The sequence below is a fragment of the Eurytemora carolleeae genome, unplaced genomic scaffold, assembly GCF_000591075.1.
Source record: "Eurytemora carolleeae unplaced genomic scaffold, Eaff_2.0 scaffold1162, whole genome shotgun sequence".
NCBI lineage: Eukaryota > Metazoa > Arthropoda > Copepoda > Calanoida > Temoridae > Eurytemora > Eurytemora carolleeae.
In genome coordinates, this window is record NW_019397056.1 from 17,369 (window position 1) to 89,457 (window position 72,089).

The window sequence follows — 72,089 nt, forward strand, 5'->3', positions numbered from 1 at the left end:
TGTATGAAATATATTAAATAGTTGGAACAGAATTGCAACTGTACGTTATCTTAACTGAGGGACAGAACTCAATTTTTCACTATAAATGCATTTTCAAATATATTATTTTTAAATTTAAAAAAATTGAAAATCCTTCTCAATCAATAAAATTTTCAGGGTTCAGTAAGTGAAATTCTTAAGATTAAAATATTTTTATTAGAGAATTGTCAAAATTGCATAAAGATTTAGAGGTTTTTTTAGTTTAGGATTAGGTTTAGCAATATGTTTGGGTTTAGGTTTAGGTTTAGGTTTTGGTTTAGGTTTAGGTTTAGGTTTAGGTTCAAGTTTAGTTTTAGGTTTAGGTTATGTTTAGGTTTTCAACTAGGTTTTCAAACAAAAAATATCTTCTCTCTGATAAAAACTTCCTGTTTCCAAAATTAATTTTTGTTTTGGGTTTGGATTTCGCTTTCGGTTTAGGTTTAGGTTTAGGTTTAAGTTTGGGTTCAGGTTTAGGTTTAGGGTTAGGTTTAAGTTTAGGTTTAGGTTTAGGTTTAGGTTTAGGTTTAGGTTTAAGTTTAGGTTCAGGTTTAGTTTTAGGTTTAGGTTTAAGTTTGGGTTTAGGTTTAGGTTTAGGTTTAGGTTTAGTTTTAGGTTTAGGTTATGTTTAGGTTTTCAACTAGGTTTTCAAACAAAAAATATCTTCTCTCTGATAAAAACTTCCTGTTTCCAAAACGAATTTTTGTTTTAGTTTAATAATTTTAAAAGTTGGAAATAATATGATACAGGGTTTATCATCTGTCAAAAGTTTGTTTAAAATTTTCAGAAATTCTTTAAAAATGTCAAAATGTGAAACTTTCGCCATTTTGTTCTGATTACTTTCTACTTGTAGAGTTTTGGATTTATAAATGAAGGTGAGTTAAACCAGCTGGTTCAACCAATATTCTTGCTTAGCAGAGCTTAACTTAAACCCCTTTTTTATTTATCTCAGCAAAAAATTGTTAATCCTTGGAGATAAATATTTATATATCCTTGGAGATAAATAGTTGTATATCCTTGGAGATAAATAATTGTATATCCTTGGTGATAAATATTTATATATCCTTGGAGATAAATATTTATATATCCTTGGAGATAAATAATTGTATATCCTTGGAGATAAATAGTTGTATATCCTTGGAGATATGTAGTTGTATATCCTTGGAGATAAATAATCGTATATCCTTGGAGATAAATAGTTGTATTATATATCCTTGGAGAAAAATAATTGTATATCCTTGGAGATAAATATTTATATATCCTTGGAGATAAATATTTATATATCCTTGGAGATAAATAGTTGTATATCCTTGGAGATAAATAATTGTATATCCTTGGAGATAAATAATTGTATATCCTTGGAGATAAATATTTATATATCCTTGGAGATAAATAATTGTATATCCTTGGAGATAAATCATTGTATATCCTTGGAGATTAATAATTGTATATCCTTGGAGATAAATATTTATATATCCTTGAAGATAAATAATTGTATATCCTTGGAAATAAATCATTGTATATCCTTGGAGATTAATAATTGTATATCCTTGGAGTCCTTGGAGATAAATAATCGTATATCCTTGGAGATAAAAAAATGTAAATGCTTGGAAATAAATAATTGTATATTATTAGAAATACATAAATGTAACTCCTTGGAGATAAATGATTGTATTTTTCTATCTGAATAATACAGACTGATGTTTCTATCTAAATAATACAGACTAATTTTTCTATTTTATAACACATACTGATTTTTCTATCTGAATAACACATACTGATTTATCTATCTAAATAACACATACTGATTATTCTATCTGAATAATACAGACTGATTTTTATATCTAAATAATACAGACTGATTTTTCTGTCTGAATAATACATACTGGTTTTTCTATCTGAAAAACATATACTGATTTTTCATTTAATAACACATACTGATTTTTCTATCAAATAACACATACTGATTTTTCTATCTGAATAACACATACTGATTTTTCTATTTAATAACACATACTGATTTTTCTATCTGAATAACACATACTGATTTTTCTATCTGAATAACGTATACTGATTTTTCTATCTGAATAACAAAAACAAATTTTACTATCTGAATAACACATTCTGATTATTCTATCTGAATAACACATACTGAAGTTTCTATCTGAATAACACATACTGAAGTTTCTATCTGAATAACACATACTGATTTTTCTATCAGAATAACACACACAGATTTTTCTATCTGAATAACGCATACTGATTTTCTATCTGAATAACACTTACTGAACTTTCTATTTTATAACACATACAGATTTTTCTATCTAAATTACGCATACTGATTTTCTATCTGAATAACACTTACTGAATTTTCTATCTGATTAACACATACTGATTTTTCTATTTAATAACACATACTGAATTTTCCATTTAATAACACATACTGATTTTTCTATCTGAAAAGCACATACTGATTTTTCTATCTGAAAAACACATACAGATTTTTCTATCTGAAAAATACATACTGATTTTTCTATCTGAATAACACATACTGATTTTTCTATCTGAATAACACATACTGATTTTTCTATTTAATAACACATACTGATTACAACAAAACAAACTAAATTTACTCCAGAAATATTTCTCCAAATATCTTCTTTTCTCCGTAAGAAATGTTTAAAGTTTTATAAACAACCAACAATTTGTAAAAAGACCTTTTGTTTAAACTTAAAACACAAGTCTTGCTTAAGCTTTTTGTCTAGGCAGTGACGGTAGTTGGAAATTGAAAAAAAAATTCTTGAATAAATGTTGATAAACAAGTTTCAAGAAGTCGGTGGTAGTGAGGGAAGTTTGGAATTGATAAAAAAAATTGAATAAATTTTGTTAAAAAATATTTCAATAAGTCGGTGGTAGTGAGGGTAGTTTGAAAAAAAAACAAATTCTTGAATAAAGGTTGATGTATAGATTTTGAAAAGTCGGAGGTACACATATAGGGGATTCCCTCCCTCGCTGCATGTTATAATCTGTAAAGCTTAAAGAGACTGTAAGCGGTATATTTCAAGTGACCCTTTATGCTAAGATGACACTGTCGAGTTCAATGGTACCCTAAACAGCTTTGTCTGATCAAGTACGAATTGAATATTTAATTTTAAAACTTTTTATTTTCAATTGCGGGTTCTCTACAAAAGTTACTTGCGCATTTCTACTGGAGGAAACAATATAGGAATTATTAGAAATAAACTGGTTCAAACCTTGAGAAACGACAATATCTTGTACAGTCCCTTTAAACATATGTTTGTTCAGTTTGCCGTGGTGTACTATTTTAAATACGTACTGAAGGAAAACTAAATCCATCCAAAATAACGGAGGTTTAAAAAAATTTATATTAAAGTAAATAATATAATACATTATTAAGCTATAGTAACTAAAGAAGGGGTAGAGGGGGGGGGGTCATAAAATTGAAAAAATTTAGAAAAATTGTTAAATTTGTTTGGGACACCCTGTTTTCCTGGGTATAGTGAGGAAAGATCACTAATTAACTTATAAACTAGTTTCACAGATATTTTAAATATTTTCCCGTCAATTTCTACCCAACATTCATTTATATTTACTCATTCATACATTCATCCGTTCATTCTTTTATCTATTATTTCTTTCTATCCTTCCTCTTAGCCCTTCGTTTCCCCTATACCTTCCCTGCACCTTAGCAACATTCCTTTCTTGTTAATTATCTTCCTTTCCCAATTAAATATCCTACCTTTTTATATATATTTATATTTCTCCTTTTATTATTTATGCATACTTCCTTTCGCCTTGAATCTTTCCATCATTTCTCCTTGTATTTATCTTACCTTTTCTCTAATTACCATTCCCTCCCTTTACCTACGCATCATTTCTTTTCTTTTATATTTATCATTTTTTCATCTCTTCATAGATCATAACTTTCATTTCTATATCCATCCTTTCCTTTTTCAGTCAATATAAAACTTAACAACCTTTAAATTAAAATATTCAACAATATTTTAACAGAAACATGAGCGAATGCTGTGGCTAGGATAGCTGGGCTTCTGAGCCATTAGAGAGACTCAGAAAGCTTAGCAAATCATGAAAAAAATTGGCTTGGCTTTAGGTCTTACCTTAGCTCACGAAACTTTTTGTAACCCTCGGCATGCTCATTCAAAAACTATAATTTACCTGTTTTTAACTTCAGATATGTACGTTAGAGCTTGCACACTTAGGATCACTGAGATTTAGATAGAAAAATAGATAGTTTGAGGGATAGGAAGACAAACAGACAGATAGAAAAATGGTAGGAAAACAGATTGATAGAGAGATGGACTGAAAGATAGATAGATAGATATATCTATATATATATATATATATATATATATAGGAATACAAGATAAATAGTTCGATAGAAGGATAGATAGATAGAAGGATTGATAGATAGATAAATATAGATATCTACTGAACAGGTGTGTATACTGTATAAAACTAGGTGATGTGTTGAACTGCTTAAATCCTAGCTGAGACTGAAAAGAAAGTTGTTTTCACACATTCACTATCCTTATCCTATTCTATCCTTACCAAATCTATTCTATCCTATCCAGTTCACTATCCTTATCCTATTCTATCCTTACCAAATCTATTCTATCCTATCCAGTTAACTATCCTTATCCTATTCTATCCTTATCCTATTCTATCCTATCCAGTTCACTATCCTTATCGTATTCTATCCTTAACTAATCTATTCTATCCTATCCAGTTCACTATCCTTATCCTATTCTATCCTTATCAATCTATTCTATCCTATCCAGTTCACTATCCTTATCCTATTCTATATCCTATTCTATCCTATTCTATCCTATTCTATCTTATTTATCCTTTCCTATTCTATTTTTGTTTTATCCTATCCTATCCAATCCTTACTCTATATCTAACCCTATTCCATCCTATTCTATCAGGCCTGTCCTATCCTAACATATCCTACCCTCATCGATCCTATTCTGTCCTATTCTATCCCGATTTACTATCCTATCCTGTACTTATCCTATCCTATCCTTTACTTATCCTGTCCTATCCTGTACTTATCCTATCCTTATCCCCGATCTATCCTATTCTTTGCACAGCCCTTTCACATCCTATATGTCCATATCTATTTCGACCTGACCTGACCCAGCTTGTCCTATTTTATCATATTGTATCCCGTCCCATATTAAATCTATACTTCTGGTCTTATCCCATACCTGCCTTTTCTATCCCGACCTATCGACCTTTCCTATTCCATCCTATCCGGTTTTAATAAAACAGTTCATAAACAAACCAATATTATTAATATTAAAGAATAAAATAATATTTTATTATTTTGTGTATTAATATTGACAATTTTCTAAAGATAAGAGCCCTTTAGCTGACAATGTGGGCACAATATTGAATTTTAAGGATCCTTGTTATTTTCTTATTAGCCCTAAAAAGCCCTTGTTACAGGGAGCTATACGACTCCCCCCCCCCCCCAACTAGAAAAGGTTTGTGAGTCTCAAAAGTAGATGTAATGCATGATGATCTTTTCAATGTCAACTCATTTCCATAATTTTAAAATTTTGTTTTTAAAAAACGACACATATTTCCGGCCATTTTAAGGGAATTTTAAAAGATATAAAGTTTAAGTTCGCAGCTATTTTTCATTCAAGGGCTCTTTATGACAATATTGAATCCCTGATATTTATATGAAACCAGGATCGTAATGTTTATAGATTGCAACCCTGGGATGCAATCTAATTAATTGCGAATTTTTCTGCCAAGAAGTTGTGCGTTTACAACTCCGAAAACATTAATTAGATTTGATTTATATAACTCAAACTAATAGCTTTTACAGTTTTTAAAACCTGAAAAAGGTAGGTTTTGATATAAAATAAAATATTACGTTTTGTTAAAATGTCCATAAAATTTGTTTAAAATTTGGAAAAATTACTTATCTCTTTATTCACGTGAGGCAACAAGGATGTAATAAACATTGGATGGAATATGACATTTTCTTGGTTTCCCTAGACCTTGTTGGGTCCCACAGCATCCCTCGCTATGCTCGTGATGATTAAGGACCCAACAAGGTCTTGGGAAGCCTCTCGGCAATGTATTATTACCTCCAATATTTATTGCATCCCTACTGCCTCCCTGTAATGAAGAGATAAATAGTTATTACCATGACACCCACTGGCCTTGCGACCGTACCAAACACTTTGGACTAAAAATGTTTGTCTTCTTGTACTAGATTTCTTCTTGATCACTTTACCCCAGGCACTCCACCACCCCCCCCCACAAACAATTTTTACAGAGTTAAAGTTTTATTTCTATTTTGTCTAAGAAGAAAATGGAAGATATAAAGTTAAGTGTTCTCGACTGATGAACCACTTGAAACAAAACAAAAAATGCAAAATACAAAATATTAATCAAACACTAAACTAAACATAAACTTAAATTAAATTAGCATTTTGGACCAATAACAAAATGAAGTTCATTTCGTTTTTACTTTAGTTCAAATGTTTTCAAACCAATGTCCTAATTTAATAAATTTAAGCCGCGTCTCAAATCCTCCAAAAACCAATTTCAATTGAGCGCCGGCTTAAATCTTAAAAAATGTAATACAATTTTAAGTGGAACCAACCATGTTTGAGCCGTGACTCAAATTCTTTAGAATCGGCTTCAAGTTACTTTTTTAAGAAATGTTCATTTAAATTGAACGCACGATTGGAATCTTAGCTCCTTTAATTGAAGACCTATTGAAAAAATGAAAATTTGATGAAAAATGGGGCATAGTTTTTCTTTCTTTAATTTAAAACTTTTTTTCCAAGAACTCTATGTTACTCCAGTTTAGTAACAGATAAAATATAAACCATCTTGAGTTTCATTCTTGTAGTATCTAGAGAAAACTACCTTCTCTATCTAATAAAATAATGTTAATAAAATGAAAAAAGCTTCTAAAAAAACCAAACCAAATATTCCCGCAAGATTATCTAAACTCAAATGGCCCAATAAAAAAGACAATTCATTAAAATAAAATGAGGCAGTTTTTATTCATATTATTATATCTAGAATATTTCATTTTTTATCATTTATAATTTTTTCTCATCTCAAATTTAATTTTAGAGGAGCTGCAAGCGTAATTTCAAGTGACCTTTAAGGCAAAGATGGCAATGGCCGATTCACAACTATACCCTTGAAAAAATTATCTGATCAATAATGTGGTAGATTATTTTTGTCTTGGAATAAAAGTGTTTAATTCTGATAATTCTATATGTTTTCCTACCGGCGAAATGCGCATGTCACTTTTGTAAAGAAACCACAATCAAGATAATCAGTATTTAACATCTAATTCACACTTGATCAGGCAAAGCTATGAAGGGTTCCGGTTTGAATCAGGCATTGCAATCTTTGCATGCATTCAAAATAGCGACTGCTTCCTGTTGTAGAAGGTGAAAAAATGTTGGCGAAAATTTTTTTAGAAATCCAATTTTTATTTTTATGATGCAAGACGAAATCATGGAAGCCCAATAAGAATACCATACAAGCTGAAATTCGATAAAAGAGTGCAAAGCTTTCTAAAAACCTAGCATGCATAACATATTCTATTATGTTTGCCTGCTTATAAAGTACTGAGCTAGGATAGTAGGAGACTCAAACAATTTAGCTAATGGAACAAATAGATATACGATCCCCCCCTGGCGCACTCCCTCNCCGGGAAATTTCCTCTCTTATCAATTTGTTACTCTGTTTACTTAACACCTCCCCTGGAAACCCCACCCCCCAAAAGCTTCACCTTTAGCTAAATGTAATAGAAAAGTTTTTCCAATCAATGAGAATACTTTGCTTTAAAAGTGACCGTCTTCTGAATACAGAGATAACCACAATAAATAAGACTATATATTGACGACCTGAAATTCTTAAAACTATAACTACTTTGCTTAACGAACGCTTTACGCCCCTTTTTAGTAACAATTTTAGCTTTCAACGTTTGCGTTTCAATCGTTTTCGCGGATTTTTCTGTTAAAATTAATACAATTTCAAAATTATAAATATCATTTTTTTACATTCTCATAACCCTTCCCAGGAATAATATTTTGACGTGTATTGAATACAAACATCACAACAGGCCAAAATTATAATAAAAAACTCTTTCTTTTTCAAAACAAAATAATTAAAGAAACATGAAGCTATTTTGTGACACAAATCAAATATACAGTTAATATTTTTTGTTTGTATAATAAGGTATTTGGTTAAAATATTTAAATTCTTAAAATCCCAACAAAAAAGTTATTTTAGTCTAGTTACAGGAACTGAACTCTATATTTTAGTCTAGTTACAGGAACTGAACTCTAGATATTAGAGGTCTACAGCTTGGGTTGAATTAGAGACGGTGGCAAGAATTCAGTTCTTTTGTATTTAAATATTTTTGAACCACACATACATTGAAGGGACTGTAAGGGTAATTTCAAGTGACCCACCATGAAATGATGGCAGTGCCCGATATTGTAGTTTTTCTGACACGAAAAGTGTTTATTTCTAAAAATCTCTCCATTGCTTCTTATTATAAAAAAGAAGTGCATTAGTCACTTTAGCAGAGAAACCGCAGCTGAAAATAAATATTTTAAAGGAACAAAACATTGACATATTTTTACCAGGATTATAATTAATTATTTATGACAACTTTACAGAGAAGTTTAGGGAATTTTACTTTACCAAGGGTTCCCTCGACCAATTTTATCTACAAAAATTGGTCGAGGGAACCCGAGGTTAAGTAAAATTTATAATTTTCCGAAAAAGTAGCTGTTAACAATTTTATGGTCTTTCGAGATGAAAATAAGCGAATTTTTTCCTGAAAACTTCGCAGAGCGGGTGGTTATTTTACATAACTGTCCCAAGGAACGTTAAGTAACTTAACCTCCTTCTGTTGGGGGAATCACTGGTCGGTAATGTTGGTAATAAGGCGGTAATAATATATTATCGGAATGTAAAAGTACAACATGAGGTAAAAATCTGAATCTAAATACCAGATTATCCATAAATCTGTCTGAACAAGGAAATTTAATATTGTGAAAATAAAAAATCCTTTCTTACAACTTCAAAACGAGATTTTTTTGTTGTACTTACTTCACGCAAACGAAAATAATTACAGCCATTTCTAGGCAAATGCTTTTCTTTAATGAAAAACAACTCAAACAACAAAAATCTCTAAAATGAATCCACAAAATTCTCAGTTTTACCATTTTAATTTCAGCAAGAGTAAATTGTAACCTTGTATACAGTAAATGCATGTAATAACATATAATAATATTTTACATATTGTGATTTTAAAAAATTCAATTCGTAAATATTGTTTATTTTTCTGAAGAAATAAATGATTTGATTTGAATAAGCTATCGTAATAATAGAGTAAACCATAAACAATTGGAAAATATCTAGATGTAACAAATTATTTGCCAGGCTAAGAAAATTCCCGCTTTGGTTCCATCAATCCAATATCCCCAAGTAAAATTGGAGGCAAATATTTTCTTGTCCATTGTCATTTGTCATAAATGAAGCATGATATAAATATGATATAAATATTGGGATAAGTCATCTTTAGAATCATTTAATAATCCGATTCAATATTTTCCACAATTACTAATCATATATACTGGTCATGTGATTTCCATCTTTATCACGTGACAATGATACTGCACTGCCATTGGCTGAAGTTCTGGTGACGTAACACGGACTACACGGAATATATGTAATTATATTATCAATTATATTTTATAAAAATGCAAAGTAAAAATTTAAAAATCTATAATTATAGGAGCAAACCTGAGATTCTCAGGCTCCTGTGGGATATCGTAGTTTTCAGATTGGTTGTGTATTTGTTGAATATGATCTGTTTATTACTACAACTTTTATACAAAATTCCATATATATTAATTTTCGTATAATTGTTACACAGTTTTATATAAATTTGTCGAGACAGGATAGATGTTTTATATGTATCATTTAACGCCTGAGATTCTCGGGTTTCATTCTATACCCCCTTCCATTATTCCTTTACAGTCCCTTTAAAGGGAATGTTCAAATTTTTAAAAATACCATTTTTTTACAAAAAAAAGATTAAAACTATCCCAATCATATCTAAACGTAATTTCGAGTGACCCTCCAATTATAGAGCGTATGTTTAATTCATGCGTCGTTACTCTTAAAAGCTTTATCTGATGAATAATTAATGAAATATTTCCAAACATCGTACCATTTTCAGATATTTGAATACTCCCCTAAACAAATATTTAAGATGTTATGACAAATTTTCAAAATATTTTTAATGAATGGAAACACAAACAGTAGGACTATGCGCTATGCTAGGTTATCCAAATTCCACCAGAGAGATCCAAAAGTTTTAATCCCTCACGCATAAAAAGTTGAGAATTTTTCCAATTACGTTGAAGAAAACAAACAAAAATTTAATTAAACTTTATAATTCTAAAATGAACAATTACGGACCAACAAAAAAGATTAAGGGAGTTGAGTGGTAATAAAAGGTTAAATCAAAGACCAAGGCGTTGTGACACTTCAAAGTCGACCCAGTTTTTAAAAAATTGATAGGAGTAGGAGTAGGAGTAGGAATAGGAGTAGGAGTAGAAGTAGGAGTAGGAGTAGAAGTAGGAGTGGCTGTAGGAGTGGCTGTAGGAGTAGGAGTAAGAGTAGAAGTAGGAGTAGGAGTAGGAGTAGGAGTAGGAGTAAGAGTAGGAGTAGGAGTAGGAGTAGGAGTAGGAGTAGGAATAGGAGTAGGAGTAAGAGTAGGAGTAGGAATAGGAGAAGAAGTAGGAGTAGGAGTAGGAGTAGGAGTAGGAGTAGGAGTAGGAGTAAGAGTAGGAGTAGGAGTAGGAGTAGGAATAGGAGTGGAATAGGAGTAGGAGTAAGAGTGGAATAGGAGTATAGGAGCATGAGTAGGAGTTTAATAGGAGTATAAAAATGGCTAAAAGAGAATATCTTCAAAGACCGGAGTTTCCCTGGACTCATCGGATATGATTCTCTGGTCTTATCGGAGAGCAAGGTTTCTCATCGAAGAGGATACCGCCCAGTTTACCGCCGACTCTCATCCCACCACTGACCATACCACTCCGGTTTTGCAACCTTATAACTCCAGTCGTCATTTACTTTAATGAATATCGAACATGTTTGTGTTGTTAGAAACTGCGCTAACATTATGTTCAGAATTTTACTAATTGCATGAGAAATAACGAATAAAGCGTTAACAAATTAACCAAAAATGGAAACTGATTGTTAAGTTTAATAAATATTATGGGAATTGAAATTGAACATATTAGGGGCGTGAAGACGTAATTGCATGTAACACTATACATTTAAAGAGTGGCACTGGCATCTCACGGGAGCCATAGTACATTTGAATTTCCGAGCCAGGTCAACCTTTCCGATCCCAGTGTGTACTGTACCTAGCTCTATGAACAGGACTAGCCGGTCCAGCAAGGTTGACGCGGTCAGAATTTATGCTTCATATAGGTTGAATTTACTTTTACTTAAGGGGCAGAGGTGCGTGATCAATGATCGATCAAGTGGTTTCTATATACAAGTTAGTTAAGCAGTAGAATGAAGGTATTTGCTGCAGAAGCACTTTTTAAGATTTCTTTCACATTGTGGTTCAAATAAAAGTTCCCAAGGCACCGTGTTGTGAATCAGACATGTACCCTGTCCCTTTAAGGTTGAACAATAAAATATCAATAAAACCAACAAAACTGTGAAAAAGGAATTAAGATGATATTTGCTTTATCTAATGTGCATATGATGTTGTTACAAAGAAACAGTTTAGCTTGAAAACCAACTTATTAGTTAAAATGGGTCTCTTTCAACTGAACATTGAACAATTGCTGTTTTCATCGATGAACAAAATATTGAAACAACTTTAGTATAACACTCCTCTTCCTTACATTACCCAGTATATCACTGTTTAGTAAGAAACTTTAATTTTAAGCTTAATTTTAAGATGGCCACCTTCTATTGACATCGGCAGTCGGCACCCTTGAAACCTTAATTTGATCAAGAATGTTATAGAAAAGCATTCTATTCCGATAATTCTGATAAAACATGGAGTTCTAATTCATATTTATTCAGGCATAGATGTTAAGGGTACCGTTGTAAATCCGGCATTTATATTGGTATATGGAGGATCACATGAAATAACAGTAACAGTTCATTTAATAGTAAACTACAGTGATAACCCGAAAACTATGGAATAGGGAGACGACATTAAAACAAAAAGAAAGTGCAGTTATTGGTGTTACAAAGCTTTCAGTCTTTAGTAACTTATTAAATCACTTATTAAGTAAAAGAGGGCTGTATACACTGCACAATTGCAGTCTCTAATGTTCATTGAACTATTTAAAGTCATAACTTGAGTCTAAAAGTCGTCTTCCTGTTGCAAAGTATTATGGTTCTTACTGTACAAAGTATTTTGGTGACTATGACACGTTATACCGTGGTACAAATGCGTACCAGTGTTAAAATTTTTACAGAAGTTTTAAAAGTGTCAAAGTGTAAATTATAAATAGAGTTTACAGTGAAAACCAGAAAATTGTGAAATAGACTGCATTATAGCAATATTTAAACTGTAAAATTTGATATTGTTACAGAGCTAATAGTTATACTAGTAGCAAAAAAATCCTTTATAAAGTACTTGATCTGAGCACACTGAACAATTGAGGTGCTATGTTCATTTGATTATTTAGAATAATAACTTAGATCTTTAAGAGATCTTTAAGAGGTTTCTAGTACTCAATAGTTTTAGAACTTTTCTAATAGGTCAGAGTATGTAAATAATCACTTTTGTCCTCTCCTTAGTCTTTTATACTTCTATCTCCTTTAAAAATAACAACAACAAAACAATTCTAACGTTGAAAAGACATAAGGATTTAAGTGACTACCTTATGTTTTATAATTGTCCCATTCCAAAAACTTAAAGTGTGTTTTTGCTGAATTTTTACATTCTTTGATAGATTAAATAAAAATGTTAAATAACAATACATTTTGTCCTTGAAAATCTTGTTGGGTTTGGTATCTAATAATTTTAATATAGTTTATGTTCAAACGAGCTTTAATCCCTTGTGCCTCCAAGTTAGAAATTTATGATTGAGTGAACAGTAGTTAAGCTACAGGTTTATCCACTAAAAGACTTTACTAACATCTCTTTAGATATAATTATTTGAAGGATTAATTTTGGTTCCTGACTAAAAAACATTATTTTACCGGTATATTAGCACATTTGGTGAAGAAAGAAACAACATAAAAGGAAACCATGAAAGTATAAAAGCAGATTCAATAAATTCCGTGGCATCCTCTTTAAAGCCTCTTTGTGGGTAACCATGTATGTATGTATATTGAACATAAAAAGTAAATAGATAAAGAGTAAATAGAGATTTAATAGTAAATAAATAAAAAGAATATTGAAAACAAATAGTAAATAGATAAAGAATATATTGAAAATAAATAGTAAATAAATAAAGAGTATATTGAAAATAAATAGTAAATAAATAAAGAGAATATTGAAAATAAATAGTAAATAAATAAAGAGAATATTGAAAATAAATAGTAAATAAATAAAGAGTATATTGAAAATAAATTGTAAATAAATAAAGAGAATATTGAAAATGAATAGTGACTAGATAAAGAGCATATTGAAAATAAATAGTAAATAGATAAAGAGCATATTGAAAATAAATAGTAAATAGATAAAGAGAATATTGAAAATAAATAGTAAATAAATAAAGAATATATTGAAAATAAATAGTAAATAAAGAGTATATTTAAAATGAATTAAATGTAAATGAAAAATGATAAAAGACAATACAAACAGTATTTTAAATGATTTAAATGAAAATGAAAACGATAAAAGACATTACAAAGAGTATATTGAAAAAGAAGAAAAATGGAAGAAATACAGATTGATTAAAGAAAGAAAAAAGAAAAAAAAACTAGAACGCAGTGCTCGTTGTTTTGGGGGATTGGAAGGCAAATAAGCAACGGCTTGGAAACCATTTAATGGGGCTCATGTTGGCCCAGCAAACCCTCCCTCGATGAGCTGGAAGAAGGATCTAGCGAAGTGATGTGTTTGCAGAAAATGAATGAAATATAAGATGAGTCTAGCGTTATTTAATTGATTAAATATATGCCCACCCCCCCAAAGTTGATTAAATAGTTTTATCTTCAATAATGTTTTGTCGGCAGATTTTAATAAGTGAAAAAAACCTCAGTTTAAAGGTTTTTAAATTTTAGACATAAACGCGATTGAATTCAAGATGAAGCTTTAAGCCATATAATTAGTTCAGTACAAAGACGCTAGAAAAGAAGAAGATAGGGCATTAGAATATATCCGAATAGTGTGTACGCTCCGTACGCTCTGTACACTTTATATGACGTCGTTGGCTGCAGTATTGGTTTTAAATTCAAACAATCAACAGTAAAACTCTAGTTATCAAATAAATCAATCATTGTAGGTGTTAAAAATGGTGGGAAAACAGCGACACGGTTTATACTTCTAAATGTGTATTAACCTATTAATTTACTTTCCCAAGTTTAATATACATTAATTAATGAAACAGAAAATATATAATAATAAAGAAATATGGGAGTATGCCCCCAACGTGCCCCTAATACAAGCTAGCATCATATCATTTATCAACATTCTTAGTCGCCATAAATATGCACCTGCATAGACTATACAGACTGCTTATCTCCTTTCACAGGGTGGGCTAAGTTGACCCGGCACGTCATGTTACGTTTTTCCGATAGGGTTTTAGAGTGCCATCTCACGGCCACTTGTTGAATAACATACCCATTCAGGGGTTAAGTTTTACAACCTTTAAAGAAATACTCCAAATTTAAACATGAAACATAACATTTATGAATTCAGTCTTTTTTGAAGATTTTGTATTTCGTATCCAAAGGATCCTTAAATATCGCTGAATACAGATGTTTGCTGATTGGTCGTGTACAGTACTTGTACACAATGGAACATGCTGTGCATATTTTAGCTGATAATTGATCTCTGTAACTCTCGTATCTCTGATACGCACACACTAAACTAAAGGGACAACGTATTCCCATTTTAGACTCTTTAATTGGTTACAAAGATTTAATAAAATAAGACTTTAAGTTTAAGTTAGTTTTAATGTCCTATTCTCCGATGAGACACGTAATTTTAAATTACCCTCCATTAATAGAGTGGCATATCATATTTACAACAGTACCCTTAAAAGCATTGTCTAATCAAGAATAAGTTATAAATTCATGTTTTTGGTTATGAAAACCGATTGTTTTATTTGTGGTCGTGCATTTCTTGCTTAAGAAACATCGGAGAAGATATCAAAATTAATCACTTTAATGGTTACCATGTACGACGTTGTCCAAACTGGAAAATTCTGAATCTAAAGAAAAATTATTTTTGAGAATTCTGATTATAATATACTGTGCGAGTGAGATTCAATATCTAATTTACAACACGTTATGCGCTAAATGAATTTGATAGTAAGAAAATAAATTTCAAGTTTTATTTACTTTTTTATTCTAGAAAAACACATGCTGAAAGGATCTTAACATTTTTATCAAAACAGTGGCAACTAATTTCACCTTTCCAGTAAATAAATCGTTAAAAATATAGTTCTTCACACAAGAAAGTAAAAGATATCCTGGCCCCAATTATTTAATAATACACATATCAGTTTACTATAAAAACACAGTTTCTCTTATTTTATACTAAAATCCTTGAAAATAATGCAGTATGGGGTTGAGGGGGGGGGAAGATCCTACAAAACAATAACGATTTAATTTTTCTTTCTAGGTATTCTTTTAGGGACCTGTGCTGTTTCTGGTATTTTCGGAAATATAGGTAAACAATTTACTTCAGCATTTGAGAAGTTAGAGAAAAAATAGCTTACAGGGGAAATTACAATGCTTTTTCATAAATACTAAACGTTTTTGTTTGTATTGTAGAGCTCTTTCATTTTACACCACAATTATGTGATATTATATGTGATATTATATGGTATTTACTTATATACATAATAGGATTTTAGGACACTTCGCGCCCATCTTCTATTTCAACTTTTAATTGTGGCTTTATCTGTGAGCATCTTCTCTTTTTACAATTTAAAACAAAAAAAAAGTTTGCTGATTTCATAATTTTTTTTTGCGCATTTTTAAAATTTTACAAAAATAAAAAATTTTAAATACAAATTTTTAAAATTTTGATCATTAAAAAACCTTCGTTGGGTTCACGTGAGGTCCCGCACAAAATTTGAGCCCGATCGGTTTTCAGCCGTTTTAACGTTTATTGGATACAAACAAACAGACAAGCACCCAAACGTCCACCAGACAAGTTAAATTTATATATATATCTATATATAAATTTGGCTTGGGTGTCTGTTTGTTTGTTTGNTATCATTGGACATTGGACATTTGGACATAAAACATGGGATTTAGAGGGGGGGGGTCAAATTGACCCCCCCCCAGCGTATCCTGGTTTTCAAGTACCCCAGCGGGGATAGGGTTAATCAGTTATAGCATCGGATACTCTCCTGCTAAAATAAAGCTAAAATTGTGATTTGTTACGCATCTCATATATATATATACCACATATTTTAAAACAAAATTTGTCAAAAGATGTCATTAAGTTTAGTTTTGTAATAGTCTAAAGCAGAATATAAGGCCAGTAACGTGAGCAAGGCCCGAAAAAACCTTGGTTTTAAGCAGCTAAACCTTTTTAACCAATTACATTGCAATCTGTTTTAAGATGAAGTTTATCTAAAAAGATATAAAGTTATGCATTTCTAACGGCAAATTACACAAAAGACGCAAGTTTTTGATGATGGAAATGCTTAAACAGTCCTAAAATCTTATCCTAAGTTCTATGGCTTCTTATTGAACCCGATTGAAGAGTCTAGTTTTGCAAATAAAACCCAATGTCTACTCTGTATATTACAAAGCTCTTTGGTCCAGTATGCCCGGTTTACTTCTTTAAAAAAACAACGCGTTGCGCCTTTGTAGTCTTTTATATATATCATACAAGGTAACAAGTTGTATAAATTCAAGAAATAATGATGTTATTTTTTCTTTCAGGAGCCATATTTATTTTCTACCGAAAAAATCGAAAACAGCCGTTTTATAGGTAAAATCATTTTTATATAAAGGTGTTTACTTCAACGTTAACAACAAGATAAATATATTTGTATTAATTAATAACGTATTTTCACGCAAAAGTACTTCTAGGTTTTGAGAGCTTGCGCTGAAAGCTTGATTAGATTGTTATAAATATTTAATAAGCAAAAAAGAAATTGAGAAATTTCGCCACAAACTAAATTTTCTCATCCCTATACCTTTGCAATCTAATGGTGTAAACCATTGATATTTCAAACTTAGATTTTTTGATCTAGCAAAATTTTTTGTTTGAAATAACTAAGATCTGCAGACATTTGGTTGCAGAGATTTAGGGATTAGCAAATCAGAGTTTGTGGAAAAGACTCAATTCACTTCCTTTTCTAAAAATTTGGTTGACATTTCTATTGAAATATGGTACATGGGAGAACCCTAAAACCTGAGTTTTTTTGTAAACTTAAATTTGTTATAAAGGGACTTTTTGCGTAATTTAAATGACCCAACAGCCCTTTAAAGAGGCACATGCCTTATTCAAAATGTTAACCTTGAAACCTTAATCTGGAACCTTACCCTGCATTTTTGTATAGAATCCATAAATGGAAATGAACAATTTTCAGAAACAAAAACATGTATATCTTATTCACTCTTGATAAGACAAAACTTTGAAGGGTGAATTGGACCTTTCAATTCATCAACGGATGGTCACGTGAAATTACGTTTACAGTCACTTTAAAAACTAGATTTGATTCTTGATTATTTAGTTTGATGATGTTCTTATCATTCTTTGATTTACTCTACCTTATAGCATCGTTACTACTATTCTCAGGTTGGCATAAGTTATAGTACAGTTTATGTACAGGGTATGTACAGGTTATATAGAGGGTATGTACAGGTACCTGTTATATATAGGTTATATAGAGGTGTTGTACAGGCTATATACGGCCGTAGGACTAAGCAAATTTCCGAAAGATAACGAAACGTAGGTTTCGAAAATTAACGTAAGAGTCCGTTAACGAACGGCTAAAACCGTTAATTTTTAAAACGTAAAACGTTAAGCAGACGGATAGGTTAAGTTTGAAAAAAATGGTTAAAAACGAAAACAAAACGGGTCGGTTTACAAAAAAAATGGGAAATGATCGTTTTCAAAAAGGATAGTTTAAAAAATATACGAGCGTTAAAAAATCTTTCAAATACGGTCGCTTTTTATTTTTTGAAATTTCAAAACGAGTGGTTTGTTTTAAAATCAATAGTTTTTTTCCAAGCGAAACGATCGATTTTAGAAAAAAATAAAAACAGAACGTAAAACCATCGTTTATAAAAACAATTAACAACAATACGTACAGTTTATATACAGTTTTTGTAGAGATTACGTACAAGTTATATTCAGGGTATGTACAGTTTATGTTGAGGTTTTGTACAGTTTAGGTACAGGATTTGCATAGTTTATGTTTAATGTATGTAGAGGTTATGCACATGTATGTACAGGTTTCGTACAGTTGTTGTGCAGTTTATGTTTAAGATATGCATAGTTTATGTGCAGGTTATTTTACTGGATCCGTACAAATTTATATAGACGTATTGTACAGCTTATGGACGGTTTAAGTATAGGTAAAGTAAATTTTATGTATACATATTTTGTACAGGTTATGTACAGGTTATGTAAATGTTATGTACTGGTTAAGTTCAAGATATGTACAGGTGATGTACTAGTTATGGACAGGTTATACAAGGGTGCTGAACAGGTTATGTACATGTTATTTACAGGTTATGTACAGGTTTCGCACAGGTTGTGTACATTTTATGTACATGTTATGTACAGGATATGTACAGGTTATGAACAGGTTATGTAAATGTTACGTTGTTAGAAAAAATAAAAACGAAACGAATTTTTAATAACAATTAACAATCCCATGTACAGTTCTATACATTTTTTGTACAGATTACATACAGGTTGTGTGCAGGGTATGTAAAGTTTAAGTTGAGGTTTTGTACAGATTAGGTACATGATGTGAATAGTTTATGTGCATGTTATGTACAGGCTATGCACAGGATATGTACAGTTTCTATAGAGGTTTTGTAGAGATGTAAAGTTTATATTCAGCTGATATATGCATAGTTTATGTACAGGTAATTCTTAGGGTATGTACAGTTTATATAGTAAAATCCGTACAGCTTATGTACGGATTATGTACAGGTTATGTACAATTTATTTTCAGGTTACTTAGAGGTTATGTACAGGTTATGTACAAGTTATGTTCAGGCTATGTAAATGTTATGTTCAGGTTTTGTACAGCTTATGAACAGGTTATGTACAGGTTTTGCACAGGTTTTGAACGGGTGATGTACAAGCTGTATTTTGCGAAACAGTGGTCTGTATTTTCATATGTAATTTATAATTTCACAGAGAAAAGAAATGATAGATTAAAAAAGACCATCTGATATTCTCTCTATTTATTTTCTATTCTATAGAAATTTCCATTATCCTATTACAGTTGGGTGTAACTGGGACAGAATTGGGTTATAAACATGTGATAAAAACATAATCCATTTAGATGATTAATCACAGTCCAAAACAACATGTGAAACATAATCCATTTAGATGATTAATCACAGTCCAAACCAACATGTGAAACGCTTTCACTCATAAATCAAACAGTATTTTGCCACTTGCTTTAATTTTAAGTTGTGGCTGTTTAAAATTTGATAACTCACTTTCAGAGTTGTCTATTTTTTAATAAACATAATCATAATACTAAGTTTTAATAACATGGCCCTATAGAGAACAATTTTATGAATTCAACCAATAAAGTTTTTAAATATGGTAGAATTTTGCGTTGAAACCTATTAACGCAAACCGGACTGTATAAATTGTATAATATATGGCATTTTTTTAGATATCAATATTATGTTAGAACATATTATTACATTCTGTTCTTTTATATCATTATCTTTTTATTTCCTTTGTTATTGGCAATATTATAAAAATTGAGTAATGATCAAATGTAAATTGGAATATTAAGCTCTGAACCGTTTATATATAGTTCCGTAGAAATGGAACTCTGCTTCGAGCCAGTAAAGTCTTTATTAAATCCATTTATTTAGTTTTATTGATATGGAAATCTACTCCGAGCCACCCAGTGTTCACTAAATGAATTTATCTAGTTCCGTTGACATGAAACACTGTTCCAAGCCACCCAGCTTTCACTAAATCTATTTAGTTCCCTTGATTTGAACTCTGCTCCGAGCCACTAAAGCCTTTATTAAATCCATTTATTTAGTTTCATTAATATGGAAATCTACTCCGAGCTACCCAGTGTTCACTAAATGAATTTATCTAGTTCTGTTGACACTTAGTTTTCACTAAATCTATTTATTTAGTTCCCTTGATTTGGAACGCTGCTCCAAGCCACCCAGCCTTCACTAAATCTATTCCGTTTATTCTACCTACAGCCCACATTGGTATGACAGGTAAGCACAAGTGAGAACCACAAAACTATGGAATAGGAGACAACATTAAAACAATGTTTAAAATTCGGTAATGTTGATGGATCAAACCTCTGTAGAGTAAAAAAAAGTAGATGTTAGTTCCACATTTATTGAAAATATATTTCGGTCTGGGTTGACCCTTGTCAGCTCTAACGATATAATAACCATCAAAATCGATAAAAAGAATAAAAATATTGTTAAAAACCGCAAGATAATAAACAAACAAAAAAGATTATTAATTATTATCAAATACACTTAAGTATTTAAACAATACTTAAGTGTATTTGATGTTGCTTTAAAGCAACTAGCTTAACATTTTAATTAAATCACGTATAAACTTAAATGGATCTGTTTACACTGCACGATTGTTTTTGTTTATGTTCATTGGACTATTTTATGTCAAAAGTCAAGTCAAACAGTCGTCTTTATATTCAAAAGTTTTCTGGCTCTCTTGTTAGTTTAACATTATCTTTTTAGTTTTGCGAAAAATCCGATATATCCTGTTGTCGGCAAAATTCAAATTCAAATTTTTTTACAGAAACATCAGATAGGAATGAAAAACGTATTTTCAAAACCATACATAATTTATAACACGATAATTCTAGGAAGATTTTTTTATACATATTTGATATTAAACAGTTTACAGGGATATCTGTTTACAATTTTAAATTAGATCTTTTTGTCATCTATAGGTAACATTAATATACACACTTACATCATTGAACAGTAATAAGCAGAAAACAACGGAATATGAAGACGACTTTATATAATTACTTAAAAATGCATTTGATGTTGTTATAAAGCAAATAGTTTTAGACACTAATTTAGTGAAATGGGTCTGTTTACACTGAACAATTTCTGTGTGTCATGCTCATTGGACTTTTTAAATGGATTCAAAAAGTCGTCTTACTATTTCAGAGTTTTCTGGTTATCACTATATGTTCCGCGGTTCTACCTTTATCTAAAGAATTACATAAATGTGGTTTTCCTTTCATTTAGTTTATTGTATATGCAAAGTTTTAGTTAAAAAAAGATTTTTTTGTTAAACTACACTTTCCATCTATTCTGACAAATATCATGTCAGCAATTTTCATGCTTCTTCTGATTAAGGAGAAATTCAATTTTTATTTTATAAGAATTCTGAAATTTCCAAATTCAATATAATCAAGCATAAATCTTATTTCTTACAAAAGTAAAAAAAAACACAAAATTCCCGATAATTTTTTCTTCATATTGTATATCATGATGATATATAATATATATATAGAGGTAGTAATCTCATATCGTAACGTCATATCTTAACCTAGCTCTTGATCGTTTTCCCTTTAAGGAAAATTGAAAGGGTGACTAGGTTGAAGTCAAACACTTCAGGAGTTGATCGCAACCATTATGAGAATATATTAGTTTTGGTATTACGTTGAAACAGTTGTATATCAATTTCGCGAGACAGGGACATCATATGGAACTCATAGAGGTATAAGTGTTTAGATTTCACCCTGTACCCCCTTTCATTTTTCTTTAACAGTCCCTTTTTAAATTTTGATCGGGGAGCTAGGATTTTCTTATCCTGCTTTCAAAATTTGTAAAAATGAACGGGTTTTAAAGGGAAAATTCCAGGCAAAGCTGGGTTTCCAAGACATTTTAATACATCTACTCCGTATAATGGTAAAAAATAGAAGGTTTAAAATGAAAAGGGTAAATATGTTGATCTAAAAAACAAGAATTGACCTTTGTTGTCATCCTAATACACGTTTTACACTGACTCAAGCAACATAAATATTTTCTATAATGAATCATACAGGGGAGGGGGCAAACATTAAGAATTTAGGGGCCTAACGCTATTTATGTGAGAGAGGGGGTTGGGGGGGTAGGGCTTGGTTCAGGCCCAAACTTCAATACCTGGAAACTGTGGGATTAAATATTCTCTATTTCGATATCCAGTGTGGACACTTTAAACTTTTTGCTTAATCCTGTTTTTTAGATATCCCTGCTGCTGGTTGTCTCATTGGCTACGCGCAAAATTTTCCGGCTTCTGATTGGCTGTTCGGGTTAAATCGGTTTTATTTTCCTCTTAGAAAAACTGGAGATCGAGTACTATACTGTACTGTACTGTACTGTACTGTACTGTACTGTACTGTACTGTACTGTACTGTACTGTACTGCACTGTACTGTTCTGTTCTGTGTTGTACAGTACAGTGTACATTTAATTCTAATTTAAGGCTATTAAAATAATAAGAAAAAATGAATTACGTACATTATTTAATATGTACTGAAATATGATGAAAATAATAAGTTTCAATCTTAAATATTTAAATTCACAAATAAAGTTATTTTGAAGAAATTCTGCTGCTTCTCATATATTTTACCAGTAAAACTTAAAATTAGGGATGGGCATTTTAGTATAGTATTCGATTTTAGGTACTTTTCCTAAGGCTTTTCCCCAAGCAGTAACCTCCCAACTGTACAATTTCCCAAGCAGTAACTTCCCAACTGTACATTTTCCCAAGCAGTAACTTCCCAACTGTACAATTTCCCAAGCAGTAGCTTCCCAACTGTACAATTTCCCAAGCAGTTACTTCCAAACTGTACAATTTCCCAAGCAATTACGCACCAGCTGTACAATTTCCCAAGCAGTTACTTCCCAACTGTACAATTTCCCAAGCAATTACTTACCAGCTGTGCAATTTCCCAAGCAGTAACTTCCTAAGTCGGTCCTAGCAGCAGCACTCGGCCCCAGAAGGCCTTACTTAACCTTTGGGAAGTTGCCTCTTCTTGGAAAATTGTAAGATGTCGCCGATTGGAAACTACCTTGAGGAAAATACCTTATATCCTTTATTCAATCCGATCGTTAACGCGGTTAGCTTTGGATTAACCGTTACAAAAAAAAATGAGAAAACATTTCATTTAACAAGGTGAAGGTTACACATTCTTTCCGTTCATTATCGGTTAAGTATTCCATTTTTCATAAAATTTTGTTCTTTAACGGAAATGTACATAGCCCAGCCTTCTTTTAAAGAAAGGTTTTTAGTTTAAATAAAAAAAAATAAGAAATAAATTCAGGATCAATTGTCAAGGTCGACTTTGCAATCTACAGGATCCCACCAACAAGGCTTTAGGATCTAAAATACTATGTTACACTTTTTAGTTCTCTGGAACACGCGCATTTTAGAACTAAAAGAATAATAATATTAATAATAATAATAATAATTATTATGATAATAATAATAAAACAAGCTTCTTTTCAGCTTCGGTTTAAGTCCTAGACATTCCCATTCACATTATTTTTTAGCACATATGTTTAAGCTTTAGTTCTTATAGAAGCTAAGGGTAAAATTCGCATTGATCTATGTGTGAGATGTCGCATAGGTCTGCCTCTTATGTAATTGTAAATTGGCGGTACAGAAAAAACTAGGACCTGAAGGGTTGGCCCAGCTCGGGTATTAAAATGTACGTGATATGAATGCGTTTAAATATTCTGCTACGCTAATTTACTAAAACTCAGTCCAGCCCTAAATAAAACATTACTAATCCTAAAATTTGTAGATATATATTTTAAAGTTTAAAATTGTTCAAATTGTTCAAGTTATCAAAATTGGTTGAATTAGCATAATTGTCGGTGGAGTATATGTAGAATAGATTTGATTAATCTTGATACATATCTTTATGAATTAAATCGCCCCTCACCTTCTTGCCCCTTTTTACGCACCCACGTACACAGAATCTAAACAAAACATTTAAAAGATTTGAATTAACAAAGAGAGTTTCATTATCTAAGAATGAACTCAAGTGGTTCTACATAAAAATGAATGTTTTTAATTCTATATAAAAAGAAAGGCTAATATTTTTTTGCAGAATCTAACATTAGTTCGACCCAAAGTAGACCAAAAAGAAAGTTTATAAAAAAATGTTGCTGAAAAATGTCACTTTAAGTTTTGTATAAACGGTATACCGTCAACGCAAGTAAACAGAAAAATTCGCTTTTTTTGTCCTATGAGATACAAGGGAAAAATGCCATTCCGGATGGAAAAGTAGCATTCAACAGCTAAAAATGCTACCAGAAAAAGGGCCCTGGTTCTTTAAAGTTTAATTAAAGGAAATTAACACTGAATCCGCAGAATGGATTTCGACCACACAATCTAGAGAAGTTGAGAAGCAACTTAAAACTATAATCTTATCAAACTCAATAAAACCAAATGCATAATTTAATCTGAAAGCTTGTGAGGGAGCAATTTGAACCATTTCTCTTAAACTTGAGACGGTGCTAATGAGAAGTGGTTCATCTAGATGTACGTGAGGGAGGGAGCAAGTTGAACTATTTCTCTTGAACTTGAGACGACGCTAATGAGAAATGGTTTATCTAGGTCTACGTGAGGGAGGGAGCAAGTTGAACCATTTCTCTTGAAATTTTAATTTTCCTTTTTTTAGGGTCTATCTATTTAACCATTTCACTAGCTGTGGAAAGGTATATCACCGTCTGTCACCCTTTCTTCAAACTCTCTCATAACTGGCCAGCTTGGTATCATTATTATTACTATTATTTTTATCATTATTATTATCAATATTATTATTATTATTATTCTTATTATTATTATTATTATTATTATTATTACTATTATTATTATAATTATTATTATTATTATTTAATCTTATTTTTAACTGAATGTTGAGGTTATATATTATTATAATTAGAATTATTCTTATCTATGAAGGGTGTATGTGCTGCCGATTGTGGTGTTCAGTTCTGTTTTCAATTTACCAAAGTTCTTTGAACTGGAGACTGTAGAAAGACCTTCCTACAATTCTACAAACGGTAAAGTATATTTTCATTCATTTTATGTTATTAAAGGCAGTGTACACATAGTTTTATGGTATTAAAGGGAGTGTATACATAGTTTTAAGTGAACCTTCTTTATAATTATAAAGCAACATGTCCGAACCCCATCAGCACCCTTCAAACACTTTTCTAATCAATGATTTTAGCTGGACATTTAGTGCCTCGAAACTTTAAGCATATACCCTGGCACTGCTAAGGTTTTAATGCTACCATGTAAATCGGGCGTACAACTCTCCAATCAGAAAGTCACACTTGTAATTAGTTATTTTGCCTCTTTGATTCTTGATTTTGAAAAGTAATCAATTTCACAATCATCCAACTTAATGCTGTTATTTCCATTTTGACATTGTAGAATAATTCCTTAAAAAGCGAAACTTATTCTGAAAAATGGTGAATGGTTCAAATCCTGTTTTGGTAAATCAACGTGAAAGTTCTAGTCTCATCTCTTGACTCAGCCAATTCTTATCAGCTCTCACTATTCTTACTTCTATACAGCTTAAAGATCATAGAGTAGAGATAATCTCACATTGTAAAGGTTTTGACAAGCTATAGCATTTTCAATGAAAGTAAAGATTCAGATGTTAAAAAAATGAAGTAGGAATGGGAAAAGTGGGTAGGGGGGGGAGGCATGATATTTCTAAATTTTTTATCATTCATGTAGTTTTTATTTTTTGACCGTTTTGTTCGACGCAAAAAACAAGAAATTATCTTCTTCATAATTTTTGAAAAGGATAATTTTTCTATTTCGTCGTTTCTTTTAGATTTTTGTCGATCATTAACAACGACCCTTAAATCGTTTACAAAATAATTATAACAATCATAAAGAGGAAATCCACTTTAACCTTTTTAGAAATTTCTAAAAATATGCAATTTAGAAATAGTACTTCACTGTAAAACACAAATGTGTAAAACTTTACTGTTATTTTTGCTGAAATTCATGTAATTTTCGCAATGACATAAGGGTTTATGCATTGCAAATTTTAATCTTAATAAACGACCAGAGAGAATTTAGAAATACAGAGACACCACCAACTCTTCAATAGAATATAATTCATTGTTTACCGAATTGAACTTGATTTGTTCTGTAAAAAAAACAACTTTTAAATGATCGTATTGCACTGGCGTTGTGTTTCTTTAAAAATCCTCTAAGTTACTTAACCCTATTCCAATTCAAATTTTTTTCTTTTCTAACTAACACATGCTTCTCACTTTAGGCTTTTATGCCTACCTGCTGAGTCCGCAGGCATACTGGCTGAATGCCTTATTTTACCTTTACCCAACCAAATCTATATTTAGACCCTTTTCAAGTTATAATTGGTTTCTGGCGTTTATAGCTCTTGTGAAAGCTTTTAACAAAAGGAAGCAGATTGCACAAAAAACTTTTTTCTCTGTTATTATGATTGTTTAGAGACCCTGCATGAGAACAATAGTCTGCCACTGTACATGGTCCAACCTACAGATCTAAGGTACAGTACACCCATGGACCGTACAGTACAGTACAGTACACCAAGGTACGGTACATTACAGTACAGTACACCAAGGTACGATACAGTACAGTACAGTACACCAAGGTACGGTACATTACAGTAAAGTACACCAAGGTACGGTACAGTACAGTACAGTACACCAAGGTACGGTACAGTACAGTACACCACTAAACATGATAATTCCAATACGTTCTTCGACTTACAAGTTTAATTTTTAATATTTTATTGGTATTGCATTAAAAACTTTGAAAACTTTGAAAATTAAAGAATTTGCAGCAGCATTGCAAAGGAATTGAGTTTCTGTCACAAATTCCAATTTTATAATACCAAAATCTCAACAACCAGATGATGGATACCTTTCATATTTCAAACTTACATTGTTTGATCCACCAGAATTCATAGTTTGAAATATCTACGGTCTACGACATTTGGTTTTAAAGAAATTGGGATTTAAAAATCCGAGTTTGTGGCAAAGACTCAATTCCTTTGCCAAATCTGTAGGGCTCATACTTCTTTAAGTTATATTTAGTTATATTTAGTCGGATAAATTTGTCTGGTCTAGTCTGACTAAATAATTTTGCAAATTTAAAAATTTCAACTTGGTGATTTTCTTAAAAACTGTAAAATACTGTAAAACATCTTTTACAGAAAAAAAGCATCTGAATATTTTGAATCGCCAAACCAATAAAAACTGTTTAATTTCTGTACTTTTAAATATTTTTTTAGTTATTTATAAATCCAAATTTTATTTTGAATTGTGAAGTTTCCAAAAACCTAATAATAAGCTATAAAGGACTGTAGGCGTAATTTATCGGAATCATTTGAATGTCTAGTTCACAACGGTACCCTTGAAACCATTATCTGATGTACAACGTTGAAGATATTGTCGTTTTTTTAGGTTTAAAAGTGTGTTTTTTTCTGATAATGCTTATATTTTTTCCAGCAGAGTATAAATGCATGCGCAGATAACTATTGTAAAGAAACCACAATTGAAAATTTTAAAATTGCAATTATCAACATTTAATTCATTTTCAATCAGACAAAGCTTTCAAGGATACCGATGTAAATTGGGCATAGAGTGTCACTTGAAATTACGCTTACAGTCCCTTTCAGACTGATTTCTTGATTATTTTTATCTAATTAGAGATTTTACGTTCTCTAATTAGTAAACAATAATATGCTATTGAATTATTTTTGGAATTTTAGTCTATAGGTCTCCTTAGCATAGGATCATTTTAGAACAATAGAACAGGTTGTCTAAAAAATGTCAAGTACATTTAGATCCTCGAAAGTAGGAGTGCGATTAAAAATGGTGGTGAACAAATAAATATTTTAAAGCAACTGCAAATCTAAAAGAAACAGAAATTACTTTGAAAATTAAAAACTTTCTTTTAGTTTGCATAAAACAGATTCAAAATGGTGAATACGCAAGAATAAAAAATATAATTTGAATTAGTCCAAATATAAAAACTCAATATGTGAAAGCTGTGTGCATTCCAGATGGGGCTTCCAGCGGAAACAAAATTTCGCGAAAAAATGAACAAAAAATTCCTGCAAAGCTAGAGTTCCAGCTGCAACAAAATTTTGCAAAAAATCTTTTTTCTACTATATTTGCCATTTAGTATTAGAAATTTTATTACATCTTCTATAAAATAAAGCACTTTGCTCATGTCTACGTGTTAGGTATAGCTGACCAAACGACTGGATTAAATGGGCTAAAATTGTTTTATAATAAAGAATTAGAATTATTTTTTAAATTTAATTTTTTTATTTAAATTCAATTAAAAAAATTTCACGGACAACGCCTGGCTTTTTTGCGCGCGGAACAAAATTTAACAAAATATCGTTTTTACTTCTATAATTTCTATTCAGTATATGAAGTTCTATTATATTATATTTATATTGGTGTTAATCCATGCGTGCCGTTTTTCTCGGAATTTGTGTCAATTGACACTGGTAACCTTAACAGCTTTGTAGCATTTTTTATATGAATCATATATCAATGTTTTGTTTTAAAAATTAACAATTTTCATTTATAGTTTCTTTACAACAGTCATTTGCGCATTAATTCTTGCTTCAGAAGTTTTGAAGAAATTATCAAAATTAAACACTTGTCACGCCAGAAAAACAATGATATCTTCCATATTATTGATAAGAGTTATGAATAAAGGGCAACGTGGTCAATCTGACATGCCTTTTTTTAAATTGAGGTTAATTACGCCTTGTCCCTTTAATGCATGCCTTGCAAGATTATACAACATTTTATAATTTCCAGAAAATTCTATTGAATGACAAACTCATTAGTTTCTAGTTACAAACACTGAGGGCTATTATATATTTGCATATTTATTATACAAATATATTTATATTCTCTAATCCTTAATCTTTATTACAGTGGTAGGCGATTATATCGAAATGATAAAGACGACTTTTTTATTTAAGATTTAATTGGTAACAAGCTTTTTTCAAATTACTAGTTTACAAGTAAAAAAAGAGAAGGTTTTTAGATTTACAGTTTATTTTTGTCTCCATGTTTTGTTTATGTATGCTGTTTAAAAGCTTGAAATGAATCAAAATTGAAATAGAAAGTCGTCTTCATTATATTGATGCAATTGAACATTTCAAACAATTAATTCGAGTAAGATCAACTATCTAAATTTGAGATATCAAAGGTTGAACAAATATAAAAATTGGGAAATTTGAGTTTGTGGCAAAGACTCAATAAATTTCAATTAATAAGTTGATACTTAAACTACTTATGAAATTATCTGACTTAAAGTCGAGACTGTAAAGGAAAAATGAAATTGGGTATAGGCTGAAACCTAAGTATCGAAGGAGTTGATCGAGGCCAATGAGAGTTCTTTCTGTTGTCCCTGTCTCGAGAAATTGATACAAAACGGTGTCAAATTTGTACAAAAATCGGTATATTCAAAATTTTGTTTAAACAGATCACATTCAGCAAATACGCAACCAATTTGAAAACGACGATATCTCAAAGGAGCCTAATAATAATTAATAATTATATGAATAATTATTTATATGTCCATATCATGTGACCAGAATTCCCACCAATGACAGTGAATTATTATTGTCACGTGTCTCTGTCTGTTTCACGTGACCAGTATACTACTCTGCCATTGGTGGGGTTCTAGTCACGTGATACGAAAGTATAAATAATTATACGCACAATTATGTATAATAATTATCAATTAAATTTATTAAAAATAAAAAATTATTAAATTTAAATAATGATAGAAGCAAAGCTAAGTTACTTAGGCTCCTCTGGGATATCGTCATTTTCAGATTGGTTGCGTATTTGCTGAATATGATCTGTTTAAACATACTATTTTTTTGTACACAATTTGGCATATACCGATTTTCGCATAAATTTGACACAGTTTTATATCAATTTCTCGAGACAGGAACATCAGATAGAACTCTCATGGTTCTCGATCAAGTCCAAAGATACTAAGGTTTCAGGCTATATCCCACTTCATTTTTCCTTCACACTCCCTTTAATTAAAGCATAAAAGAATTACGTTTTCTATTTATCTATTGTATGGCCGTCTTACACAACATTTGTCACTAAATTCACCAGTTTATTTTTCAAAATAATTGAGTATTGGATTTTAGATAAATATGTTCCAATATTTCATTCACTTAAAATATTTTCAATATTTCAGTTTTACATTTATAAATCTGAGCTGAAAACTTTAGAATTGTGGATATCGAGATCAATGTTTGATCTTCTCTTTTTCTTAATCTCAAGATAAATATAATTTATATTATAATATTACAATTTTTATAAATTTAATTGTAATTAAAAGTGTAAATAACTTAACAAATTGAGCTGAGTTGATGGCAACCGGAACAGCCAATGAGAGAAGCCGGTGGCCGAATTTGAAGAATTTGAGCGGCAGTTTAAATTTAAGCCGCGGCTTAAATATGGTTGGTTCCACTTAAAATTGTATCAAATGTTTCAAGATTTAAGCCGGCGCTTAATTTAAACCGGGTTTTGGCAGATTTAAACCGCGGCTCAAATTCTTTAAATTCCATCTCGGGAAATTTAAATTTTTTCCCGCCATTTAATGATAGTGGACTCTCATTGGTCCAACCAAGTACAAATATCCGAAAAGAGAGAAAAAGAGCATTTAAGGATAAAATGAAAAGTGTCCATATTGGATATTCAGATTAAGCAATCGGAGTTAAAGGTATCCAATTATAAAGTTTTCAGCAATTTAAAGTTTATTATCATGTTTAAATATCCCAGTTGATTTTAGCTAACTTATTAAAGTTTAAAGTTTTGAAAATTATACTTTTTTCAATTGATGCTAGAGAGTCGATTTTAAACTGATTTTATTTTTTCAAAGTTGAAATATTTGTTTAAAGTTGAAATAATCAAAAAAAGCTATAACTAACTAAGAATTGAGGCTTTGGCATCAAATAATGTGTTTTTAGAGACACCCCGTATCTTTTATGTATATAAAGAAATAAACCCGGCATTAATATATATTTCAGAAACACCCGGTATTAATATATATTTTAGAAACACCTGGTATTAATATATATTTTAGAAACACCCGGTATTAATACATATTTCAGAAACACCCGGTATTAATATATATTTTAGAAACACCCAGTATTAATATATATTTTAGAAACACCCGGTATTAATATATATTTTAGAAACACTCTGTATTAAAATATATTTTAGAAACACCCGGTATTAAGATATATTTTAGAAACACCCGGTATTAATATATATTTTAGAAACACCCGGTATTAATATATATTTTAGAAACACCCGGTATTAATATATATTTTAGAAACACCCTGTATTAAAATATATTTTAGAAACACCCGGTATTAATATATATTTTAGAAACACCCGGTATTAGTATATATTTTAGAAACACCCAGTATTAATATATATTTTAGAAACACCCGGTATTAATATATATTTTAGAAACACCCGGTATTAATATATATTTTAGAAACACCCGCTATTAATATATATTTTAGAAACACCCTGTATTAAACTATATTTTAGAAACACCCGCTATTAATATATATTTTAGAAACACCCGGTATTAGTATATATTTCAGAAACACCCAGTATTAATATATATTTTAGAAACACCCTGTATTAAAATATATTTTAGAAACACCCGGCATTGATATATATTTTAGAAACACCCGGTATTAGTATATATTTCAGAAACACCCGGTATTAATATATATTTTAGAAACACCCGGAATTAATATATATTTTAGAAACACCCTGTATTAATATATATTTTAGAGGCACCTGATATTAATATATATTTTAGAAACACCCGGTATAAATATATATTTCAGAAACACCCGGTATTAATATATATTTTAGAAACACCCGGTATTAATATATATTTTAGAGGCACCTGGTATTAATATATATTTTAGAAACACCCGGTATTAATATATATTTTAGAGGCACCTGGTATTAATATATATTTTAGAGGCACCCGGTATTAATATATATTTTAGAGGCACCTGGTATTAATATATATTTTAGAGGCACCTGGTATTAATATATTTTAGAGGCACCTGGTATTAATATATATTTTAGAGACACCTGGTATTAATATATATTTTAGAAACACCCGGTATTAATATATATTTTAGAGGCACCTGGTATTAATATATATTTTAGAGGCACCTGGTATTAATGTAAATATTCTAATGATTTCTAGGCTGAATGAGTTATATATTAGTGGATATATTGTCTGGGCAAACTTTATCATAAACTGTAAGTAGTATTTTATCATAAAAAATAGTATTTAAAGCAGAAACAAAAACTGTATTTTTGCGGAGTAATTAAAATAGAAATTAAATGGGAGTCGTAGATTTTAACCCTATTCCTGCTGGTAGGTGGTAGGTGGGGCTCAATTTGTGTCCTCCCGTATTTTTTTGTAATATAACTCAAAAAATATTGGTCTGAGGCTCTTAAAATTTTCTGACTTTTCCTAAATACTAATAGCCCTCCCTTTAGGTCTAAAACCGGGCTTTTATACTAACTCATTTAGTCTTATGGCACACTGCCTGAATGATTATTTTTTCCTACAACAAACTAAATCTTTATTTTGACCCACTTTCAGTTGTCAGCTTTTAATAATGTTGCGCTTTTTTGAAAGCTGTTGACATAAGGAAGCAGTTTGAACAAGTTTGGCAAATTATTTGCTTAAAAGAAATTTGCACAATTTTTCCAAATCTGAACGGCGTGTTTTTTCTTTTTACAATTGAGATATCAAACAAAACACACACAAATAAATTGATATATAATTGTTCAAATCGGATTTTAATAAATGCAAACGAGAAATGAATTAAAGAATTATTTAAACTGATTTGAATTGATTCAAATCAGTTTTGTTCATTCAATAGTTTCTTACTCAGACATGTTTATTATTGTGACTAAGTTGTACTCTAAAGTTTTCAGAAAAAAAACATATTTTTATAAAGTTCTAAAGATGCTTATTGTAACTTTTTCTGGCCTTGCTGAACATACTGTTATTTTCCTGTCATTTTTATATTTCAAGGTTCTGCAATATTGAGAAATATTTAATAAAAAATACATTTAAAAAATGTTTTCATTTAGGTGTTTTTCCATTTCTTGTTCTCATCTTTTTAAACCTGGCTGTTTACAACGAACTTAAAAAAATACAGGTGAACAGTTTTTATCATTTGTTCTGAATAAGTTTTTTTCCATGCACAAATTATGAATTATGTTGGATCAAATAATCTTAGTTTGAAATAGCACAAGTTTACACTATCCGTTTAAAATATTAGTTTGCAAAGATATAAGGATTAGAAAATTTGAGTATGTTGCAAAAACTAGCACACCGGACTTACCAGAGTGAGCAGCAATCGGTTTCTTCTATTTGAAATCAAAACGTGTTTTGGTCTTTAATTCAATAATCATTTACTTTACGGATTTGTTTATTTAGTACATTTTTATTCAAAATGCATATGCCAACAAAAAAGTATTTGAAAAAAAGGCTAACAAATTATTTTTAATGGGTCAAATTGGGATCGAAAGTCACAGCTTTCTGGAATATTGACTGTACCGTTAAATCCACGTGTACCTTTATACTTTTTTTAAATTTTGTTTCTGGTTAATGGACATTTGATTTGGTATATTTTCCCTAAATCAGGTTGCAAGGGGTTAAGGTTTAGTTTTTGAGATATGTGTTCAGTTACTTTTTAGAATTTCAAACAACATTTCATTTCAACATTTCATCTAAAGTCACAAATCATATGTTAATCGTTTCTAGGTTTTTAATGAAACAAAAAAGCAAACCTAAACTAGAAACAATTGAAGAAAACTTCCCAAAAAATGTCATTTAATGCATAAATTCTATTACACCTTTATTATTGCAGCACCTCCATTTTCTACTTTATTTATTTTCTTTATTTTTGGCTAAGTTAATCTTTTTGGGAAACCATGATCTCAGTGATGAACATTGAACAATAAAGCTCGGAAACAATTTCTTTTCTAAACCTGTCCCAACTATACATCAATTCCGGGGGAAATTGAAACAAAACTAAAAATAAAGATATTTTATTTCCTATTTCCCCAGAGTAAAGGTTGTCAATTAAATTGAAATATTTGGAGAACTTTTAAATTTATAAAACTATTTTGCGGATTTTATTGTTTTCCTGATTGGGTTTTCAGATAATGTTGAAAAATTGATTTTTTAAATTTGACACCAGCCGTTTATAAACAATCTTTGTATAAAAAGATCTATAGAGTGCTTTAATATATATTCCTTTATCCGAAAAATTTATTCAAATTGAAAATTCTAGGAAAATTCTATCATTTCACAAGTGTGTGAAATTGTTGTTAATTTATTGCAAAATTTTACTTAATCTACATATTTACTTTTTAAAAATGGACTAAATTGTATTTTTTTAGGGGAGTTGTCGGTTATGAATTTTCTAAAGAAAAATAATAAACATAGATTGTTTTTTCATTACATAATATTAAAAAAAAATAATGCGTCGAATCGATTTATATAATGTTAAAGCGGGACTAAACGGTGTTTCTAAAAAATCCAGTTTTCGATGTCCTTAATTCACTTTTTAACCACTTTTCGGTTATTTAGCATTAAAGATCTACGAAAATAACAATTGCATATCGGGATTAAAAATTTCCTTCATTTCACATTATTGAACTTTTAAATCCTATGCACAGGTTGTCCCAAAAAACATAAGAATTTATTGACGACTTCTTTATCGTTTTGTTCCATGAGGGATTTATAGTTCGTAAATATAATTTTGTAGAATCATAGTTAAAACATTTAACAACAAAAACTAATAGTCTTGGGATTTCCAAAATGTGGTCAACCATTTTTAATATATTTATAAATACATGAGGGTGAGTCCAATATTTTTGGATTTTTTTTATTTTTGGTACTCCAATGGCCCAAAAAAAATCCGGGAAACTTTTCTTCTTTCATAGTCAAAAGTTCAGAAACGTAAAAAAGTGAAAATAATTATTTCTATCAATTTATAAAATTTTATAGATATTAAATCACAGAAAATTCGCAATGCACAAAAAAAGGTACAATTTTGCACCAGACGCCGCTAATCACACTTTTTTTAACTCACCCTGTATATATATATATATATTTATAAGGTTTATAGGGCGCTTCGCGCACATTTTTTATTTCAATTGTGAACGTTCTCTTTGTATACATTGTAAAACAAAACCAAAGCAAAATTTTGCGGATTTAAAAAAAATTTGGGCAAATTTTGAAAATTCGATCATCCATAAACCTTTCCTAGGGTCAAGCAAGGTCCCACAAAAAATGTGGGCCCGATCGGTTCAGCCGTTTTGATGTTTATTGGATAAAAACAAACAAAAAGACACCCAGACACCCAATCAAAGTATCAATATACATATTTCTTCTTAAAATAAGTCTAGAACATTTTTTATTGTTTATTAAGAATTCAAAAGGTTGGTTATGAATATATATATAAAACCCTGCCCCAGTTAGAGGAGGATTGAACTATCCGGATAATCAATGTAATAAAGTTCTTAAATGTTAGCTATTGCTGGCCAAACGCCTGGACCAAAATGGTTGACATTTTTTGAGGAAACCCATGGTTGCTCTGGGGATAACATAGGCTATTAGATTAATTTTTTTCGTTTCAAAGTGTTTTTTTTAAATTCCGCGTTCTTCACCGCCACTTCAGCTAGATAGATATATAACCCTGTCCCAGGTAGAGGAGGTTGGAACTAGCCGGGCTGGTCAAATCCTGAGACAGAAGGAACGGAAGCTTGCACAAGTCAGCTTTATCATCGTGTTCGGTAAACTGACAATTCAGTTATTTTTATCTTGGTCTTACCTTAAACTTGGTTTTAATCCTAACCAAGTTTTTAAACAATTTGACCTTGACTTTGATTTTGACCTTGACCTTGACCTTGACCTTGACCTTGACCTTGAACTTGACCTTGACCTTGACCTTGACCTTGACCTTGACCTTGAACTTGACCTTGACCTTGACCTTGACCTTGACCTTGACCTTGACCTTGACATTGACATTGACCTTGCTATTAACTTTGATCTTAACCTTGACCTTGACCTTGACATTGACTTTACATTGACCTTGAACTTCACCATGACCTTGAACTTGACCTTGACCTTGACCTTGACCTTGACCTTGGCCTTGAAGTTTTATTAATGATAATATTTTTAGTTTTTATTCTCTGCCACTCAGGAATTCAATCAATTGATTATGAAATATAAAAGATAACAAAATGATGAAAAATTAAGTGATCCCAAAGATTGATACAATCTTCATTATGATTAAATTTTTGTTCAATCACCTAAATATTTAAGTTTTACATTCTTAAAAGCCAATATTTTTGCGATCAGTTTAAATGCAAATGGGCATACATCCTGATATTAATACACTGAAGACGACTTTTTTAATTTTAAGTTTTGATTTTTAACAAGCTTTTTTCCAGTTACAAGTGTATGTATACACGTTTAACAGCTTAATTTAAATCAAAATTAAAATGAAAAGTTGTCTTCATTATATTGATATAATCGCCTACCAATGTAATTGAAAAATAATTTTCCATTCGTTTAGAATCTTCATAAATGAGGGTAAAATTGAAATTGTATCTAAACCAGGTCAACAGCTGTTAGCTACTTTATCTCAAGATTTATCCAAAATCGTAATTTAAACCTTTTTTTACAATTTTTTGTTGTCATTACCTTAATAATATGCAAGCAGTTAACCCTTTTGTTGTGATTATCTTAAAAATTAAACGTTAGAAGTCGTCTTTCTTAAGATTTTCTACATTTAATTATCTCTTAATGATTAATATTAGCAACTTTTTTGCACGATTAGTTAATTGCTTGCTTGATTGATTGTTTGATTGCTAAAGAATGATTGGCTAATTGCATGATCGCTTCAGATTGATTAATGAATTGATTGATTCCTTGTTTGCTTCAGATTGATTGATTAATTGTTTTATTGATTCGTTGATTGATTAATTGTTTTATTGATTTGTTGATTGATTAATTGTTTTATTGATTCGTTGATTGATTGAGATTGCTTGTGACTTATTGATTAATTGATTGATTCCTAGATTTAATTATTGCTTGAATTCTTGATGATTCATAGTTTGATCGCTGGAGATTGATTGTTTCATTGATAGCTATGGATTAACCCTATCCCCGCTGGGGTACTTGAAAACCAGGATACGCTGGGGGGGGTCAATTTGACCCCCCCCCCCTCTAAACCCCATGTTTGATGTCCAAATATGACAAATGATACATCATTAGAAAGCTCTTGTGCTTTACTTTTAGAATCTGCAAAAAAATTTGCAAATTTGCGAAAATTGAATTTTTTATCGCAAAATCCAGTTTTATAGTAAAAATGTTTGCAAAAAAACATTTGTCCAAAAAATGACAAATTATACATTTTTGAAAAGCCCTTGACCATGCCATTTCAAATATGCAAAAATTTTTGCAAAATTTTAAATAACCTGATTTTTAATCAAGAAAAACTAAAAATGTGCAAATTTCCTTTGACAGGTTGTTTGCAAAAAATGTGCAATTTTTTTTCGCAAAACTTGTGCAATCTGTTTCCTTATGTCATAGGCTTTCCAAAAAGCTAAATTTTATCAAAATCTGACAAGTGAAAAAGGGTCAAAACAAAGATTTAGTTTGCTACAGGCAAAAGCAGTCATTCAGGCAGTGTGCCTGAGGACTCAGGCAGTTAGTATTAAAGCCCGGTTTTAGGCCTAAAGGGAGGGTTTTGGGTATGTAAGAAAAGTCAGAAAATTTCAACAGCCTCAGACCAATACTTTTTGAGTTATGCAAAAAAAAACTACAGGGGGGGGTCAAATTGATCCCCCCCAGCGGGAATAGGGTTAATTGAATAATATTGATAGATTACTAGTTTATTTAATTGTTTGATTGCTCGAGATTAGTTAAATTATTGATTGATTCCATGATTAATTTATTGATTGATTCCGTATGATCTTTATTGATTGATTGATTATGTTGAAGTGAGATGGGTTCCTAATATCTGGGAGATGTGTGAGAAGGATGGTCTTGAGTGGCCTGTTTGGATTGGTGAGTTTAAAGGGACACTGTTATCGTTATTATGATTAAAGGGATTAGAATATATAATCCATATATATTTAAAATATATAATCCATATATATTTAGAATATATAATCCATAAATATTTAGAATATATAATCCATATATATTTAAAATATATAATCCATATATATTTAGAATATATAATCCAAATACATTTAGAATTTATAATCCATATATATTTAGAATATATAACCTTATCTATTTAGAATATACAACCTATATTTCTCATCTTCTGACAACGTTCAATGGAACTGTTAATGTTCTCATTTACTTTATCAAACATGGGAATTTCACATGCAGGTAATGTTGACGGGTTTATAACTCCATGATAACTGGCAGTATAACTTCATGATAGCTGGATTTATAACTCCATGATAACTGGCTGCAAAACTCCATGATAACTGGCTGTATAACTCCATGATAACTGGCTGTATAACTCCATGATAACTGGCTGTTTAACTCCATGATAACTGGTTTATAACTCCATGATAACTGGCTGTATAACTCCATGATAACTGGCTTTATAACTCCATGATAACTGGTTGTTTAACTCCATGATAACTGGCTGTATACCTCCGTGTGAAATGGGTTTAAAACTCCATGATAACTGGCTTTATAACTCCATGTTAACTAGCTGTATAACTCCATGTTTAATGGGTTTAAAACTCCATGATAACTGGCTGCATAACTCCATGTTTAATGGGTTTAAAACTCCATGATAACTGGCTTTATAACTCCATGTTAAATGGGTTTAAAACTCCATGATAACTGGCTGTATAACTCCATGTTTAATGGGTTTAAAACTTCATGTTAACTGGCTGTATAACTCCATGTTTAATGGGTTTAAAACTCCATGATAACTGGCTGTATAACTCCATGTTAAATGGTTGCATAACTCCATTTTAACTGGCTCTATAACTCCATGTTAACTGGCTGTATAACTCCGTGTTAACTGGCTTTATAACTCCATGTTAACTGGCTGTATAACTTCATGTTAACTGGCTGTATAACTCCATGTTAACTGGCTTTATAACTCCACGTTAACTGGCTGTATAACTCCATGCTAACTGGATTTATAACTCCATGTTAACTTGCTGTATAACTCCATTGTAACTGACTGTATAACTCCATGTTAACTGGCTGTAGAACTCCATGTAACTGGCTGTATAACTCTATGTTAAATGGGTTTGAAACTCCATGATAATGGTTTTATAACTCCATGTTAACTGAATATATAAATCCATGATTAATGGTTTTATAACTCCATATTAACTGGTTGTATACCTCCATGTTAAATGGTTGTATAATTCCATAATAATGGTATTATAATTCCATCTTAACTGAAAGTATTACTCCATCTTAACTGGTTTTATAATTCTATGCTAAAATGTTTTATAACTTCATGTTAAATGGTTTTATAACTTCATTTTAACTGGTTGTATAAATCCATGTTAAATGGTTTTATAACTCCATGTTAACTGGTTGTATAACTCCTTGTTAACTGGTTGTAAAACTCCATGATAAATGGTTTTACAACTTCATTTTAACTGGTTGTATAAATCCATGTTAACTGGCTTCAAAAACTCCATGTTAACTGCATGGCTGTATAACTCCATGTTAACTGGTTGTATAACTCCATGTTAACTGGTTGTATAACCCCATGTTAACTGGTTGTATAACTCCATGTTAACTGGTTGTATAACTCCATGTTAACTGGTTGTATAACTCCATGTTAACTCTTTGTATAACTCCATGAAAAATGGTTTTGTTTATAATCCATATCAAATACTGAGTATTTTTAAAGACAAAGGGTTAGTGTAAAATCATAAATAATTTTGATATAATTTGTTTGAATGATTCTGAACGAAAAATACACAAATATTTGTTCACTTTGACCAGAGAAATTCCTTTTTTGTTATGAAGAGTTTAAAAATTTAATTTCATAAAAAGCTCAGGCAATCTTTATTCCTTGTAGCCTTGTATGATGGACTAATGTAAAAAATAAAAAAAATGGCAAATTTTAAGCGCAATTATGATTTTGAATCAAAAAAAAGTTATAGTATTTTCCTGCAAGCTATTCTACCCCCTCAGTATGACTTTGGATAATTATCTATAATCTAGATCATCCTCATATTTCCAGTGCCCCATGATGACACCTTCCCCACTGACTCCTCTGGATGGAACTGGACACACAAGGTTTGCCGCGTTCCAGTTGAATAATCTACGAAGAAACACCGAATATGCCACAAACTCCATGCATGTACCAAGAACTTCTGTTCTACGCACTCAAAGTGATAGCAAAACCGTATTCAGCTCAAGGCATAAATCAATTTACAAATTGAATAAAGAAGATTATGGTACTCACTACAGATGGGCATCGTTTTTGAGAACGAACGAAAATTTTCGTTAACTATGGTCGATCGTTCAGAAAAGAAATAACAATCGACGACAATCTAATTATCCAGAGAAATTAAAAAACGACCGATTTTTAAAAAAGAATGATTTAAAATTGTTCTTGAAAAAACAATAGTTTATTACTGAAGGAACAATCATAAACTTACAAATATTTAATTGTAACTTAATCCATTCTCATTTTTAAGCCCATTCTCAAAATATATATATACACAAAAATATAAACACACATTCCTGTATTTTTGGTATGCAACAATTTTCATTGAATCCCTCTAATCTAAAACTTATTCATGCAGGTTTATGTTAAAATTCCGGCTCTTTTCACAAAATTGGCGTTTAATTTTTTTATTACAATATGTTAAATCTCCAATATTTTTCTTCTTCAAGGTATTTTTTCTGTAGCCAAACATACCCGAATAAATGCCAAGCCCAAAAGTAATCAATGCAATTGATAGCACATTGTTTTCAAGAGCATTGTGCAATAATATTGGTAGCAGAATTATAAGAATGGAATGATAACTAATAAATTGATTTTGATAAGATTTTCTCCAAACTGTACCTCAAACGGATTGCTCCAACCTTGTGATCTTCGGTCATCATTTTCAAGCCCAATTTCCCCATCAAGACATATGCTATTAAACTCCAGTATAGCACCTTCAACATCAAGTTTTCCAACTTCAAGCTTGACACAATCTACCTCTAGTCTATCACCTTCTGCTAAAAGCCTTGCACATACCCCCCTTAAACCTACAACGTCAAGGTTGAAAACATTCTCTCCAAGGCGTAAGCAATTAAGACTTAACCTGACCTGTTCTAGCAGTTGTCATAGTAGAGGGAATATAGAAATACAGAGACAGTTAGAACTTGGCATGTCGGAGACAATCTATGCTGAAACTAAGTTTCTGTAAAAACTTGGCATGTCGGAGACAATCTATATTGCTGAAACTAAATTTCTGTAAAAACTTGGCATGCCGGAGACAATCTATGCTGAAACTAAGTTTCTGTAAAACTTGGCATGCATGAGACAATCTATGCTGAAACTAAGTTTCTGTAAAAACTTGGCATGCTGGAATCAATCTATGCTGAAACTAAGTTTCTGTAAAAATTTGGCGTGCCGAAGACAATCTAAGCTGATGCTAAGTTTTTGTAAAAACTTGGCATGTCGGAGACAATCCATGCTGAAACTAAGTTTCTGTAAAAATTTTGCATGCCGGAGACAATCTATGCTGAAACTAAGTTTAAGTAAAAACTTGGCATGCTGGAGACAATCTATGCTGATACTAAGTTTCTGTAACAATTGGCATGCCTGATACAATCTATGCTGAGACTAAGTTTATGTAAAAACTTGGCATGCGCGAGACAATCTATGCTGAAAGTAAGTTTTTGTAAAAAACTTGGCATGTCGGAGACAATCTTAATGGAAACTGAGTTTCTGTAAAACTTGTCATGCTGAAGGCAATCTATGCTGAAGCTAAGTTTCAGTAAAAATTGTGCATGCTGGAGACAATCTATGCTGAGACTAAGTTTATGTAAAAACTTGGCATCCCAGAGACAATCTATGCTGAAAGTAAGTTTTTGTAAAAGCTTGACATGTCGGAGACAATCTTTATGGAAACTGAGTTTCTGTAAAAACTTGGCATGCCGAAGACAATCTATGCTGACACTAAGTTTCTGTAAAATTTGGCATGCCGGAGACAATTTAAGCTGAAGCTAAGTTTTTGTAAACACTTGGCATGCCTGAGACAATCTATGCTGAAACTAAGTTTCTGTAAAAACTTGGCATACCAGAGACAATCTATGCTGAAACTAAGTTTCTGTAAAAACTTGGCATGCTGGAGACAATCTATGCTGAAACTAAGTTTCTGTAAAAAGTCGGCATGCCGGAGACAATCTATGCTGAAACTAAGTTTCTGTAAAAACTTGGCATACCAGAGACTATCTATGCTGAAACTAAGTTTCTGTAAAAACTTGGCATCCTGGAGACAATCTATGCCGAAACTTACTTTCTGTAAAAACTTGGCATGCTGGAGACAATCTATGCTGAAACTAAGTTTCTTTAAAAGTTGGCATGCCGGAGACAATCTATGCTGAAGCTAAGTTTATGTAAAAACAAAGGACACCGGTCTAACTAGAGAGAGCAGCACTCGGATTCTTCTTTTTGAAATCAAATGTGTTTGGGTCTATAATTCAACAATCTTTTAACTTACGGATTTGTTTATTCTATACTTTTTCATTCAAAATGTAAATTCTGACAAAAAAGTATTTAAGAAAAAAGGCTAAACGTTATGTTTATTTTGGGTAAAATTGTGATCGAAAGTCACAGCTTTCTAGAATATTGACAGAACCGTTTAATCCACGTAAGGAAGAAACTATGGTTTGTGATAGAACTTAACTTCAGTTTAAATTCATTTTTAGATTAAAGTTTTTTGACGCTCATTCCCTCTTTAAAGAATGCTGCTCATCCATGGCATTAAATTAGCCAAAAAAGAGCTATGATGACCATGAAGTGTGACATAAACTATCTAAAAAATAATCCACGTTCATAAGGAAGAACAAACCAATTTTTTAGTAAAATACCATTCCTATCATATTCTCTGTGTATTAGAATAGCATTTTCAATTTGCAAGGAATCAAATTAAATATAATTCATGAAAATTATTTTTACAATTTTTTAAAGGAGATCTTGCAATGAGAACATTTTTGGAACTATGGATGTATGTAAATATGTTATTATTTATTAAGCAATTTATACATTAAAACATATATTCAGCATATATAATGTTTTGTGTAAATTATAAAACCTATACTGAACTAAAATCTTTTTAATTATTTTACAATATTTTTGTAAGGATTGATGAATTGATAATAAACTGTGTTGTTTATTAACCCTATTCCTCTATAGACCTCTCAACTGACCTTTCATCTTACCTCTTATATGACCTTTAATCCTACCTCTTATTTGACCTCTCATCTAAAATCTCATCCGATCTCTCATCTGACCTCTCATTCGACCTCTCATCTGACCTCTCATCTAACCCCTGATATCTGACCTCTTATTTTAATGGTAATTTTAATTACAAAAATCAAAATGGCATAAACTAATTGGACAATATATGCAAAAGCTTTATTACGCCATCTGATTCATTTCAAATACAGAAAATATTTGCAAAATTGTTTATGATCTATTACAGTATAAAGTTTAGTGAATGAATTGGAAATTTGGTTGGAATACAGGGGACATTAGTTCCAAACTAACACTTGGTCCATTTCTAACACGGAGTGTTAGAAATGGGCACAAATTGAAAGACTGGGTGTTTGGGATCCCGGCCCATATCCAGAGTTAAAAATTGATGTTAAAAACTATAACCAACATTTTATTAAACATGGTGGACAACAATTCTCATTTTTAAACTTTTTTTTAAAATCAAAATTTATAATAGAAGTTCTTTTTATATTAAATCACTTGACCGTTTTCAAGACAATGTCAGGTTTTACATTTTAGAACATATCCTGAATTTGAAACATTGTCGCGTTTTCGAGACAAAACCCACTTTCCCGTTTTTGAGTATAATCCACAATTCAAAATAAAACTCACTTTCATGACTTACAAAATAAATCACTGAAAATAAAAATTATCTTATGAAGACTAAATTAACTTCTAAATTATTTCTAGAATTAAAATTCAGTGATGGTGATGGACCAAACCTCTGTAGAGTAAAAAAGTAGATGTTAGTTCCACATTTATTGAAAATATATTTCGGTCTGGGTTGACCCTCGTCAGTTCTTGAGATTAAGTTTACACATTCTATCTATTAGAGAATGTTGATGATTTATTTTCAAGCATTTTAAACAAACATTTTACCGCATTTCTAGCTAAATCTATATTGTAAGAATAAATGATATTAATATTTTGATTTCTCAATGCTTTAATGATTTTTAATTTATAAAAGAACAGTTTGTTTTTATTTTCTATTTTGTTTATATTTTACCTTATCAAAAAATCTCGTTTTTTAATGATTAAAAATTGGCATTGATATGAATTCCGGTAATTGTTTCAAAATAGGGATATGTTCGAAAATGAAATCAAGTATCATCAAAAACTAGTTCTCACACCTTATTATTAGATTAAAAATTGACATTTATTGTTCAGATATTTGGTTGTAGCCATTTTGTACAAATATCTGGTGTAGTTTTGTTCTACTCGTCTTGGATTTAAAGATATATACTCTTGAAAAAGATAACTTTGCAGATTTGGCTCATTTCTAACACTCATCGTTAGAAATGGGCCAAGTGTTCGTTTTGGAACTAATATCCCCTGGAATATTGCACTCAAATATCATAATTTTAGGAATATTGCACTCAAATATTTTAATTTTGGGAATAACTTATAGAGTCAAACTTGAAACCTACAGATTTTTAATGTAATTATAGATAAATAAAGAATTCAACAATAAATTTATCGAAGTTTAAATTTTTAAATGCTTTTGTAATCGATATGTTCTAGGCTTTTAGGGCCGCCCTAAAAAAAATTAATGGCAAATTTAAAAAAAATTTGATCATCCAAAAAGTTTCACACAAAATTGGCTCGATCGGTTCAGCCGTTTTGATATTCATTGGATACAAAAAACAGACTTAAACATACTAACAAATTTTATTACTGATAATAATTCCATTTATAAAGAAGTTTCTCCGGAAAATTTTAGAATCATTTCGTTAATAGATCATCGATCTTTTCCAGGAAGAATTCAGAGAATGGAAACAAATGTTGATTTATTTGTATGTAATGATGTCCTGGTTGACATTGATAACTGAAGAGATTGTGTCTCGGTTTGGACCTTGAAAGCTAAGTTAAACTGAATTGTACCTGAATAGATACGGGTTCTAAAAACCGTTGTGAAGTTGGGCATTTACTATATGCGTACTACATGTTTAGGGTTACAACTTGATGTTGAAACTACCAAGTTTAAATTTAGGCTTTGCCTTGAATGTGGCCTCTAAATGGCATATTAGATGAGTTAGCAAAGAAGGAACGAAGCTTATAGTTGTAGGAAACCATAAATATACAGTCGTCTTTGTTAGATAGATAGAGATTATACAGTACAATCCCTGGTAAATAGTCGGGAGTAATACTCGAACAACCAACCTATATATCGAGGAAACTTAACGCGTTTTCTGACCTAACACAGTAATAGAGCTTAAATATGTCTTTTAACACTTTGGATGCTTTGACCGTGAAGTAAATCACTCTAAAGGTGTAATTTGAAAACACCAAAAACAACATTTGAAAATATCAAAAGCAAAAAGCATGAATCAAAATCAAGAAGCTTTGCTTTTCACAGTGCTTTTCAAATGGATTTAAAAAGTTTTAAAACAAGATGAAAGAAATCCTTCATTTTTCTGGTCAAAAATCATTTTGTTTGCTTTAAAGAAAAACCTTGGGAAAGTTTGTTGGAAACCTAGCGCTGCCGAGGTTCTAAAAGTTACGTTGCCGTTTACCCGCACTTGATTGACTTTTTCGGAATAATAAATTTTCGCCATTAAAGTCGCCCACTCAACTTAGTATCTCAAAACCAAGCTAAGAACATTCTTGTGGATCTCCCGAGTTCCCCAATCAAAATTTGAGGAAAAACGGTCCAGGGGTTCCTGAGTTATGATCGGATAACAAAACAGAGATTACAACCTTACATTATTAGATACTAGCTGAAGGGCCCGGCGTTTCCCGTGAAAAAAAATATATTTGAAAAAAAAATATTTAAAAAAAACAAAATGTCGAAAAAAATTATTTCGAATTTTTTTTAGCCTAAGCCACCTCCCGGCCAATCACGAATGTCTACAAAAAAAATTCAGCCCATTTGGTTCAGCCGTTCGGCCGGCTATAGGCTATAGTCTTGTTTTATTATTTAGATAATGACTCAGGGATCAAAATTGCCAAATTTCTTTATATTTGGTTAAAATGGCAAATATTTGATGACCTCAAGTTAGAAGTTAACGGACTCTATCTACGTCACATTTCTAAGACTCTTCTAGACTTTAAAAAAAGGAAAATTTAAATCTTAATATGTTAATCCCAGCGCTCGATGCGCTCAGGATACCAAAAGCTGGAGTCAAAAAACTAAGGATTGAAGACTGAGGAGGATTGAGACCCACAAGCCTTTTTTATTATCATCCTTCCTTGGCATTTTCTTCCCCTTATTAAAATGAATAAAAAGGAAAAAAGTAAGCGAAAAGTTGGAGACTAAGAGACAAAGGTTGTTTTAGGTTTGTTGAGACTATTTTATCCATAAACATTTAAACATTTTTAAGGTGGTCTTTTCATTTAAGGCGGAACATGCTAAGACGAATAATCAGATAATTAAAAAGAATAAATAAAAAAAGACTAAAATAAAAATGTAAATGCTAAAAAACTCTTAAGTTTTTTCAGCATATTTCAGCGCTAAGTCTTGGAGATAATCCAATATAATATAAGACGCTCTATCTATTTATTGCTGACAAAGGTTGATAAAATACTGGAAATGAACAGAATAATAAAAATTATGGAATGATAGTACAAAAGTTGCATAATGGCAATTCTATAGGTTAGGACTTGAAATACTCGACTGGACGGAATGCATTCAATTTTTTGAAATTAAAATCCTGCCTCCTTTGCTTTAAGAGGCTAGCTGGATAAAAATCTCTATAATTTGGTTTGGTGTCATTGGGATAAACTTTGTCACTAATTTGATTCCACTTTCCCCCTTTGATGGTGATACACCAGAAAAGTTTTAAATAAAGTTGTAGAGTAAGTAAGGTTACATATATCACATACATTTCATTAAAAGGGGATCATTCGTTTTGCGTACTGTTCCGAATTATGATAAAAAAAACTTATCCTAAAAACTCCTGAATTTGGTTTTAGGTATTTTCTCAAAGGTATTTTCCAAAGGGTGATTTCCCAAGGGAAAATTTTCCAATTGCAATGGGGGCTAAGCCCTGAGGCTTGGACAGACTTTGAAAGTCATGCCGCTTGTGAAATTGTACAAACTAATAAATTTACATATTCTAAAGATTACAAAAGAACTATACTTCCAAAGATGAATTTATTTATTTGGTTTACTGGTAACATTTTTTTTTAAATTTAACATTTGGAACAAAAGTTCTTTTAAAGTAAATATATTTTGAAGTTTTGGATTTCAATGATCCGCTGGAGGCAGAATAATATCTTCATTCAGATTATAACTATTCAATACTTGAAAGAAAATCTTTATAATGAAGTTCTTTTAAAGTTTTTTTTTCTATTTCGACTTAAACCATAAAGAAATTCCTAATTTTGGTGTTTTATTAAGAAAAAAATATTTTACTGCAAATAAGATTCTTGTTTAGAGACACAGTGGGATATTGAAATCAGAAAGAAAACACAGCGGGATAAATTAGTTGTAAAATTTTAATACATTTTTGTGTCTAATTAAGAATCTCTCTTTTGAAAATCAACAAAATTTCTTTTTATAATATACGCGAAATTTCTGTTTGTTTTTGATAATATGATAAAATGTTCACAATTGAAATTCGTATTTTCTCCGGTAACATTGACAACATAAAAAGATACAGACCACATTTATGAATTTCCTTACTAGGAGAATTTTGTGGTTAATGTTTCAAAATACATAAGTCGTCTTTCTACTGTTTTGTTTCGTGGGACACCCGTACAGGCTTCCAGAATAATTATATTTAAAGTTTTGTAGGTCGTCTTTAAAGACCCATCCTTGGTAGGTATACAGGGTGTCCCACATCAAATTAGACATTGGCAATGGATCAAAATTACGATTTGGGGGACAAATAAGAAAATTTAGGAAGAATAAATCATTTTGAAAATTTAATTAAGGTTAATACAATTTTTTGGCAGAAAATGCTACATTTTTCGAGTATTTGTGTAATTATTTTGGCATTAAAGATTGGAGATAATCTAATATGATATGGGACGCTCTGTATATAGCCTATTCAACACATTGATAGATATGCTTTCTGATTTATATTTGAGGTTGTTTTTCACCAGGTTTATTACCTGTTAATTTCTAATGTTTACAGTATACATTTAAAGCTAAGGGTGGGCACGTGATTACGTATAGATTACTCCCAATCAATTCAGTTTTTCTTTCTCTTTATATTACGCTTTCTAATACTTTTTAAGAAGTTCTTTTCATTAACGGAATTTTCTAATAATATTAGAAAACTTGTGTTCGTTAACGGAATATTTTCTAATAATATTAGAGAACTTGTGTTCGTTAACGGAATATTTTCTAATAATATTAGAGAACTTGTGTTCATTAACGGAATATTTTCTAATAATATTAGAGAACTTGTGTTCGTTAACGGAATATTTTCTAAAAATATTAAAGAACTTGTATTCGTTAACGGAATATTTTCTAATTATATTAAAGAGCTTGTGTTCGTTAACGGAATATTTTCTGATAAATGTTCAAGAACTTGTGTTCGTTAACGAAACTTTCTGATAATATTCAAGAACATGTGTTTGTTTATGGAATTTTTTAATAACTTTTGAAAAATTTCATTTTAATGAAACTTTCTGACAATGTTCAAGATCTAAAATTCGTTAACAAAGCTGTCTGATAGAATTCAAGAAGTTGTGTTTGTTAACTGAATTTTGTGATTATATTTAATTTCAAGAACTTCATTTCGTTTAGGAATTTTACACAGTCTGACTACCCCGTTATGATGTTTATAAAAGGAAGTTGCCTTTTACCATTGAAAAGTTTTTTCGGAACAAGAATGGATGATTTAAAAACTGTTCTGTTTTCTCTCAATTATTGGTTCTCTTTAAAAGCTACTTAATGATTTTTTGCTAAGGAAAAAAATAAAAAAATTGTAAAAATTAAACATATTTCAAGCTGTCGAAAAACGTCTTTATTTTTAAATTATTGATCTGATAAGATTCAAAGGATAATTGTTACTTAAAATTACAACAAAAGTTCCTTATATTAAAAAAGAATTACCTATTTTTTATCGATTGCATTGGGGATACACGTTAACAAAATTGGCAATTGGAATTTGTTAATTTAATGCCAACGGGAAAGGGTTTTAGAAAGGGTTTTGAATCGGACATAATCATTTGTAATACTACTTATAGTCCCTTTTATGCTCTTTTATCCCCTATTATGCCACTTTTATGCCCTTTTATGCCACTTTTTTGTCCCTGTTATCACACTTTTTACTCATTTTTTTGCCACTTTTTGTCCCTTTTATGCCACTTTTTGTCCCTTTTATGCCACTTTCTCTGTTCCGTTTATACCACTTTTTTGTCCCTATTATGCCACTTTTTTGTTCGTTGACTTTTCAGAACTTCTTCTTGGATTGTAAGTTTACCCAGGTCTAAACAAAGCACATAACACTAGTGTATAAACAGTTTGATTTACTCAGTACATCTACGTGGATTGAAATCTTACTGCAAGACAATTTGAGCAACTAGACATACAGGGTTACCCACAAAGTATGAGAATGTAAAGACGACTTGAAATTAGATAAAATCTAGCTGCTTTGGATTTAAGTTTTCATGGCTTTTCAAATTTGACAAAGAAAGAAACACGTTTACAGTGGCAAAGAATCATGAATATGAGGAAAGAGACTTCTTAAGTCTCATCCTTTGTGGGTAACCCTGTAGGAAAGTACTTGTACACATTTAACAGTGACGATTTAGGACTTCTTTTTAAAAACTAAATTAAATCAGAAACAGGTAAGTAAGACCTTTAGATACGTGGAATAATTCAAAAGTCAACTTCTGAACAATCAAGAGCCAATTCTCACAAAAAAGTCTAAATATATTTATATTAAACCCATTCCTAGATTCCTATTAAAAACTTTGACAAACGATACTTCTCTAAAGATTATGTTGTGTTTATACAGATCAGAAAAAAAGAAATTATTTTCGTAAAGCCGTGAGCCGGTTTAATTTCTATGGTTTGAAAAAATGATAAAAAAAACATTGTCATTTTTTCTTTTGTGAAGTTTAATAGTTCCATCAACTTTATGATAAATATGATAAATATAAATATCAGTTTTTAAAAATATCTCAAATTTAATTATCTTAATTATTCCTTTTTCTAAACATCTGTCCAAAACAGCTGATCTATTGAACATCTGGAGAAAAATTAATTGTTTCATTCTTTCATAGTCAGCAGCTCGGGGTAGTAGCATTATAGTTAATTAGCAGCTAGGGGAAGTAGCATCATAGTCAGCAGCCAGGGGTAGAAGCCTCATAGTTAATTAACAGCTAGAAATAGTAGCATTAAAGTCAGCAGGTTGGGGTAGTAGCATCATAGTTAATTAGCAGCTAGGGGAAGTAGAATCATAGTCAGCAGCTAGGGGTAGTAGAATCATAGTCAGCAGGTAGGGGTAATAGCATCATAGTCAGCAGCTAGGGGTAGTAGAATCATAGTCAGCAGCTATGGGGAGTAGCATCATAGTCAGCAGCTAGGGTTAGAAGCATCAGAGTCAGCAGCTAGGGGTAGTAGAATCATAGTCAGCAGGTAGGGGTAATAGCATCTTAGTCAGCACCAATAAGAAGTAGCATCATAGTCAGCAGCTAGGGGTAGAAGCATCATAGTCAGCAACTAGTGGTAGTAGCATCAGTCAGCAGCTAGTGGTAGTAGCATCAGTCAGCAGCTAGGGGTAATTGCAACTCAGTCAGCACCAATAAGTATTAGCATCTAAAATATGGAAAGCATTATTTTTTTTCAAAAATAACGAGGAAAATTGTTATATTTTTTATTTTTTGCATTTCGAAAATACAAAAAGAAATTCATTTGAGGATAAGGGATTACTGCGATTATTATTATTATTAATATCATTATCATTATTATTATTATTATTATTAATATTCCTGGAGTTAATCACTAAACTAACTTTTATGCAAAATCCCAAGAAAATAGCATTAAAAAATGAAAAGAATGACGAGTTCATTAGTTATGATTGGACATACAATCTGACAAAAGCCAGAGATTACTACTTTCTATATATAGAACATCATATAAAGGTTGGGGGGGAGGAGGGATTAAATTTAACATGAATATTTTGGTTTTAATTCTTGTTGTTGTTTTGTTTTGTTTGATATTTAATACTTATTTTTATTTTTCAGGTTTCCTTCAAATATTAAATAAAAATGAGTAACGCCATAATCTTCATCAGCTGCGCAGCTGCTCTAGGTATAGTTTTATTTCAAAGCATTTTGCGCCCCCGCCCTTTAAAATTTCATTTTTTTGTTTTGTCTGCCTGAAAAGTTCCAATTTATGTTCTTACGCGAATATCCTCTTTCCATAGTTGTTTTAACCTTGTAATTTAATAGGGTTATATAAAAAAGTAAATTCTAACACTTTGCTAATTGCTGACTCACTTTGGAGAATTTCCTGGAAATTTCTCAAGAAATTCTCTAAATTTGCTGTTACAAAATTAAAAAGTTAGTTTCGAAATTTTCAAAGAATTTTTCTACAAAATTTTATCGAAAAATTCCCTAGAATTTCTGTTCACATCGTTGCCTAATTTATGTTTAAATTTTATCATATTTAGTTCTGTACATTGTCATACTTGTATTTTGGATTAATAATTTTTTCCACAAAGGGAATGCGAGCAAGTGCGAAATTTCTCTGGAAATCTGATTGAATATATGCTTAGCTTAGACAAATTTTAAATATATTTATTCTTATTTAAATTCACCAGGTCCAGGACTCCTCTCAATGTATGGCTTGTCATATTTCTGGCTCATGAAGTTGTTTGAACACTTTTTGCAAAATGATTGAAAGAAATGTTATAGACGAAATATTGAAAGAAAATATTGAGGAGGGGGGGGGGGGATAATTCAGGGAATAGGGTTAAGAACGTAGTAAAATTTTACATATGGTTCTAACCTTAAAATCTGCTCAACTGCTTAATTTTATTTTTGAAAATTTACCTTGAAAAAAGAACTAGTTTCTTCCATCAGCAGCAGTTAAAAATGAAATTGATGAAAAATAAAAATTAGAAATAAATCTTAAAAAATTTTTTTAATAAATTATTTTTAGTTTTAATGATCAACCTGGTTCATGTGAAGAGGGAAAATATCTCAATCGCAGGAAACCTTATGTCTGAGAGGTAATACAAGATCAAGATCAGGATCAAGATCAGGATCAAGATCAGGATCAAGATCAGGATCAAGATCAGGATCAAGATCAGGATCAAGATTAGGATCAAGATCAGGATCAAGAACAATGATAAATAAACATATTAATATTCTAGAGCTAGTAAAGAGCAGATTGAGATTGCAATGTCGGAATGCGGAACAAAAACCAAAAATTTAGAAAATGAGGTTAAGGTGAGCAAACTTTTTAAACAGATTAATATAATAACAAAGGTCCAACCAATCAGAAGCTGAATAATATCTATCAGCCAATTAGAGATCGGGAAAATATGAGTCAGCTGTTTTTTAACCTTTTTTAACTTACATTTAGAGATAAGCGCTATTTCCGATCTCATATTTTAAGACTACTATTGTGTATAAAATGGTTAAGGCTGCTAAGCACATTCTTATTGTTTAAATCGTCTTACCAGGTTACTTTACGATGGCTTGCAGGTGAGTCGCTTATTACTCGAATGTTCTTCGCTTGATTCCTTGTCTGTTCCTTATTCGTTCCTAATTTGTTCCTTAGTTGTTCAGCATTTGTTCCTCATTAGTTCCTCATTTTTTACTCTTTTGTTCTTCTTCGTTTCTTATTCGTTTCTCATTTGTACCTTATTTGTTTCTCATTTGTTCCTCATTTGTTCCTCATTTGTTCCTCATTTGTTCCTCATTTGTTCCTCTTTCCCTCCTGATTCGTTCCTCATTTTTTCTTCGTTTGTTTCTTGTTTGTTCCTAGTTTGTTCCTGGTTTTGTTCCTGGTTTGTTCCTCATTCATTCTTCATTTGTTCCTTGTTTGTTCCTAGTTAGTTACTCCTTCGTTCCTCTTTCTTTCCTCCTTCCCTCGTCGCTCGTTTTTATCCTTTTGTTCCATCAGTTCCATTCTTTTGTACTAATGATAATTTATAATAATTTTAGACTAAGTCTGATGAGGTTGGGAACTTGAATGCTAAGATCCAAGAATATGCTGCACAAGTACAGAATGCTGAGGTTGAACAGGTGATTTTATTCTATGAAGAAACAGTTTTACACCGAAACTTTCTTTATTTACGCAATATGTTAACTGCATAATTAAACAAAGCTTGACCTAAGTTTGTATTTGGTTCAGTACAAATTCCAGAGCTGGACAATATTTTATACTGAATATATTGAGATCAATGCTTGATCTTCTCTGTATGTTAATCTGCTGAATCCTTTAATCTATATATGATATCCAGTGTCTAAAATTCAACTGACCAGAGTGTCAAGCCACTCAATTAGAGAACTCTCATTGTTTTTAGACTATAGTGATATTTTAAAAGAAAGTGTCCAAACTGGATATTGGGATTCCGTGTCCAGCTCTGTTCGTTTCACTTCATTAAAAAAATGGATTCTATTAAAAAAAGAATTTGAGGTCACATTACATTCATTTTAATTGGAACATTTATCTTTTTTTATTTTAATCAGTGGAACTTACAATTAAGACATATGATTATTATATTTTTATATTTGCGGGTGTGATAAAAGTATTTTTGTATTTGATGTACATTTTACAATATTTAACAAAGTCACGGCGCGTTTTTTGCTTATTTACTATGACAAATCTACTTATTTCAAAATGATTTTACACAGAAATGTTTCTTTTTCATTCATTCCTAACCATAGATAATACAAAATATTAAGAGGTTTTACTTATCTTATCTTATCTACGTTATCTACTATTAAGAATTGTATAGATTCCATTTTTATTCGATTTTCCTAGCGGAATTTTTTTCTTCAAACCGATTATTAACAGATTACTTGTATTTTTACAAGCAGCAAATTCTAAAACAGGCGCTGTAGATAAGCGAAACGTATTATAACAATTCTGACCTTATATATAGAATCAATAAACATTCATAGTAAGAAACATATATGAACTCCATTAATATTAAATTGTTTAGGCAAGCTGTAATACTAAAATTCAAGAGCTTGAAGATAAGGTTAAAACTTTAACCGACCAAGTAAATGCTGCTAATACTGCTGCTGAGAAAGCTAAAGCTGATGCTGCCGCTGCCAAATCTGCCGAAGCTGCTGCCGCTGATGCCAAAGCCAAAGAAGCAGCTGATGCTGCTGCCGCTGAAGCCGCTAAAGCTGAAGCTGCTAAAGCTGAAGCTGCAAAAGCCGCAGAAGCCCCTAAAGCATAATCAGAAGCGCTGAAGGAAAAATACAATTTTTAGAAACATTTTTGAAATACTAAATACCTAACTTGTGTTTAAATTTTGTGTGATTGCAAAGAAAGCACAACTAAAACTGTTTTATTGTGTAGTTTTTAAATTCTTAAAGTTTTGTTCAATTAAATAAAACAAAACAAAAATACTTATTTCTTCATAAAAATCTAGGATTATTTTTGGGTTCTTAAGATTTTACAAAAAGTATAACAGAACTCTTCCGGTATTACGAAAATTAATCCTGGAAATAGTAAAAAAAAACTCCATGGAACTTATAAACTTGTAGCATGATCGAAGCCTCGAAATCATTGGTACATTTAACAATTGTTTTAAATGCACTTGTTCTAGATGTTGCATACTACTTAGAACAACATAGTCAGCAGCTAGGAATAGTATATAGCATCATAGTAAGCAGTTAAGGATAGTAGCCTCGAAATCATTGGTACATTTAACAATTGTTTTAAATGCACTTGTTCTAGATGTTGCCTACTACTTAAAACAACAAAGTCAGCAGCTAGGAATAGTATATAGCATCATAGTAAGCAGTTAAGGATAGTAGCATCATAGTCAGCAGCTAGGGGTAGTAGCATCATATTCAGTAGTCAGGGGTAGTAGCATCATAGTCAGGAGCTAGGGGTAATAACATCTTAGTCAGCAGCTAGGGGTAGTAACATCATAGTCAGAAGCTAGGGGTAGTAGAATCATAGTCAGCAGCTAGGGGTAGTAGAATCATAGTCAGCAGCTAGGAGTAGTAGAATCATAGTCAGCAGCTAGGGGTAGTAACATCATAGTCAGGAGCTAGGGGTAATAACATCTTAGTCAGCAGCTAGGGGTAGTAACATCATAGTCAGAAGCTAGGGGTAGTAGCATCTTAGTCAGCAGCTAGGGATAGTATATAGTATCATAGTCAGCAGCTAGGGGTGGTAGCATTATAATAAGCAGTTAGGGATAGAAGAATCATAGTCAGCAGCTAGGGGTAGTCACATCATAGTCAGCAGCTAGGGGAAGTAGCATAATAGTCAGAAGCTAGGGGTAGTAGCATCATGGTCAGCAGCTAGGGATAGTAGCATCATATTCAGCGGCTAGGGGTAGTAGCATCATAGTCAGCAGCAAGGGATAGTAGGATCATAGTCAGAGGCTAAGGGTAGTAGCATCAAATTCATAGTCAGCAGTTAGGGGTAGTAGCATCATATTCATAGTCAGCAGCTAGGGGTAGTAGCATCTTAGTCAGCAGCTAGGGGTAGTAGCATCATATTCATAGTCAGCAGCTAGGGGTAGTAGCATCATAGTCATCAGCTACGGGTGCATCTAAATCTGGAAAACATGATTTTTTTCAAAAATAACGAGAACATTTGTGGGAAAAGTATCAATATAATTTTTTATTTATTGAACTTTGGAAATACAAATATGGAGGGAGTTCAAGTAAATTATTTAGAGGATAAAGGGTTGACTGCGATTATTATCATTAATATTCCTAGTGTTAATTGCTAGTTTGACCTTCATACAAATCACAAAAAAATCATTTTAAAATTAAAGGCATGACTCCCACCCCATCCAACATACAACCAGACAGAAAACCAGAGATTACTATTTAATATAGAGACAATGGAAGGAGGAGGGGGATCAAACTATAAATAAATATTTTGGCATTATCTCTTGTTTTTGTTTTGATTTGTTTGATATTTAAATCTAATATCTATTTTAATTTTGCAGATGTTCTACAAATATTGAATGGAAATGAATAACGCCATATTAATCTTCATCAGCTGTGCAGCTGCTCTAGGTAAAGTTTTAGTTCAAAGCGTCTAGCACCCTTTCCTTTTAAAATTTCAGGTTTCAGTCTTCCTTTCAAAGTTCCAACCATAGATTAAAAACAATACAGATAGAACAAGAGATGTCGTTCTATCAAGATTTAGATATTTTTCGTTGACAATAACCCTGTGGCAATAAACATAAAAATCCATAAATCTTCATAAAACAGCTGTTCTATCTGTATTGAATTATTAATCTATGGTTATTATTTTTTTTTAAATATTCTCTTTCCAATCTTTTGTTTTTTAACCATTTTAAATGTAAAATTTTCCAAAATTCTACCACTTTTCTTACTCACTTACAAAATTTAGCTAGAAATTTCTCAAGAAATTCTCTGAATTTGCTTCCACAGAATTAAAAAGTTATTCTAAAAAATTTCCAAAGAATTTCTCCAGAATTTTTCTAGAGAAATTATTTTAAAGTTTCTCCGGAGTATGTTCCTGTCACACAAACGCCCATATACAAAGGGATGAGGGGGGAAAGTATTTAATTAAAATTTTTTTGATAATTCCCTAAAAGTATCGACTATCATCATTTCATTGCTTTTTATGGATCCCATGGCAGGCTGTGACACTCTCTGTTTACTTTACCACCCAGAGATAGTACACTGCAGTACTAAAAATGCGTACACCTCAAATTCTGTCTTTACATTATAGTTCTTAGAGCTGGGATAAGTAAGGAACGAACCAATTGTTGTAGATTTTTTAAGCTACTCATCCTGATCTCAATCTATCCGATATATGTTTCACTTTACACAAGCAAATTCAAAATGACCCGGCGAATGGTGACGTAAACTGCAGGTTGGACCAATGGTAATTCAACACTTGTATTTGAGCCCTGAACTTCACTTAAAGCAAAATAAATAAAAGTTCCCTGGGATAGCCTGCTATCACTCAACACACTTTATGCTTAAAGTTGGGCTTTAATACCTACTGCCTCAGTTTTCAGATATATTGCTCGAATTTTAAGATTTATGCAAATAAAAAAAATTTATAAAAGTATATCAAGTTAAAAAAAATAATGCAATTTAGAAAAATTAATTTTTTTTAGTTTCAATGATTAACCTGATTTATGTGAAGAAGGAAAATATCTCTATAGCAGGAAACCTTATGTTAGAGAGGTAATACAAGATCAGGATCAAGATCAGGATCAAGATCAGGATCAAGATCAGGATCAAGATCAGGATCAAGATCAGGATCAAGATCAGGATCAAGATCAGGATCAAGATCAGGATCAAGAGCAGGATCAAGATCAGGATCAAGATCATATTAACATATTGATCTTTAGGGGAGCAAAAGAGGAAATTGAGAATTTAATGTCTGAATGCGGAACAAAAGCTGCAAATTTAGAATATGAGGTTAAGGTGAATAATCTTTAAAAAATCCTCAACAATGTTGTTTTCCTAGAAACCGGTGCAAAGTTAAAACTTATGTATTGCTAATCCACAACAATGTTGTTTTCCTAGAAACCGGTCCAGAATTAAAACGTATGTATTGCTAATCCCTTACTAAAGGCATAACCCGTATCTTTAGTACTTAAACAGATTAATTTAGTAACTAAAGGTCCAACCATGCAATCTGAAACTGAATAAAATCTATCAGCCAATTAGAGAATATGAGTCAACTGTTTTTTTCTTAACCTTTTTTCCCCCTCTATAGATATCCAAATTACGTGTAGAGATAAGCAATATCTCATGTTTCAAGACTACTATAGTAAATACAATGGGGCAGACTGCCAAGCACATTCTTTTTTTTTAAATCGTCCCTTCAGGTTCATTTAATTTGGCTTTCAACTGGATTGTTCATTCCTTGTTCATTCCTCATTCGTTCCTCATTTGTTCCTCATTCGTTCCTCATTCGATCCTCATTTGTTCCTCATTCGTTCCTCATTTGTTCCTCATTTGTTCCTCATTTGTTCCTCATTTGTTCCTCATTTGTTCCTCTTCGTTCCTCTTTCGTTCCTCATTTGTTCCTCATTCGTTCTTTAATTGTTCTTTATTTGTTCCTCATTTATTCCTCATATGTTCCTCATTTTTCCTCATTTGTTCCTCATTTGTTCCTCATTTGTTTCTCATTTGTTCCTCGTTCGTTCCTCATTTGTTCCTTATTTCTGCTTTGTTTGTTCCTTTTTCGTTTGTATCCTTTTGTTTCGGCCGTTCCATTCTTTTGAATTTATGATAATTTATAATGATTTTTATAGACTAAGTCTGATGAGGTTGAAAAATTGAATGCTAAGATAAAAGAATATGCTGCACAATTACAGAATACAACGGCTGCACAGGTGATTCTAATCTAAGAAGATGCAGCTAGTATCGATTCTTTATCTCCTTTTTCGGTTAATCTGCAGAATAATTTAAACTTTATGTGTCTAAAATGCCACCAAAACCGAACAGCCAAGATAGGGACATATGCATTAATTCCAAAACAAAAACTTGGCCCATTTCTAACATTTAGAAATGGGCACAAATTAAAAGATTGGATTTTTTAGGATCCTGGCCCATATCCAGAGTAAAAGTCGATAATTAAAACTATAACCAACATTTTACTAAGCATGAAAGGATAACAATTCCAAATCTATAATTTTTTTTCTGGAATCAAAGTTATAAACGGAGTATTTTTTATATTAAAACCCTTGACCGTTTTCAAGACAATGACAAGTTTTTCATTTTCGAACATATCCTGAATTTGAATCATTGTCGCCTTTTCGAGACAAAACCCACTTACCCCTTTTTAAATATAATCCTCAATTCAGAACAAAACTCATTTTCATAACTTACAAAATAAATCACTGAAAATAAAAATTATCTTATGAAGACTAAATTAATTGCTATAATATTTCTAAAATTTTCATCTCCCTATTTCGTTTGTTATATAAGAGATAAAATTTGATTTAACATCCCACATTTAAAAAAAAAGAATTTTTTGCCGGATTTCTATTGAAATCTATATTTAATCTGTATTTTTTTGTTTTCTATTTTGTTTATATTTTACCTTATCAAAAAAACTTGTTTTGTTACGTTAGCGTGTAAATGCTTGAAAATTGACATTGATATGAATTCGAGTAATTGTCTCAAAACCAGGATATGTTCCGAAAACGCGACATTAGCTGAAATGCGGTAATTGTTTCAAAATTGGTGTATCTTTGAAAATGAAAACCAATATCATCAAAAATTAATTTTTATACCTTATTATTATTTTAACCCCATCCCTACTGGGGTACTTGAAAACCAGGATACGCTGGGGGGGGAGTAAATTTTACCCCCCCCCCCATATAAATCCCATGTTTGATGTCAAAATATGAAAAATTGTACATCATTGGAAAGCTCTAATGCTCTACTTTTAAAATCTGCAAGATAACTTTGCAGATTTGGCTCATTTCTAACACTCGTTGTTAAAAATAGGCAAAGTGTTAGTTTTGGAACTGATTTCCCCTGCAATGAGAGAACCCTTTTTATTCGGAACCCAGCATGCTTCTAGCGAGGGGAGGAAGGCCAGCCAAAACAATTTCTAGTCCGATCCATATTCTCCTCAATTTCTACTGCGAGCCACCTCGAAATCCTCGTCCTTCGAATATTATCTTTTTAAAGCGTTCAATTCTCCTAGATAAAACAATTTTTTAAGAATCCGGTCACGTTAGAGCATTAACGAAATATTAAATTTTTGTAAATAGAAAGAAATTTTTTCAGTAGAATTTAAGTTTTTGAGTACAATGTCCTAAAAAATATTCACCTTTTTTACGCGCATTTTCAGATATTCTATGTGTAGAATACCACAAATAATTCCAAGTTTATAGAACTTTGATCTGTTTTGTTAATTTTAGCGAAAACCATAGAATTTTTCCGGGTGGTTCCATGGGGAAAATTATAGGCAGAGGTATGCCAAATATTTTGCTATTTGTTTTGTATCACAAAGGTTAGCCATTACGGAGGCAGAAGAGATTGAAGTTTCACCTAAATAAAGTTTGACATCATTCTCACGGCTTTGAAGATTTCAACATGATGTAATCATTGCAATACCTTAGTCTATCCATATTTTATGCTCTAACGTGGCCTGATTTTTAAAAAATAGCTTTATCTTCAAGATTTAAAAACTTAAAAACACATAATAAACGAAGGACGAGATTTTGAGGTGGCTCGGACGAGAAATAAATTACTGCGGCCTTCCTCCCCTCTGCTAGCAGAGATATACAAAAGAGTGGATTGATTAGATAATCAAAAGTAAAACTTGAAATTAAGTGAACTGGAATAAGGGTATCCAACACAAGACTTTCCAGCTCAATCTGTTTTAATTTCATGCAAACAACTTGAAAAAATATGTATAAACTAGATTTTCATATTGGGAACTTTTGATTCGAATTAATTAATACCTTGATTCTTGTATTTTTGCAAGCAGCAAATTTGCATGGCTTCTGATCAGAAAAACTTGATAATCGACATAAATCCTAATTGTCTAATGTCTAATTGTCTAATTGTCTAATTGTCTAATTGTCTAATGTCTGCCAGAAGTTAGGCCTTTTTCTTGTTAATCTTTTCAAACACAGGAGCAACATCTAATACAAATTGTCTAATGTCTAATTGTCTAATTGTCTAATTGTCTAATTGTCTAATGTCTGCCAGAAGTTAGGCCTTTTTCTTGTTAATCTTTTCAAACACAGGAGCAACATCTTATACAAATTTTGACCTGAGATATAAGATAAAAATGTGTTTCGCGAGTTTTATATCGCGATCTTTTGTGGTTTAATGAATTAACATAAGAAAATTGAACGCCCCTATTTCCTTAATTTTTTGTTTATTCTGGTCCGGTTTTGTTTACAAACATTGACCGTACTGCACTATATACAAACTTATCCATAAATCAGTCAGTGTTGACTGAATACTTGAAGAATCTAGTTGTACCCCAGAGCGTCATTGGTATGTAATTAATACTAATTTCTTATAACTTTTATATGTAAATAGATAAAAATTATTTGTATTTTTCTAATTATTATGTATTTTTAGTGTATAAACACCTGAAGATGAATAAACTTTTCCTTCTACCGTTCTGTACCTTTCGTTCTGAGAGAAACCATTTCAGTCCTTCATGTTAACTTATAAGTCGCCGACCGGCGCGAAACAAAATGTTATTCTCAGAAAGAAAAAATATATGAATTCTATTAATATTAAATTGTTTAGGCAAACTGTGCTACTAAAATTCAAAAGCTTGAAGCTCAGGTTAAAACTTTAATGGGCCCAGTAAATGCTGCCGAGAAGACTAATGCTGATCCTGCTGCCGCCAAATCTGCTGAAGCTGCTGTAGCTGATGCCAAAGCCAAAGAAGCAGATGCTGCTGCCGGTGAAGCAGCTAAAGCTGAAGCTGCTAAAGCCAAAGCTGTTAAAGCCGAAGCCGATAAAGCTGAAGCTGATAAAGTTGAAGTTGCTAAAGCCAAAGCTGCCACCACTGAAGCTGCTAAAGCCGAAGCTGCCGCCGCCGAAGCTGCTAAAGCCGAAACTGCCGCCGCCGAAGCTGCTAAAGCTGAAACTGCCGCTGACGAAGCTACTAAAGCCGAAGCTGCTGTAGCCGAAGCTGCCGTAGCAGAAGTTGCTAAAGCCGAAGCTGCTAAAACCAAAGCTGCCGCCGCCGAAGCTGCAGAAGCCCCTCAAGCATAATTAGATTCAGAAGCTCTGAAGGAAAAATAAGACTGTATAAATCATCAAAGTACTAAAATAGCAAATTTGTATTTGAATAATTGTAAAGTAAGCTCAACTAAATTATTGAAGTTTTGTTCAATTTATAAAACAAAAACACCTGGGACTATTTCTGAATTCTTAAGATTTTAATAAAATCCTTAAATCATTTCAGAATTCCTTCAATGTTACGAAAATCCTTAAAAATGTTCAGAATTTTGACCATAGCAGTTTTACGAATTTAAATACTTTAAACTTTGAAATAGAATGATCACAACTCCTTGAAATAGAATGATCACAACTCCTTGAAATAGAATGATCACAACTACTTGAAATATTTGAGCATTTTTATTTATTACAAAAACCCTTGAAATATAGTAAGATTACAAGAAAATCTTTGAAATATATTAAGATTAATCTTTGAAATAATAAGAAAATCCATGGAACTTTTAAACTTGTAGCATGATCAAAAATCCTTGAAATATTTGTTACATTTAACAATTGTTTTAAATACACTTGTTCTAGATGTATAAACTACTTAAAACAACTGGCTCTAACCCTCATTTAGCAATATTCAACAGTTTAAAACATTGTTCTACATATATTTTCATGTATATTTAAGAAACTACCTCACTTCTCTGTATGAACGTTTAAAATGTTAAAAGGGACAAATAAAATAAAAAAAACCACAATTCGTTTAAGTTTTTAATTTCCAGTATAAAAATTCTTTTAACTACAAACTCTGTTTTTATAAACTTTATGTTTCATATTTTCTTTAAAATTGTTAAAATTCTGAATTGTTAATCTTTAATCATGGCCATGGGTCAGGAGGAAAAATTGTGTTCCACAAACTTTACTTTTTGATTTATTTATCTTTTATATAATTGAACATTTGTGTGGCAACTATAACGTGACCCATGGAAAGGATTTAGACCGTCAAAAGAGAATTTAAATTCTGAATTTAAGCTTGCCCTAAAAGTCTAGTATTATACATTTATGTTTTAGGATGTGTGTTTAGGATGTGTGTTTAGGATGTATGTTTAGGATGTGTGTTTATCAAAAAGTAAATATTTTCTTTTGCAAATTTCATTGTTAAAATATTAACATTTTGATCCAGCATATTTCAAACTCAGGTCAATAGCAAGATTGAAATCTTACTTGTGCTGTTAATCTAAACTAGAGGAGTTTTGAGGTCACAAAGTCATATAATTGTTATTAATCGCATATATTTGCATTCTGCGTAGTTTGCAGTGAACATATTCAACAAACTTTTGTTTTATAAATCTGATTATTTATAAAAAAAACACTATCAATATTTTGAAAGCATTGGATAAAAGCAATGCAAGCAAAAGTGACTAAGTTGATTTTAGAAATTTTTATGTCAAAGGAATTGAGTTTTTGCCTCAATCTCAAATTTTCAAATCCCTAAAACTTTGCAACCTGATGATGTTGCTGTATTAGAATAGTTAATCGGACACAATTCAAAGTTTGACTACATCAACAGGTTGCAGAAATATTGGGATTACAAAATGTGACAAAAATGGATAACTTTAATACAGTTTATAAATATGTTATGTTGTCCAAGAAAAATATAATTTGCGCTATTAGGAATAGTTTTTTGCAAAAAAAAAGTTATTTACATTTTTAATTTGAAATCCAGGCTAAAGCGTAGAATAACATTACGAAATATATGTTTGTGCTAGAAAACATGAAAATAAATCTAAAACTAACTGATTAAAATTATTAAACTGACAACCGGAAATATCTAGCTTTATTCATGTCTATCATTTATGGTAAATAAATAATTGTTCTTTCTACACTTGGTTCAGCTCTGCACTCATTTATATGTTTGCAATGGCAGGCTAACCGACAAGACCAAATTGACTGAAATTTTTTCAATTCCACGGACAACGCTGGGCACTTCATGAATCATGATTTCCAAGCGCGGGTAAACGGCGGGAGCCACTATTTGTAACCTGGACAATGCCGGGCTCTTCAGCTAATAATATATTACAGGAAAATGAGATATATGGATCAAAAAAGAACAAAACAACTGAAATAATAAATGAAAAGAACTGTTTTATTCCTAGATATAACTAGACATCAATAACAATGCGATAAAAACAAACCCTAATGGGAGATGATGCACAGACAATGGAGACAAAAAGATAGATAGATAGAGATATATAGAGATAGATAGATAGATAGAGATATATATAGATAGATAGATAGATAGATATCGTACCTTTTTATGCAACTCTACTGCATGTTATTTTTAAACATTTTTAAGATACCGCGAAACTTTTATCTCTCAAAATCAAAAGTTTAGAATAACTAAAATTTAAATTATATATTTGTATCAAATTATTATTATATAATATATAAAAATATGTAAACATAATCCACACAACTTGCGTAAACTATAAATAAATAGATATTCTTCGTTATTTTTACCACATTTTGCCTAGAACTGATCCTTCAAAACAACTTCCCCTGAAAAAATTGTTCTCATTGCAATTCTGTAATTCGATGAAACTTTAGAATTAGACATTTTTGCTTACCTGAACTTTTGATTTTGAGGAGAAAAGTTTTGCTGCTTTTTGGGGGGCCAACGGGATTGTAAAAATATATTGTAGAAATGCAAAAAATGCCCGAAAATTTTGTTCGTTTTCAAAATTTTAGTCGTTCACAAAAACGATGCCTATCTCGAGACATAACAAAAATGACTTATCGAAAAATTTACTTGTAGCACAAATGACGGATTCACTGACATAGGGTCAAACGACCTAGGTTCAAATGCCATAGGGTCAAACGGACATAGGGTAAAACGACCTAGGGTAAAACGACAAAAGGTCAAAAATGCGACATTGGGTCAAAAAGTGCAGCATACGGGCAAAATTTCATTTAGACTTTTTTGGGTTAATATGAACTATTTTTATGTCCATTAGAACTAGTAGCCGCAGTGCTCAGCCCCCTAGCCGTCCTAGCCATAGTGCCCCCATAGGGCCCAGAAATTGTCTTAGCCTAACCTAACCCTGAAATATTACATAAAATATTTTTTTCCATTTTGACCCTTTGTCGCGTTTTTGACCGTTTGTTGTTTGACCCTGGTTGTTTGACCCTTAGTCATTTGACCCTATGTCGGTGAACCAAATGACGGTAGCACAAATGACGGTAGCACAAATAGGACGGTAGCACAAACGACGATAGCACCAATATGACAGTAGCACAAACGACAGTTGCACAAAGGACGGTAGAACAAAAGACGGTGCACAAATGACGGTCGCATAAATGACAGTCACATAAATGACGGTAGCACAAATGACGGTCGCATAAATGACGGTCGCATAAATGACGGTAGCACAAATGATGGTCGCATTAACGACGATATAACAAAAATGACACATTACAAATTTGCTGTTGCACCTTTCATTTTCATATTAGTCCACCTTATTTTCTAGTTACAATATTTAGCTAATTCAAAAACTTTTAAAATGCATAATCTCACAATCATCGTAGATTAGCTGCCATTAATATTTTTGACTCCAAATTTTCCTTTAAATATAAGAATGAAAAAAAAAAAAAATTTAAGTAAATACATCCCTAATATTGTAAATAAAAAACCACCATGATGGCTAGACGGCCTGCAGAGCTGACTATATGAGATATGACGATGATGAATTTTTTTTCTTCTGAAAATTGACTATTTTCTGTAAAAAGTCAACTGTAGCAGCAGGGATAAAGAGGAAATTGAAAGAATTAAACATGATTTACATGATGTTACGTTGACATTCTCTTCTGTGGTCATATTTTTTGAACATATGAATCAAGTCTTTGATAAAAACTTAAATGGTCAATATCGGAGCAACCTGATGGTGTAAACCTTTGATATTTCAAGTTTCAACCTTAGAACTTTTTATTTTGAAATAATTCATAGTTTTAAATATCAAAATGAAATGTGAGATTTTATAGTGTGAAATATCAATAATCTGAAGTGAAAAACTCAATTTTTTAAATTGTTTTACCTGGAGTTATTCTACCGTAAATATTTTTCATCTAGATTTTGTATATTGAAGGCTAAGTTGCTCCATCTGTATAACATATTTCTAGATATCTTAAACCACCTGTACAGAGAGTATCTGTAGAAAATCTGCTCCAAATTCAAGAAAAATTTTATTTCAACAAATTATAGAAAAATCTGTGGACAAATACTTCTTCAAACCCCAAAGAAACGTCAATTAAAAAATAATCTATGAATAATTTTAACAATAACGGGCACTTTCGTTTTTTTTAAAAATTCAAACCCAAAAAATTTATGATTAAATGGTACAACAGGATTTTACAAAGATTATTTTGCGAATAGTATTTTTTGTTAAAAGCAACCGCACTAAAGTAATTCAAAGATATGGGCAAGTCCAATTTACAACAGTACTCGTTAATTCCACATCTATCTGCGTAACAAGAATGAAATCTTTCTTTTTTTCATTTCTTTTTCTATTTAAAACGATTTCCTTTACTAATCATTATTTAGAACTGCAGTATAACTCCGCAGTTCACTTTTAATAGAAAATTCACAAAAGAAAATGATTTAGGTAAAAGAAAATGGATATTTCCTGCATCCTTGATCAGACAAATGTTTGAAGGGTACTTGTTGTGAATCTGAATACTAATCTGTATATAAAAGTTCGCTCGAAATTACGCCTACATTCTCTTTAATCACTTTGTATTAGCATAGCATGGGTTTAGAACTGTTTAGATAAGCGTGGCTTTAGAACTGCATAGATTAGCGTGGGTTTAGAACTGTTTAGATTAGCGTGGGTTTAGAACTGTTTAGATTAACGTGGGTTTAGAACTGTTTAGATTAGCGTGGCTTTAGAACTGTTTAGATTAGAGTGGGTTTAGAACTGTTTAGATTAGCGTGGGTTTAGAACTTTTTAGATTAGCGTGGGTTTAGAACTGTTTAGATTAGCGTGGGTTTAGAACTGTTTAGATTAACGTGGGTTTAGAACTGTTTAGATTAACTTCAGAGATGAGTGTAAAGAGTAAAATCTCTGCCAAAAACCCCAATTTTCTAAAATTTCTTTATCATTGCAACTCACTCTTGTAGACATAAGAGATTTCTGAATGATTGACAATGACTATTTTTATCTGCTCTATGCACAATAAAAAACAAAAAAATGTTCGCGGATTTCATTATTTTTTTTAGCGTAATTTCTAAATTTTACAAAAATAAAAACTGTTGGACACACATTTTTGTAATTTTGAGCCTCCAAAAAACCTTCCTTGGGGTCATGTACGGTCCCACACAAAATTTGGGTCCGATCGGTTCAGCCGTTTGACGTTTCTTGGACAGACATAGAGATAAACAAACAAAGAAACTCTCAGACAGACAAGCAAAGTACATATATAGAAGTCTGTATAGATCAAATAACCTAAGTTTGAAATATCAAAGGTTTACACCATCAGGGTGCAAAAATACATGTATGTAAAACACAGTGGGTTGTAGAAACTACCCCCCCCCCCCCTCTCTCTCCCACCACATTCAAGATATGGTTAATTTTGCAATGAAGGTCTATTTTCTTTATCCATCTTGTATTTACCATTATCGTATGTGCTTTTTGACCTTTAAGCCTCGAACCATTTTCCCTTTAGACTACGCGCTTAAACACCTTCAATGTGTGTCTTAACGGGGGATGCAAGCATTGAACCGCTTAATACCAGTTTTAAAAACGCGCACTTTTGTAAATTTTGCAAATGTTAAGAAAAACTGTGTAACCCATTTGATGATTTTCTTATAAAAAGATTTATAGAAAATGTTAAAGATCGTAATTTAATTTTTGTATGAAATTTCCGAAGTTTACAGTCGCAGGTATAGGAATCCCAAAGGTTTTGTTTAAAAGGAGAAACATGGGAGAGAAATCTTCATACTTTCAAATCTGGTTAAGATGAGAACATCAATTTATATTTCGGTAACGTATATTTCATACTTTCACTTCATGACACTCTTAGTACAAATACACGGTTACCCGCATAAGCTAAGACTTCAAAAAACGACTGTTGGAAATATATTCAGCACAAACATCCGGGATTTTATGTAATTTTGCGCTTGTTTCTTTGTTTAAAAATCAAAAGTTAATTATGAAGAGACAAAACGTAAGACGAACGGTCAACGTTAAGATTATATGTCATAATATTTAAAGATTGCCAGGTCTTCATTAAAATATCATTGTTTACGGATATCCCTGTAATAGCATTATGTTCGAAACGTATACCAACACTTTTTATAGACTATTATATTATCTGTTTATAATTTTGAACAAATTTTGAAATTTACAATTGCTTTTTAAATGGAACTTTTTTACAGAGATCTAAATAACTATGAAAGTTGTCTTTCAACTGTTGAGATTGGGGCGACATAAATGTGGCCAGGCGTTTTCAAAAAGTAAAAAGGTTAAATACCCAAAACTCTTTCAATTTGTAAGATATGAATTAATGACTGAGGAGGATTGAGTTTTGCATTAAAAATGAAGTTCAAATACAGGGTTACCCAAAAAGAATGAGACTTGAGAAACGAGTTTACAGACTTAATGTTATCTGTTTCCTTAAATTCATGGTTCCTAATAACTGTAAACTTGTTTCTTTCTTTTCCAAATCATAAATCATATCGTAAAATTTTAACAGTTTCACGTCGTCTTTACGGTCTCATTGTTTGTGGGTAACTCTGTATCCGTACAAAGATGCAATTTAAACCTCAGAAAAGATGTTTTAAATCTTTTTTTATTGTTTTTAAATAAATAACATTTGTTTAGTTTTCTTGTGTTCTGGCTTGTGTTGTTGCTTTACCCTATGGTCTCCCTATCCCTGAGGGTGGTGCAGGTCCCCTTGATACCCCTGGAGTGCATATTTTGGTGAGAAGAGAGGCACAACCCCTTCCCCTCCCTTACAGGTTGGTAAACTAGATTTTTACAAGTTACTTTAAAGGGACTGTGTTGTAATTTTAAGTAACCTTTAATTTAAATAGGGAACATGGCCGATTACAACGGTACCATTAAAACCTTTATATTATATTTAATATATAAATTATTGTTCTAGATTAAAAAGTTTTTAATTTTGCCTTTTCTCCATAATGTTAATTTTGCAGAAATGCACAAGATACTTTTTATAGAAACCAGTGTAGAAAAGAATTAATTGATAACAAAGTTTAAGGAAAACATCTTGAAACGGAAATTGAGAGTCATTTTCAATTACGCCTATCGTCCCATGTAACCCTTATCTTTTTCTGCAGCGTCTAACAAAGATTTCAACTTAAAGGATTTCTATATTGCTTTTGATTTGTTGAATAAAAAACTGTTTATATAATCATTTTTTCAAGTTTATAAATTATTCATTAACGGTCGGACTGATCCATAAAATGCGAACAATCTTTTTCGATTTTAAATCGTACGTTTTTTTTTTTTAATTTCTCTGAACGATCCAATTTATTCGTTCATCGTTCGTCATTTTTTCGGAAGGACGTTTTGAAAAATTTCGTCTCTTACTTATCTTTATTTATACAGCGACACACATATTCGATTGTTATATCATAAAGCCAATGATGCAATTTTTTAATATATTTTTGTCTGTTCAGGGGACACAGCCACGGACACAGCCACGGACACGGCCACGATAGACATGACAGTCATGGATCTCATGGAAGTTTTGGAGGTCATGGAAGCCATGGAAGTCATGGAGGATTTAACAATGGATATGGCAATAGTGGATACAATAATGGCGGCTTTAATAACGGTTACAATAACGGTTATAATAACGGCGGCTTTAATAGCGGTTATAATAACGGCGGCTTTAATAGCGGTTATAATAACGGCGGCTATAATAATGGCTATGGAAATGGATTTGGCAATGGATTGGGAGGAGGACTTCTTGGTATTCTTGGTTAAGAAGAAATATCTAAATATATATAATTGTTGGTTATGTTTTTTAATGTGCAATTAAAAATAAGTGATTTTTAATCTAGTAATTCACAGTCAACTATAGAAGTTCTGGTTAAAAGTCCAGTCAGTCTTACATTTAGAACCCATTTTCAATCATTGAATGTATAATTGTGGATTTTTTGTATTTGCTACTTTTGAAATTTTAGTTTCCGTTCTCTTGAAAAACGTTGAACGCAAAGAAACGAAAATTTTCATTTTTATTTAACAGTGGTCTGCATTTATAAACAGACTGATAATGGCCAATTTAGTTTTTAAATAAAATAATTATATGGAGCACTTTAAAGCTGTTCCCACATAATTTATTGCTAATAATTTAGTTTTACAATTACTGCACATTTAGGTATAATGTATAATGAAAATTGTCAAGACGACTTTGTTAAAAACGTTCTGGAATAAACAGTATTACTTTCTAACAATATTTTTTCAAATTACAAGTTTAAAAGTTAACAAAGAGAAGATGTTAAATGACATCTTCTCTTTGTTTTCATATTTATATGTGTATCCAAGCTGTTTGAAAGCTTGGTAAATTTAAAGTCGTCTTTATTGCATTGATAAACGGGAGAAGTCGTTTTGATATTGATATGATCACCTACCACTGTATACAGGGTGACATTAAATTAATTATAATTGTCTGAATTAAATTTTGGAAACGCTAATTTCAAATGTCGTTTTTAAACAAATTTATTTCAGTCGTCTTCCATAAAAGTTTAAATACAGGGTTACCCACTACCCAGTAAGAATGATAATTCAAAGATGACTTTACGAAACTTAGGCTTTGTATTATTATATTTATGATTTACTGCAACTTTGAACTTATGTCTTTTTTGCCGAATCATTAAATAAGCCATAAATATTCTGTATTGAAGGCAGAATATGTATCTTTATTTCAACAAGCTTGAGATCGTCATATTTATTCAGTTCGCCTTTACAGTCTTATTCGTTGTGGGTAACCCTAACTCCCAAGAAGAAATCCTTAAAAATCCAATTAAACCATGTAACAGGTTTTAAGAAGTCTCTGTATATAACGGATGTCGTTAAGCTAAGTTTAACACACATCTAAAGGGGTTTATTAAAGGTTCTTATATTTTCAAAATATACAATGACAATTGACTAGATCATATTATGTGTTTCCATTCGTAATTGTTAAGCAATACATTTAAGAGTTTTTTTAAATACTATAAAATATTATAAGACTGGTTGACTAATAGATTAAC

At 31.2% G+C, this 72,089-nt stretch overlaps 6 protein-coding genes across 6 annotated transcripts in view; 5 read left to right on the top strand and 1 right to left on the bottom strand.

The window, feature by feature from the left end:
- The first annotated feature begins 15,893 nt into the window (after window positions 1–15,893).
- On the top strand, window positions 15,894–39,407 carry LOC111711464 (FMRFamide receptor). The gene is made up of 13 exons (XM_023485837.1): window positions 15,894–15,937; window positions 17,167–17,215; window positions 17,964–18,028; window positions 20,581–20,670; window positions 25,115–25,205; window positions 25,399–25,499; window positions 26,932–26,989; window positions 32,743–32,798; window positions 33,645–33,712; window positions 36,272–36,359; window positions 36,749–36,769; window positions 38,575–38,640; window positions 38,880–39,407. Exons 3-13 carry the CDS (start codon window positions 17,968–17,970, stop codon window positions 38,975–38,977), a joined length of 798 nt encoding a protein of 265 aa, XP_023341605.1. The 5' UTR covers window positions 15,894–15,937; window positions 17,167–17,215; window positions 17,964–17,967; the 3' UTR covers window positions 38,978–39,407.
- A 1,410-nt stretch (window positions 39,408–40,817) lies between these two features.
- On the top strand, window positions 40,818–43,308 carry LOC111711463 (uncharacterized). The gene is made up of 2 exons (XM_023485836.1): window positions 40,818–40,992; window positions 41,627–43,308. Exons 1-2 carry the CDS (start codon window positions 40,820–40,822, stop codon window positions 41,991–41,993), a joined length of 540 nt encoding a protein of 179 aa, XP_023341604.1. The 5' UTR covers window positions 40,818–40,819; the 3' UTR covers window positions 41,994–43,308.
- Window positions 43,309–50,494: 7,186 nt separating this feature from the next.
- Window positions 50,495–55,558, top strand: LOC111711466 (protein TolA). Its single transcript, XM_023485839.1, has 7 exons — window positions 50,495–50,554; window positions 50,738–50,809; window positions 52,211–52,277; window positions 53,130–53,199; window positions 53,344–53,419; window positions 54,140–54,220; window positions 55,144–55,558. Exons 3-7 carry the CDS (start codon window positions 52,235–52,237, stop codon window positions 55,384–55,386), a joined length of 513 nt encoding a protein of 170 aa, XP_023341607.1. The 5' UTR covers window positions 50,495–50,554; window positions 50,738–50,809; window positions 52,211–52,234; the 3' UTR covers window positions 55,387–55,558.
- Window positions 55,559–55,663: 105 nt separating this feature from the next.
- LOC111711465 (protein TolA) lies at window positions 55,664–63,573 on the top strand. The gene is made up of 5 exons (XM_023485838.1): window positions 55,664–57,193; window positions 58,273–58,342; window positions 58,510–58,585; window positions 59,422–59,502; window positions 62,393–63,573. The coding sequence occupies exons 1-5, from the start codon at window positions 57,142–57,144 to the stop codon at window positions 62,864–62,866; spliced, it is 753 nt and encodes a 250-aa protein (XP_023341606.1). The 5' UTR covers window positions 55,664–57,141; the 3' UTR covers window positions 62,867–63,573.
- Window positions 63,574–68,750: 5,177 nt separating this feature from the next.
- Window positions 68,751–70,893, top strand: LOC111711468 (abscisic acid and environmental stress-inducible protein). The gene is made up of 3 exons (XM_023485841.1): window positions 68,751–68,853; window positions 69,694–69,830; window positions 70,512–70,893. Exons 1-3 carry the CDS (start codon window positions 68,830–68,832, stop codon window positions 70,819–70,821), a joined length of 471 nt encoding a protein of 156 aa, XP_023341609.1. The 5' UTR covers window positions 68,751–68,829; the 3' UTR covers window positions 70,822–70,893.
- Window positions 70,894–71,926: 1,033 nt separating this feature from the next.
- The window catches only part of LOC111711467 (uncharacterized), an 11,955-nt gene continuing 11,792 nt past the window's right edge, over window positions 71,927–72,089 (bottom strand). Inside the window, exon 10 of the mRNA XM_023485840.1 lies at window positions 71,927–72,089. This exon is cut by the window's right edge and continues 936 nt beyond it. The gene's annotated coding sequence lies outside the window, so the exon portion shown is untranslated.

Excerpts from the sequence above, each read along its gene's own strand:
- LOC111711464 (XM_023485837.1), top strand. The coding sequence starts at position 17,968 with ATGATGTTCTTATCATTCTTTGATTTACTCTACCTTATAGCATCGTTA. Across the intron at positions 20,671-25,114 it reads AGCCCACATTGGTATGACAG|GGTCTATCTATTTAACCATT; the intron begins GTAAGCACAAGT and ends TCCTTTTTTTAG. Across the intron at positions 38,641-38,879 it reads TGAGTGGCCTGTTTGGATTG|AATATACAACCTATATTTCT; the intron begins GTGAGTTTAAAG and ends TTATCTATTTAG.
- LOC111711466 (XM_023485839.1), top strand. The coding sequence starts at position 52,235 with ATGAGTAACGCCATAATCTTCATCAGCTGCGCAGCTGCTCTAG. Across the intron at positions 52,278-53,129 it reads CAGCTGCGCAGCTGCTCTAG|TTTTAATGATCAACCTGGTT; the intron begins GTATAGTTTTAT and ends AATTATTTTTAG. Across the intron at positions 54,221-55,143 it reads AGAATGCTGAGGTTGAACAG|GCAAGCTGTAATACTAAAAT; the intron begins GTGATTTTATTC and ends TAAATTGTTTAG.
- LOC111711463 (XM_023485836.1), top strand. The coding sequence starts at position 40,820 with ATGATGACACCTTCCCCACTGACTCCTCTGGATGGAACTGGACACACA. Across the intron at positions 40,993-41,626 it reads AAAACCGTATTCAGCTCAAG|ATTTTCTCCAAACTGTACCT; the intron begins GCATAAATCAAT and ends GATTTTGATAAG.
- LOC111711468 (XM_023485841.1), top strand. The coding sequence starts at position 68,830 with ATGAGAACATCAATTTATATTTCG. Across the intron at positions 68,854-69,693 it reads GAACATCAATTTATATTTCG|TTTTCTTGTGTTCTGGCTTG; the intron begins GTAACGTATATT and ends ACATTTGTTTAG. Across the intron at positions 69,831-70,511 it reads CCCCTTCCCCTCCCTTACAG|GGGACACAGCCACGGACACA; the intron begins GTTGGTAAACTA and ends TTGTCTGTTCAG.
- LOC111711465 (XM_023485838.1), top strand. The coding sequence starts at position 57,142 with ATGGAAATGAATAACGCCATATTAATCTTCATCAGCTGTGCAGCTGCT. Across the intron at positions 57,194-58,272 it reads CAGCTGTGCAGCTGCTCTAG|TTTCAATGATTAACCTGATT; the intron begins GTAAAGTTTTAG and ends AATTTTTTTTAG. Across the intron at positions 58,586-59,421 it reads ATTTAGAATATGAGGTTAAG|ACTAAGTCTGATGAGGTTGA; the intron begins GTGAATAATCTT and ends TGATTTTTATAG.